Below are 71,938 nucleotides of genomic sequence, written 5' to 3' on the forward strand. Positions count from 1 at the left end.
AAAATACTCCCAATAAGCACTCTTAACATGAGTCTTATTGTCACCTTTATTAGGAGTTGATCCTTCTGGAGTTGGGACATTATCCATTGCTTGTGGAGTTTCTGAAGTTGGATTAGCATTACTTTGAACTTCAATTTCATTATCATTTGGAGCAACACTGTTGCTTTGTGCGTCTTCTCTAGCATTACTAGCTATGAAATAATTTGAAAACACCTATATCAATAAAATTAAAATACATAAGGGTATAAAATTAACATAAATCATATCATAAATGTATAATTACAAAATCAGAATAAACCAAATCAGATTGCACAATTACAAAATCAGAATAAAATCAAAATTAAAAATGCATAAAAATGATAATTCAAAGCATAAATGCACAAGAACACCATGAGCATATTTCCTTAATTAAAACAGAACACAAAGCAATAGTTTCATCATGAATGTGAAACTCATTTCAAGATGATACTGAATGAGTTAGATTAGAAATTATTAATTCCATTATAATATTTAGTAATAATAAGATAACAGCCAAAGCATAGTTTATTTACACCACTTGAATGAAAAGTAATAGCATTATTGTATTTATTATGGCTTCCAAGATATTCCACTTATAACCTCCCCAATTCCCATCTCCATTTCCAACATAGCACAAACGTCCATAGCAAAAGTAGTAATATAAAAAAGGGATACACAAAAGTCCAATTCATTTTTTTTTCATAGAAATGCTTTTTGCCTTTTTGAGCATCAAATTTTGGTATTAATAAAATAAACACACCCATATATATATATATATATATATATATATATATATATATATATATATATATATATATATATATATATATATATAATTTTTTTTTAAAACTTCAAACAACAAATATCTTTGCTTGTGTGTGAAGTTAAAACTTGAAAGTTGAGAGTTGAAAGCACTTTATTGCTACACAAAAAAGAGTGGACTCATATCTCATCTTTGACAATTAACACAGTCATAGGTTTAAAGTCTTCCCTACTTAAAAGGGTCTTTTGTTCACACATTCTTATTTCTTTCTTTGATCTTTGATCTTACTTTCCATCATCATCATCTTCGTGTTGTAGCCATCATCAATATCATTCATCAAATTGCAACAACAACATCAAATACATCATATTTCCTTAGTAAGCTGTTTCAAAATCAAAATAAAGCTGTTTCAACCCACCAAACTTAGTAACAAACTCAGGAAACTACCCAAACAATCTGTTATCACCCAAAAACAAAAGAACTTCTTCTTTGTCTATTCTCATGATACATCCAAAATTAGCCAGAGATAAAACATATCAAATCATTCAAAAAGAAAAGAAAGGCTGGGATAGGGGTAAGAACTATACCAATGCTATGCGGGGAGAATTTGGTAGAGGTGGCTCGTCTAGTGCGCGACTTGGAGGCCGGAGGGAGCTGATAAACCACTATTTTATGGTTTATATTGTGTTTAATTGAGTGGTTTTTATCAAATTCTTGCCCACTTATTCATATGATTTGCATGATTTTACAATTCCTTCCTAGTTTAGCTCTATGGTTGAAAACTTGCTTCCTAGAGATCTTTTATTTACGTATTTTAATTCTCCTTTATACCATTCGATGCCATGATCCGTGTGTTAAGTGTTTCAGGCTTCATAGGGCAAGAATGGCTTAGAGAATGGAGAGGAAACTTGCAAAAATGGAAGGAACACAAGAAACTAAGGAGATGACCAGCAAACACCGACGCGGACGCATGGCTCACGCGACCGCGTGAAATGGAGAAAATCGCAGTGATGCGTTCGCGTGCCTGACGTGAACGCGTGTATTGGAGTCTGCACAGATGACACGAATGCGTGGATGACGCGTACGCGTGACAAGGAAAACGCTGAATGACGCGTACGCATGACCGACGCGTACGCGTGACATGCGCGATCTGCAGAAAATTCAAAAAATGCTGGGGACGATTTTGGGCCTCGTTTTAACCCAATTTTCAGCCCAGAAACACAGAATAAAGCCAGAAAACATGCAGAGATTCAAGGGATACTTAGTAGAAGCTCATAATTCATAATTTTAGGTTTTTAGATGTAGTTTTTAGAGAGAGAGAGGTTCTCTCCTCTCTCTTAAGATTAGGATTTAGGATTTCTATTATGTTTAGGTTACTTCTTTTCAAATTACAAGTTCAATGTTCCTTTAATTTATTTTCTACTTTTATTTGTTCTATTACTTTAATTGTTATTTTCAATTTGGCTTATGAACCATTCATGTTAGGATTTTCTTAATTAATATAATTTGAGGTATTTCAGATATATGATTTTTAATTAGCTTTTTACACTCTTAGCTTTGGTTGAGTAATTAGAGACTCTTAAGTTATCAAACTCAGCTGATGATTAAAAATTGGAATTCTTTATTGATTGATTTAAATTACCCTAACTCTAGTCTTTTCTTAGGAATTGACTAGGATTTGAGGATTCATATTGATTTATCCACTTGACTTACCTTCATAGTTAGAAGTTGACTAAGTAGGAGCAACGAGCAATTCTCATCACAATTGATAAGGATAACTAGGATAGGACTTCTAATTTTCATACCTTGCCAAGAGTTTTCTTAATTATTAATTTATTTTTCTTGTCATTTAAATTACTTGTTCCTTATTTCAAAAACCAAAATAAAATATATCTTTTTCCACAACCAATAATAAACACACCTCCCTGCAATTCCTTGAGAAGACGACCCGAGGTTTAAATACTTCGGTTATAAATTTTATTGGGTTTTGTTACTTGTAACAACCAAAACTTTTGCATGAAAGGATTCTCTGTTGGTTTGGAAACTATACTTACAACGCGATTATATTTGTGAATTTCTTTACCGATAGAAAGTCTGATCGTCAAAATGGCGCCGTTGCTGGGGAATTGCAAACGTGTGCCTTATTATTGGGTATTTTAAATATTTGTTTTTGCTTATTTATTTGTTTGTGTTTTTAATTTTTACTTGCTACTATGAATTCTCACCCCTTCCGCTATGAGTTTAGTTCAAATTATGTTGCAAGAAGAGGAGATTACAATGAGAACATGCATCAAAGATGGGAGGAACCACAAGGATTTAATCAACCCTCATGGCAACAACCACCTCCAATGGACTATCAACAACCGTTCTGTGATGCATATCAAGGCAATGGCTATGGTGAGCGCTCTTTTGATTATCAACAACCACCACCATATGCCTATGAACCCCCTCCTCAACATGGCTTTGAACCACCATACTCACAAGCCCCTTTCCACCATTCACCTCCATTTGAACCTAATCCATATCCACCATACCAACCACCTTATGAGCCAAATGAACCATACAAAGAACCACCCCAATTCCAACCCAATTATTCCCAAGAACTACCACCTCAATATACACCATCTCCTTATCATTATCAAGATGAACCACCTTCCTACCATGAACCATTTCTCCCAACAAATGAACCCTCCTATCCACCCCAAACCTCCATGGAGAAAGCACTTACCGATCTAAACTCTGCTATACAAGCTATCGTCGCCCAAATTGGACCACCGAATACCTTCAACAATCAACCCTCAAGCTCTAGTGCACTTCCTTTTCAACCAGAGAATGATCTCTCCATCCCATCACCACCATCCATGGAAGAGCATCCACATCCATCAATCCAAGAGCAACATGATCCCAATGATGCTATTGACATGGAACAAGAGAGAAGGGATCATTTTCGTGAATCCATACTTCATAAGGAGCTAGAGGAGGCACTAAAGGTGAAGGTAGAAGAGACCTTTGCAGATGAAGGAGTAGTTGAAGGGAGTTATCATAGAAAAGAAATCATCAGGGAGGAGTACGATTTTATTCTTAAACAACTGGACAAAGCAGCAATTATTGAAAAAGAAAAAATGGTTGCAGACGTAGGAGATGCTGAACCTCCATGGGAAAGTTAAGTTATAAAGCCTCCTTCAAAGACGATTGAAATTGATGCTGAGGAGGGTGTACAACCTCCAAGGCATATCCTGGTTGAAGACTTGGAAGAGGTTAATCAAGCGATAGAGATTCAAAGAGAAGAAGCACAACCTCCCATGCCCTTGGTGAACAATGAAGAAGAGATTGAAGTGGAAGAAAGCTCCTAAGAGGAAAAGGTTGAAATTGAAGAAGCTTACAAGGAGGTGAATAAATTCACAGAAGAGCACAAGGGAGTGGAGCTTGCAAGATCATTAGAAACACCTCTCCCAAAGCCATTACCGTCCAACACAACGTTCAAGTGGGTAAAATTCTTATCCTTGCCCTTTACTTTCCCACTTGAATATGGGCTACTGGAGACAGATGATCAACTTAGAGCTCTTTGTGGCATTAAGAGTAAGAGAAAGATGGTTAGTGGCGGGCAACACAATCCTAGGTTCATTATGGTTGGTAGCTCAAATTCTACATGCAAAGGTTGGTACAAATCTCAATCGAATGGGTCTAGGAAGCTGTTTGGATGCCTTAGTGAGAATTCGGATTGCATACCACCCGGATGGAATCATCATGTTTCACTTGAAGACGGGTGCAGCAATAAGATTTGGGATCCTGGAATCTGTTCTGACATTCAATACCCTGGAAGCCTAAGAACCTGTTCGAAACTGCTCAAGGGCTTTACATGCCTTGTTTGGGACCCCGGAGGCTGTTGGAATTCCAAACACTGGTGGAGATTTTTGGATGAATACAAGCACAAGCCACCAAAACAGGAAGCTCATCAAATGTCCAACTTAAGGACTTTAACCAAAAGTGCTAGGTGGGAGACAACCCACCATGGTATAATCGTTCCATTTTCACTTTTATTTTATTTTGTTTGTTTTTTAGTTCTCTTTTATTTTATTTTATTTTATTGAACTTGGAATTATTCATAACATCTGCATCAGCATCTGCATACTGCATTATGCATTTTGCAAAAAAAAGGGGGTGAACGACGTGCAAGCGTCTACGACACGCACACGCCGTTTGTGTAGCGAAACTGAACAGAGAGTTATGCGAGAGACGCGCGGGAGTGGTGTGTGGCGCACAAGCCACACCATGCATACGTGTACCTCACGCGTACGTGCCCCCTGCAAAAAGTTCAACCCACACGTAAGCGTTACCGACGCGTACGCGTGGGTGTGTAAATCGGCATTATTGGGGTTTCGCACAGAGAGTTGTGCGGGAGTGTGGATGGCTTCATGCGTTTTGCACGATCCCTAATCGCGTGTGCGCGTGATGGACGCTCTCACGTCCCTCCCCTATATGCTCACCCACGCGTCCGCGTGCGTGACGCGTTCGCGCCGTTAGCATCGTGCACCTTGCACGCAGTGCGCCACCTAATCAGTTTTCTTTTCTTCTCTTTTCAAATCCTATTTCTTTCTTCTTCTCCTCCCTCTTCTCTTCTTCATTCTTCTTCTACATTTTGCAATTTTCTCTCCTCCCTTCTCATCCCTATTCTCTTTCACTTTCTTCTACTTAATTTATTTGCATACTTTCATTCATCTTATAATTACTGCATTTAATTATTTTTCTTTCTTCTTAATTTTCTTTTTAGCATAATTATTTATGGTCTCTTTTTCTTTCTTTTTCATGTATTTTTATGTTGGCGTTGGAACTTTATTTGGGTCTTATACTATTGCTTATGGATTATTATAGAGTTGTTTGACAATTCATATTAATTGTTTTTGGAATGCTTGCATGTTCCAATTTCATTCTCCCCCTATCATATTAAACATGCATACTAAGTGTTTGTGAAAAAGCCCGTATGACATTGTGCATTCTTCATTATTCTATTCTTCTACTCTAATGCCTGTTTTTCACAAAACCCTTTCCACATTTTATTAATTAATTATAATTGTCAATACAAATGTGATTGTTGGTTTTCTACGTGTAATAATACATTTTTAATTTTTGATGCTTGATCTATACTACTCATGCCTTTGCTGGCATGCTAATAAACATCTTGCATCCAATACTTACCATGCCTTGCTATATTTCCATTGATGAACTGATCACATGGAATCGTGACCATGTCTTTCGTTCACTATTTTCCTTACCCGGGCATCGATTATTACTTGCACTGTCCTCTTCCTTGCTCTAACCCTTAGACTTACATGCTACTTCTCTTTTCCTTTTTCGGATGGCCACCACAAAGGGTAAAGAGAAAGCCTCTAACAAGCCACCGGCAAAGAGCGGAACGAAAGGAGCACCGGATGAGGAACCACAACCTCCGCCCACCTGCACATATTTGCATGCACCGAAGACGGTGCAATCTTTAAGTGTGGGAAGGTTGATATCGATCTCCATGAGTTAGTTATTTTCTTCTCAACACCAGTGTTTTATTTTATTTAGTAGATTGTTGCATTTGTATGTTGCATTGCATGTTTTTATTTTATTTTATGTATTTAGCTACTGCTTGGTTAAAGTAATGAGTTTCTTTTTAAGACCCTATTTTTGAAAATTTTCACTAATTTAAATCAAAACTTTTGTGTTAAACTTGTTTGAAGCTTGTATTTGGAACATAGTTTATAGCAAAGAACACACAACCTGTAAGATTTTGAGCTTATTTATATGGTTACATTATTTAACCATAAATATTTTATTCTTGTGTGTTTTCTTCTCTATGATTGCAATCTTTACTTTGTTTCAGTCTATAAGTCCATTATTTAGTGTATTTACATGATTGCATATGATTGAGACCATATTTGATTATTAACTCACTTATCCCAAATAGCCTACCCTTTCAATTACCTTTGTTAGCCACTTTGAGTCTTTTAATCCCCATTTGTTCTATATTTTACCACATCACTAGCCTTAAGCAGAAAAATAAGTAATTACCTGGTTTGAATCTTTGGTTAAGCTTAAGATAGAGATTATGTGTCAACTAAGTGTGGGAAAACTGTGGGAACATGGGTTGATAGGGAATGTGTTGTGCTTCTATTTTATTTAAATATTAGAAATTTGGGTACCTACTCATGTGAGACCAGAAAAATTAAAAGTCCATGTGCATTGATAAGTTATGTTTCAAAAAAAAGTAAGTGAATAAGGGGATAAAATTACCCCAATATTAAGCTTTAATAAAGATCAATGCACATGTGATAAAAGTAAAGAAATATAAAAATTTTGGTACATAAGTATGGGAATTATACAAAAGTGGGAATTATGGGTAGCTAGGTGTGATTTTAGAATTATATAGAGTGTGTGTGGTAAAAGCTTAGGTTAGTCAAAGATTCATATTATAGCTCACTTGGCCATACATGTATCCTTACCTTTACCTCAACCCCATTACAACCCTGAAAAGACCTCATGATGTTTGCATTTGTATGCTAAATATTTGTTGATTGGTTAGATGAAGAACAAGGTTTAGAAAGCATGAATAGGGAAGAGTAGAGTAATTGACCCTAGACACTTAAGAGTTAGAGTGATATACACTACCAGTAAGGGTTCAATGCTTAAAATCTATGTTCCCTGCTTTCATAAGCTATCTTCCTACAAGTTTACTTGCTTTTTATTGTACGATTTGAATTAGTGGAATTTGGTTTGTATTTGTCTTGGAGAACTTGTTTGTTTTTAACCAAGTAGATGGAAACATCTTAGTATGTAGTTGCATTCACATTCATAGGTTTCATTGCATGAGTCTTGCTTTTCCCTACTCATTTGTTTTATCTCCTTAAGCTAAGTATGAGGACATGCTAATGTTTAAGTGTGGGGAGATTGATAAACCATTATTTTATGGCTTATATTGTGTTTAATTGAGTGGTTTTTATCAAATTCTTGCCTACTTATTCATATGATTTGCATGATTTTACAATTCCTTCCTAGTTTAGCTCTATGGTTGAAAACTTGCTTCCTAGAGATCTTTTAATTACGTATTTTAATTCTCCTTTATACCATTCGATGCCGTGATCCGTGTGTTAAGTGTTTCAGGCTTTATAGGGCAGGAATGGTTTAGAGAATGGAGAGGAAGGTTGCAAAAATGGAAGGAACACAAGAAACTAAGGAGATGACCAGCGAACACCGACGCGGACGCATGGCTCACACGACCGCGTGAAATGGAGAAAATCGGAGTGACGCGTTCGCGTGCCTGACGCGAACGCGTGTATTGGAGTCTGTACAGACGACGTAAATACGTGGACAACGCGTACGCGTGGCAAGAAAAACGCTGAATGACGCGTACACATGACTGACGCGTACGCGTGACATGCGCGATCTGCAAAAAATTTAGGAAATGCTGGGGACGATTTTGGGCCACATTTTAACCCAGTTTTTGGCCCAAAAACACAGAATAAAGCCAGGGAACATGTAGAGATTCAACGGATCATTAGTAGAAGCTCATAATTCATAATTTTAGGTTTCTAGATGTAGTTTTTAGAGAGAGAGGTTCCCTCCTCTCTCTTAGGAATAGGATTTAAGATTTCTATTATGTTTAGGTTACTTCTTTTCAAATTACAAGTTCAATGTTCCTTTAATTTATTTCTACTTTTATTTGATCTATTACTTTAATTGTTATTTATCTTTTTAATTTGGCTTATGAACCATTCATGTTAGGATTTTCTTAATTAATATAATTTGAGGTATTTCAGATATATGATTTTTAATTTAGCTTTTTACACTCTTAGCTTTGGTTGAGTAATTAGAGACTCTTGAATTATCAAACTCAGCTGATGATTGAAAATTAGAATTCTTTGCTGATTGATTTGAATTCCCCTAACTCTTGTCTTTTCTTAGGAATTGACTAGGACTTGAGGATTCATATTGATTTATCCACTTGACTTACCTTCAAAGTTAGAGGTTGACTAAGTGGGAGCAACGAGCAATTCTCATCACAATTGATAAGGATAACTAGGATAGGACTTCTAATTTTCATACATTGCCAAGAGTTTTCTTAATTATTAATTTACTTTTCTTGTCATTTAAATTACTTGTTCCTTATTTCAAAAAACCAAAATAAAATATATCTTTTTCCATAACCAATAATAAACACACCTCGCTGCAATTCCTTGAGAAGACGACCCGAGGTTTAAATACTTCGGTTATAAATTTTATTGGGTTTTTTTACCTGTGACAATCAAAACTTTTGCACGAAAGGATTCTCTATTGGTTTGGAAACTATACTTACAACGCGATTATATTTGTGAATTTCTTTACCGATAGAAAGTCCGATCGTCAGGAGCGCAGAGAATTTGGGACTGAGAGGCAGCGCGGAGGAGGAGTGAAGGCACACGCGGCTTGAAGGAGACGCGGAAGAGATCGTAGAAGCGCGCTGCGGAGGAGTGGCAATGAGACGATTCGACGAGTTGCGATGGCAGAGACGAGTTGCGCGGAGGAGCCGAGGAGGAGCGACGGGCACAGACGGCTTGAATATTTGTAGCCTTGAAGGAGACGCGGAACTGGTGCAGATTTGATGGCGGCACTGGGTTGAACTGAACCGAGGCTATGGTCTTGGAGAAGATCTTTCTGAAGTGACAAAGGGGGTTGTTAACCATAATTGAGGGAGTAACGGTGAGAACTGAGCTGAGGTTATGAGAACTAACCCTAATTGCTAAAAAGTTATATATATATATATATATATATGCACTCCGGGGCGGGTAGGGGCGGGTTTAGCCTAAACCCAACCTCGCCCCACCCCGCTCATCAACCCACCACGATTCAGACCCGCTCCGCTCCGGGTCGGGTTCAAACCCGCCCCGACCGGATAGGGGCGGGGCGGGTACGGGTACTGCTGCCATCCCTACCAACACCTATTTAAATGAGGAACACAACCACCTCTTCCCCTCATTCATCACATATCACGCTGAAATTGAGAAAGGGGAGAGAAGACATCTCAAACCCTTAGCTCCAACTTCCATTCCTTATAACTTTTGATCCGAAGTTCCGATTGACGAGCCATCAGCGGCTACGCATTCGTCTTAAAATCCTCTTCAAGACCCACAAAACAATTTGATAAGAAACTTGAGTTTTATGACCCAGATCTTCTCATCTTAGTTTCAAAAATTTGAGACTTTATTTTGAAAAATTATGTGATTTTGGTACCTTAGGATCAAATTACCGTATGGACTTGCCACGTTTTGTCCTAAACTTTCGTTGCTAAGGTGAGAAATGTTTAATCCTTGTCAAATTATCTAATAAGTGAATCTTATGGTAATTTTAGTGTTGTTTTGTGAAATTAGATTGAATTGTGTATGTTTATTGGTGGTATTAGAGACTTGAAGTTGGATTTGGAGGCTGAAAAATGTCTTGGAGCCTTGGAATATTGAGGAATGGTGATAATTATGACGTTTCGAGTTTTAAGAGGAATTGGCCAAGGTAAGGTTTCAGTTTCTCGTAACTAAAATATAACGTGTCATGAAGACTTAGGCTAGTCAACCGTAAGATAGGATGAGTATGTGAATTGTTATGATTAGTAAATAATGAGGATAATTGTTGAATTTGATGTATATGGATGTTGAATTGGTTGGTTAGATTGATTAGTTATTATGTGAGCATGAGATGTGGATTTTGATATTTGATATTGAAATTAATGATGAACCATGATGATGATAGCTTGATGAATATGAAGTATGTTATATAGATTATGGTGCACTTGAGGTGAGAATGATGATAGTTGGGTATATGATTGTGAATTGAATGTGAATTTTGAGGTTGAGTTTGGTTAATTGTGAGTTAAAGTTGGTAAGCTTATTGGGGTTGTGTATTAGGGTAATATGGAATGAATTGAGCATTGGGATGTGATATATATATATATATATATATATATATATATATATATATATATATATGATGAATCAGCTGGCCTTAGTGAATGATTTTGAATGATTATGAATGGATATGAATGAATGAGTTATAATGAATTTGAAAATGAATTTGTTTTGAGCTTGACCTAGCAAGGTTCGTGGTGGTTTACCTTTTACCCATTGTCAAGATGTATGTGGGGTTCGTGGTGGTGTACCGCCCTCCAGGTAGGGTTCATGGTGGTGTACCGCCCACCGATTTTTAAGAGGACGATATCTGGGTTAGCTATCAGATGTGTTGGATTCTGGCAAAGTAACCGACATGTGAGCTCACGGCCAGTAGAAAATGTATGCATCATATGCATTTACGTGACTTGTTTGGTTTTTCATTACTTGAGTTTGCTTACTTGAATATCTATGCCTGTTGCTATAATTGCTATATTTGAATATCTACTTGTATTTGCTTTGTCTGCTTTGTTTGTCTGTGCGTCGGTGTTTCGAAGGATTGGAGGAAAGGCGATGAACTTAGGGGTAAAGTTAGAGTTGAGATAAAATTTAGAATCTCCTAGATACTTCACCTTATTTATGGCTTTTAATGTTAGTTTTAAGTTTGAATCGAATGCCAGAAGTTCTAGGATTGCCTTTGCCTTTCCTGGGACCTTATATGTTAGTTATGTGGGCACCGTTACCATGATGGTTCTCATCCTATACATATTTTGTGGTTTTCAGATGTAGGTTAAGTGGCACCTCGCTGAGGCATTCTGGGAGCATTTGTCAGCGAAGGATTCTTGTATTTTGGGCTTTTGTTTTGGTTAAGTTGTATATATGGATACATTTATCTCTCCACTATGTATATATTATGCTTTGTCCCTCCTAGAGGTTAACTTCGAGAAACAGGTTTTGTAAACAATATTTTGGGTTATCCTTGTATATATGTATGCATATATATGCTCTAATTGGTTTTAACTTCGCTAACTGAATCAGAAGCTTTGTGCAAATGTTACGTCAATACCTGAAGGTGTTGTGAAGGAGAGGGAAATCGAGAGATATGAGTCTGGCTGAGTGAGGAGATTGGTTGTGAGACGGTGGGGGTGGCACCTGCAAAATCACTCTAACTCTCAAGTTAGCAATTAGGCTACAGTATGTGAAATATCAGGGTAAGATTATGTCACATGCTAAGAGGTCAATCCCTCCCCTATATATCTGTTGTCTTTTGTGGGCCTCCTTAGGTAGTAGGCATTCTAGGGAGGAAAGAAAATGATTATTTTCTATTGTTTGGTTGAAAAGAGAAACTAGAGAGGAAAGAAAAGGGATGAAAAAAATTGGTGGGACTCACCAATTTTTTTTTCTCCAACATTGGAAAAAAAATGGAGAGAAAACTAATTTTTCTCTCTCTACTTCCAATACTTCTCCTTCACTTTTTTCAATATATTTTATAATATAAGGGTAAAATTATCTTTTTTTTAACATTTCTTTCCTTCTTATTTTCCTTCCATCCAAACACATCTAAGAAAAATAAAAATCCACTCAATTTCTTTCCTTTTCTTTCTTTCCTCTCTATTTCTTTCCTTCCAACCAAATATAGCCTAAAAGTATCTAATATAAAAGTTGACAATCGATATATATATATATATATATATATATATATATATATATATATATATATATATATATATAAGTATAATTACTCGTGCCATGCAAGTTAAAATTAAAATTATAATTTTAAGTTATTTTGTTAAAATTAAATTTGAATTATAATAATTTGACTAATAAAAAAGTAATGAGTTATGCATTGTTTGTTTTTTCTTAATTTAGTGTTAATTGTATTAACTCTAAAATAGTTATTAACCGATTTTAGTAATCTACTTTTTTCAATAAATCAGATATATATACTGAATGTGACCATAAATAATCTAGTAATACCTAAATCCACCAACAAATTGTTATATGTGTAAGAACATATCAAAATCAGCTGAAAATGAACAATAAATTATTAGAGAATTCTAATATAGAAAGTTCTCCAATAAACAATAAATAATTTAAACCCACTAAATAACAATTCAATACTATTCTTTGATGCCTGCAAAATATATACCTGAAACAATATTATATCAATATTAGTATACAAAATTATATGGTTAACGTAATTATAAAATTATTTATCAGAAGAATAAAATAATACAAATTTTTATGATAATTCTAATATTCTCAAGTTATAAATGTACAATAAGAATGCATCACCTATTAGCACCTAGAATTTGTCAAATTTTTAAATTGATAGTAATAAATTTTAATAAATTAATAAATTTAATTAAGAGATTTCGTTATTACCTTTTCATTATAAGTTTTCAAAAACTTCTCTATATACCACATTCATCGTGCAGTTATCTTCCAAGTGCCCGTGATCTTGCAACAGCACTCGCAGACCATCTTTACTCATTACTTTTACCTTTATTTTCCAAACTTTTTCATTACATAATCTACCATAGGTAATATTGTTGATAGAATCGTAGGCCATTAAGTATGAAAAATAAAGAAAGTGAATATGCTTCCTAATTTTATTCAACAATGTTTCTCCAGGTTCTATTCCCTTCAATGGAGAACATGGGCTGCATGTTTCATACAAGCAGCTTGGCGTTGATACTAGAAAAAGAGGGCTAAGAAGAATTACTCTGCTATTGATGGATTTAAAGAAAGACAAGTTCAATAAGGAAGAAGTCCTGCAAGTGATGGACCAACAAAAAGTTTTGCTTCTAGGATCAACGTTCTTGATCCACAGGGGCCTCTATTTCGTAAATGGAACAAAATTTGTGTGGTTACATGCGTGATGGAAATCTTTGTGGACCCTCTTTTATTTTATGTCCCAGTGATCAATGAAGAGTTAAAATGCCTTAGTTTGAATAGAAACTTAAAGATTACTGCATGTGTTCTTCGCACATTCTTTGATCTTTTCTACATTCTTCACATGATATTTCAGTTTGGAATCAAGTTCATTCCCCATCTCTCAGCTCACTGACCTATATCTTCAAGAAAAATCCCTCTCCGGCCCACTCCCTTCTCTATTCGACCTTTCTAACCTCCAAACTACCTACTTCGACCGCAACAACTTCACCTCTGTCCCCTCCGCCGCATACTCTAGCCTCACCAGCCTCCAGAAACTCAGCCTCTTCAACAACCCTTCCCTATCCCCCTGGCCCTTCCCCACCGACTTAACTCAATCATCAACCCTCAGTGACCTCGATTTCAGTTCTGCCGGAATCACTGGAGACCTTCCAGACATCTTTGACTCCTTCCCCAATCTCCAGAACCTTCGCCTCTCCTACAACAACCTCACTGGAGCCTTGCCCAAGTCCCTCGCCTCCTCCTCAATTATCAACCTGTGGCTTAACAACCAGCAAAACGGTTTATCGGGGGCAATTGAGGTTCTATCCAACATGACGCAGTTGTCTCAGTTGTGGCTCCACAAGAACCAGTTCACCGGTGGGATCCCTGATTTGTCCAAATGCGATAGCCTCTTTGATTTGCAGCTTAGGGATAACAAGCTAACCGGGGTCGTTTCGAGCTTATTGATGGCGTTTCCAAGCTTGAAGAACGTATCTTTGAACAACAATGAGTTGCAGGGTCCTATGCCAGTGTTCTGTAAGGGTGTGCATGTTACTCTTGATGGGATAAATAGTTTTTGTTGAGATACTCCTGGACTTTGTGATGAGAAGGTAATGGTTTTGCTTAAGGTTGTTGAGGGTTTTGGATATCCGAGTCAATTTGCAGAATCGTGGAAAGGGAATGATCCTTGCACATAATCCTCTTGATTAGGGCTCAAGGATTTCATAGGTTGGGGGTGGGCAGAGAAACAACAACATTTTGGTTTTGGGGACTAATACGTCCTCTTTCCAAAAGTCCATCCCACATGGTAATCCGTAACGGCCAAGTCAGCGCCACGGGAGCCATGTCACTGTTTTCCGTTAGGCCAAACGGAGCGACTCTGACGAAGAGGTAAATATGTCCACTTTTTCAAGAGGTCAGGGACATGAAAGTATTTTCCAATCCTCAGGGACGAAAATGTCTGCAGAAAAAAAAGTCAGGGACGAATTTGTCCTTTACTCTTTTTTTTGTTTTAAGTACACTTTTATTAAGAATTGTATTACTAATCTAAAATACAAGAAGGGAGAAAAAGGTGATACATATATCCAAGAAAAAAATAAACTTAAATATCAGAAAAAAGAAATCTTATATTAAAACATTTAAAAATAACATATCCAATAAAAATAGTCATAATATATAAATTGAGACAACAATTTAAATTTAAATTAATGTAAAATGAATTTAATCAAATACCAATATTAGAACTAAATTACTTAAATAATATTTAATCTATTCTAGTCCTTAGACACGTATAGGTTAGAGTCATTCTCGTAACGACAACCAACTGAAACATCATAAGTTTCGACATTTAGAATTCGTGCAAATTCAGATCATTATCTTGTTAAATAAGTTTCATCATCCGATATCCATACAATGTGGTAATGTATAGAATTGACACACGAAGAAACTAAACTAACTCTTATTCCCCTCAATGGCATTGCCTTAATACAAAAGAAGGTCGGTAATTTTTGAAAAAATCACAATATGTTATAAAATTATTTTAATAACGAAAAACTTAAAATAAGAAAATTTAAAAATTATTTTAATAACGAAAAACTTAAAATAATAAAATTTAAATATATTACCAGTAGTTGAAATTACATATCTGAGTTTGACACAAAGTTAGCAAAACTAAACTTAAAGTGAAGGAATTCAATCTCATTATGTGCTCCACTTCGAAGATCTCCGGACAAACATAGAAAGCATGGAGGGGATGGAACTTGAATTGGTCTACAAAACTCCGTGGAAATAATTTCTCAATAAAAAATCGAGCTCCTCCTAAGAAAACTAATTTTACCCACATTCTATTAGGTTGGTCATAATATGTGAGTAGATCCAACCATCCTTCGGTAAAATAGAGTTTACTGCCTCTTCTTTGGACGCTTTCATCCATATAGTTAGAACCCTAATTAGTGAATACAACTTGATGAGATATTTCATAGATGTGATTCATTATAAATGATTGCGACAAAAGACAATCGCACTGGAACATTAGACGAAACAAATAAGTTGGAATAAGAACAATCATTAAATTATCAAAAGAATAATATAATAAAATGAGTATATAAAAAATACTATATAAAATCATAAATTGTACTTTAAAAGGATCAACTAACTACGATAAAAAACGAAGAATACATTCTATATAGTAAAAGAAGAATAATAAATTTAAAGAAAATGAGTTGACTCTCAGATCTAGACTCATGTACCACCAAAAAACTCTATATATAGATTTTATTAAAAAATATATGTAAATTAGTTATTATTAAGATAATTTTTTATTATTTACATTAGTTATACATCATATATTTGTTTTGTTAAAATTATATGATTTTATCATATTATATCATGATTAGAATCATTGTTTTTTATTATAAATAGAGTAATTGAGACCAAGTTCATATCATTATTATTATTATTATTATTATTATTATTATTATTATTATTATAAATGGATCACTATTAAAATAACAACTTGCCATTAATAAAATATTGGATAATGAATAAGAATTAAAATTGTATCAATATAATTAAAATCAATATAATTAAAATAATTAAAAATATTTTCAAGTGATCATTAGTTTGATAATGTATTAAGTATTGATTTTATATAATTATAATAAAAATATTTTTTTAAATTAGTATAATTATGCATTATTCATTAAATACTAATTGTAATATTCTAATATAATTATAATAAAGATATTTTTTTAAAATAAATTTATTTAGAAAAATATAAATTGGTTATTAATAACTGGTGTCATTATCATATTATTATTATTATTATTATTATTATTATTATTATTATTATTATTATTATTATTATTAAAATAATTAAAAATATTTTTGATTGATAATTGATAAGTAGTTTAATAATGCATTAAATATTGATTTTATATAACTATAATAAAGATATTTTTCTAAATTAGTATAATTATGCATTATTACTTAAATGCTAATTATAGTATAATTATAATAAAGATATTTTTATAAAATAAACTTAGAAGAGGAAATAGTGCATTTATTTTAGCGGAAAAATGGATTCATGAGGAATCGACACTTCACTTCCATTATTAGTTGGAAAAAAACTCAGTTTTAGTATATTAAAGTATATATATAAGTGATTGATAATAAGTGAGAAAATATAAAAGATTATATTTAGGTGTAGTCTATGGTGCCCACAAGTTTTGGTGGCTATGGTGGCTATGGACTTTACAAATAATCAAATGTTGAAATTTTTAACCATACAAAATGAAAAATTAAAGCATGTTTCGTTTCATTTACAGTTCTATTAATAAATAATGACATGTTTATGGGACTGTAAATAAAAGAAAAAAATTATACCATTTATCATATTTCTTAATAAAAAGATGGTCTCTCGTTGTTAGAAATGAAGTTTCTACTAATGTCCAAAATTAAAAAAATAGTAGTATCTAAAAATAGTAAAATACTTATATTGCATTAATTTTTTTTCTCTAATAATTATTTGTATCTTTTATTTTTAATTAAAATAATTATTTTATTTTGCAATAAAAAATTTAAAGTCTAAAGTTACTGTTATTAATTAAATTTTAATATTATATTAGTCAAGTGAAATTTAAAATTATTAATTACAAAAAAGAAAAGTATAAGTAGATAATGAAAATATTAAACAATGTGAACAATAGATATATCGGATGTTCAATTTACTAGGTGTGCAGATAATTATTCTAATATTAAGATTTAAGTGAGTAATTTGAAGTATAATATATTAGAATAATTATCTGCACACCTACTTATACATTCAATTCAAATAAAATATATTATACTTCCTTTCATTCGGCAATCGGCATGTCTCCCTTTAAGGCCTTGTTTGGGCGGGATCCTCCGCCTCTACTCCGATATGTCACCACCTCTATAGACGCTCCAGCTGTCCAGGAACAATTACAACAGCGAGACTCCCTGATAACAGCCTTGAAATTCCACTTGGGGAGAGCTCAGACCCGGATGAAGGCCATGGCTGATGGCAAGCGCCGTGACCTGGAATTTCAGATTGGCGACCTTGGTTATGTCAAGCTCCAACCATACCGTCAATGTTCTGTAGCCTTTCAAAAGACCCAAAAGCTATCTATGCGCTACTTCGGACCTTTTCCCGTGGTGCAGCGTGTAGGTAAAGTCGCATAGAAGATGGAGCTTCCTTCCACTGCCAAAATACACCCCATTTTCCATATTTCTCTCCTTAAGAAGTGTGTGGGCAGACCACTTTCGGTTATGATAAAATTATGAAAGAATAGAGAAAGCAAAGAAAAGAACTTTTATTGATTGTTCATTGATTTGAATTGAATTGAACATGTGTTGTAAACTATGAGGGTAAAACTAAATATATATAGAGCATTGTCCTATGAAAGATAAAAGTAAAGAGAAGATAAGAAGAGAAGATAACATAAAGATAAGACAAGATAAACTAATAAAGACTAAAATTAGAACTGAATTTATGTATTCTGTTGGGCTGAATTTGTGGGCCACAAGACTTCTTTATTGTTGTCATGGGCTAATATAGAAGAGTAGTTTAATACGCCCCCGCAAGCTGGTGGATGGAAGATGTCAATAATCCACAGCTTAGATAAGTTCCAATGAAATTATTGAGGAAGACGCGTCTGACGTAGCGACGCGGAGGAAGATGCGTGTGGCGAAACTTGAGCTGCCGGCGGCAAAAATATAAAAGGAGATGCTGTACTTGAGCAACGATCTTCAAAAAATGCGCACAGAGGAGCTTAAGCTGCCGGCGGCAAAAATATAAAAGGAGATGCTGTACTTGAGCAGCGATCTTCAAAAAATGCGCGCATATGACGCAATAACTTCAAATGGCGCATAGAGTGCGATAAAAAAAAGGGCGCGTGGAGCGCAATAAGAGTGTAGATGACACTGCTAAAACATATGCAGATTAAACTGCTGAAATAAAATGCAGATATGACTGCTGAAACAGACGAAATTGTCGGAAGAAAGGAGGTGCAGACGGAATTGCTGGTAAAGAACCGGGGTAACCAAAACTGGGGTAGGATTTTCATTTGGATGCCTTTAACAAAGATTGGTTGGATCTTGAACTGAATTGGAAGATTGATTATTCATTGTGAGAGGAGATTGAAAAAGAAGCATGGTGATTTCTCTCTGGAAAGATGATAGCTTATGTATCCTCTTCAAGGAAGATACCAAGACTCTGATACCATAATAAAATTGTGAAAGAATAGAGAAAGCAAAGAAAAGAAATTTTATTGATTGTTGATTGATTTGAATTGAATTGAACATGTGTTGTAAACTATGAGGGTAAAACTAAATATATATAGAGCATTGTCCTATGAAAGATAAAAGTAAAGATAAGATAAGAAGAGAAGATAACATAAAGATAAGATAAGATAAACTAATAAAGACTAAAATTAGAAGTGAATTTATGTATTCTGTTGGGTTGAATTTGTGGGCCACAAGACTTCTTTATTGTTGTCATGGGCTAATATAGAAGAGTAGTTCAATAGGTTACCCTACCGGAACCTCTAACCGTGGATGAGAACGGTTGCAAATTGCTGCCCCTCCGGGTGCTAGGCCATCGTATGATCAAAGTGAACGATACTTGGCAGGAACAGGTGTTAATTCAATGACAGCATCTGTCGCCAGAGGAAGCGACATGGGAAGGGTATACGGACATGCAACGGCTTCACCCCTCCTTTGACCTTGAGGACAAGGTCAATTTCCAGGGCGGCGGTGTTGATACAAAGAGGAAAGAAAGGGGGTAAATAAGAAGGGAGAAAAGGCCCTCATGGGGCATGTGTGTAATGTGAGTCTTCTCTTATGACTTAATAACTTTTTTCTGTACTGTCTCTGTACTCTTCATTCCTTCCATCTAATTCCTTCATACTCTGATTACTTGGACTCATTCCTAATACTGCTATACTATACTTGTTCTGTTATACTATACTTGTACCACTTTCAATTTTTCATCAGAATCCTTTATAGCTTGCAATTGCTATCAGATGTCTCTCCTCCATTTATACCAAAGACTTTGCCATACATATATATATGTTCATAGTATTAAAGTGATTGATAATAAGTGAGAAAATATAAAAAATATATTTATACCATAAAAAAATGTGTACAAAAATATGTACACAAAAAAAATAAGAAAAATATAATTTTTTATGAATTTAACCTTAGCTTTCTCAATGATGACCACTAACGTAAAAATGAAAGCGTTATAGACTATATATATACCACATGACGCACAAATTAGCTAGAAAACCCTTAAAATGCACACATTGTGTCTTTGAATTTCTTTGATGCACAATTCTTCCATTTGCCCTCAAATTTAAGTTTGACATCTAGTATAATTTTCAATAAGTCAATTAAAATTTCCAATTGTTTTTGTTTGAGCAGAAAGCAATTGAAAAACAGATACATCAATTGGATAACAAATTTAGTTTCCTTTTGCTTTGATGGTGGATCCGGAAGACACTGGTCGTAGGCCATGTTTGAGTGCAGCTTTCCAGACAACATCAATCTTATCAACATCTATGGCCCCAACTTCATGATGGGTCCACCCTTCAAGACTGTGTACTACTCCTCCTGCGTGGCAAGCATGAACCACTCCCCTCTCCATTGTGTACTGTGTCAAACAAACATATATGATATATCACAGAATGAAACAATATTATTATTGTAACTGCAATTGCATTGTGGACCACATAATGTACAATAACAATGGTAACAGAAAGACAGAATGAATTGCTAACTACCTCACAGCTGCCAAGGCCTTGCACATCTTCGGGTAACCGCATGGCTGCAAGATCACCATAAGTGCAGTCTCTTCGGAATGGCAAGATTGGCGGAACAACGAATTGATGGAAATGTGTTCCGCGTGGTGCCCAGTTTTGCTCTCTTGGTGTGATCCACTTACCAACAATCCAGGTCTGTATTAACATATATTAAAATAACGCATTCACGAAATCATGCCAGAATTCATGGCTGTATATTTGATAATTAAAAATAGTTAAATAATTTAATAAATTTGACTAAATTGTCATCTAATAATTTTTAACTATTAATTTTATGTGAAGCTAACTGTATCTGAATTTCTATTGGTATATTTTCTTTCGTACAATAACACCAAGCAAGCGTTTGTTGGTATTATGGTTTCTAAAATTATATTACAAAGAATATCATTTCTTTCTTTTTAAATTATACATATTTCTACATATAAATGTTAGAGTGCTCCAATAATTTCGATTGCCTGTTATATAAGTGTGTGATCAAGACAATAGTATATCTAATTATTTTAGTTATTAATATTTATTTAATATTTTTTAGTATGATTATGTTATGATGATTATAACGATTATATAAGTGTTGTTAAAATTAAATTATATTTTTTTTATATTTTGATAATACTTTTTTTTAAACAATACATTTTAAAAAATATTATTTAAAAAAATAATATTATTTTAATTTTAGTAATATTTTTAAAAAATAATTACTATAATTACCATAACATTGTCTTATTAGAATGACCCTATTTATTAATAGATATTTCAGTTTCTTTCTTGAATATTTATTTCCAAGTGATTTTCAACTCCTCTTATAAAAATATGTCCAGATGAATACTTAAAAATATTCTTTGTAATTTGTTTAAGAAACTTTATAGTAAATTATCCAAATAATTATTTTATTTTTTAGATAAATTATTAAACTTTGAAATAATAATAAAAAATTTTTACAGTAATGGAGTAAACTCCTATAAAATAATTTTCATCAATTTCTATATATATATATATATATATATATATATATATATATATATATATATTCAAAAATCAATTCCCAACAAAACAAAAAGGAAATTAATCATCAAGGTGGTCACAGATTTTTGAAAATACATATAAGAGAATATTTTTTTAACAAAACAAAAAGATGATTTTTTTTCTCAAATATTTTTATTATAACTAAAATCTCTTGTTAGTTATTTAAAAATTGGAAATATTTTTGATAACCAAAAATTTTAGTAAAAAAAATAAGAATTTACCTTATTTGTTATTTATTAATTATTATAATAATTAATAAATATTAAATAAAAAAATTTTGACTTTTTTTTTTTTGTTTCTCTAATACTATCGATATCGAGGAATAATTGAATACCAAACTAATGAAATCCGAATAATTATTGTACCTTGCAGTTTTGTGCTGCTTGATATTTTGTCACTTGGACAAGATAGCTTTGGTATTCTGTTGGGGCTTCCTTTTGAATTCTCTGAAATCTCTCTGCCGAAAGAGTTAACATCTGCAAATTACCCATTTATAAGCTACAGAAATTTCTAACTAATAATGGCATTATAAGATTATGAGAATCACGATGCCATTGCATCTTTTAGTGTTTCAGATACAAAAATAACACCGTCCAACCAAACAACCACTCCAAAATTAATTAAGAAGAGCCAAAAAAATTAAATAAATAAATCATATGGGAGGTATCAACTATCAACTACATTTGGTTGGCAGCTACATCATAAAAAAAGCACAAACCATAAATACAACTGACCCCATGTTCGATACGAATTATGATTATGAAAATCAATCAGCGTTGCTCTAAACATATATACTCAAATTGTTGCGAATGTATGTCTATATTCCACATAATATATATATCTGACGTACATAAACCACGTTGCGTTAGGCACCCATTATATTGTTACATCGATCTCACATCAAACCGGATACATCCAATGCAAATAAATGCCTAAAGTATTCTCAAAACATATATGCCGAACAATAAATGTTTCAAATTTAAAAGAGATATGACTTGTGGTATGTATTTATTTTTCAAATTTAGATTTTCACAATTTGGATGTGCAGCGTGTAGGTTTCACATTTTGATATTTTTTCCGATCCCTTCTAATTTTGCATGTGTACCTTTACGCATTTTGGATTGTATTTATTTTTTTGTTAATAACTTCATTTTATTTAATTACCTATTTTGATTACTAAGAGGTAAAACTAGAAATTGTAAGATGTGAGGCAGTAACAGATTGAGAATAAATGGAAAAGGTTATTACCAGAACTTTAACTTTCTTTCGGCAGAGATAAAGGGCAATAGCTCTGCCGAGCTTGGAAGTAGCACCTGTTAAGAAAACCTCTTTAACGTCTTCTGGAATCTCATCAAGAATAACAGCTGCAGTTAAGGTGTTGCCGTGCACAACCCTAACTCTAAGCTCTGGGTGTTTGTCCACGAACAGTTTTCCTCCCCCATTTAGTGATTCATTCTGTATGTACGTACGTATATACATATATTCATAGAAAAACAGAATAATTTAAAAAGACAAGAAAATAATTTAAATATTTTTAGAAAAAAGACAAATAATTTAAACATTGAAAATAAATATTACTAAATTATTGATCTAACAAAAATAACAGCAGCTGTCGTCGCTATAGTAATGAATGACTCTAAATACATGGCCGCTTAGATCGATCTAGCAAAATATAGGTAGAATTTCTCAATAATAATAATCCTGGAAATGTATGAAATACAAAGAATTTGTACCAGAGAAACCGAAGCTGAAGTTTTTAATTTCTTATTTATTGATTTATTTATTAATGATGGAAACCTTTCACATGTTGCCTCAGCTCCTTTATCATTTGAATTAATGTTTTTTATCTATGTGGATATCAACCGTTGGAATATAAACACAAGTTAATGTAACTATAGCTATTTAGCTAATATGTATTCTAACGACGCAAGTTGAAATTATTATAAATAAAAGTTAATTATTTTTCAATAAATATATTAAAAATTTAAGTTGTTTATATTTTTTATAAATCTTTTTTAATTTATAATTTTTATGAATAATTAAATAAGCTTAACTTAGACTAAAAATTCATTTAAAAGATAAGAGTTATTTTACACTTATAAAGACTATCATTTTTTTAATTTTAGACAATAAATAAAGACTTAAAATGTAAAATTTAAAGGCAACTTGAATTTATTGTAGTGTGAAATGACCCAATAATAATTTTTAATTTGGTCCTGATACCATACAAAAAATTAAGTGAATCTTAACTTAGACCAAAAACTAACTTAAAATATGAGAAATGTCCTACATTTATAAAATCATCAAACTTTTTATTTTTAGACAAAATAAAACTTAATAATTTTAATTCATATTTTTAGAACATATATTAATTAAATTCAAACTGTACTTAGCTAGATAGCTATATTATTAATGATTAATGAAAGATAAAAACAACAATTATTATGGAAAGAAAGAAAAACACGGCAATGAAGAAGCAGTAGGAGGTGTAGTTTGTAGGGCATTTAAACCCACAACAACCATAATCAGAAAAGAGCAGAATGAAGACATTTAATGTTCCAATTACCTTATTCAAAGCAGCCAAGCTGATGACTTTGACACCAATTTTGTCTGCTCTCAGGATAGCTTCCTCAATATGCTTGTTGATACCATCACCACCAAACGGCAAGAAGTACTGTCACCACCACCCACATAAACATGATTAATGTCCTAATCATTCATAAATGTTCCGGAATCTCAAAAGAAATCGTTTATCATACATTTTAATTCAATTAGCTCCAATTAAATGAAAATAACAAATGATAATGCCACTCTTTACTTAGCTTTCTTGTATTATATATATATATATATAATTATCTAAATAGGAGTAATTATCATTTTCCACATAACTACTGTTGTGATTTGTTTACAAAAAGTTGTCACTAGATTAGACCTTACTTGAGAAAAACATTACGTAATGACAGCGATCTAGAAAATATTGTGTTCTACTAATAAAATTTTTAAAATATCATATTTTTATAACTTAATTTAAAATATTTTAATTTTCTAAAATGATTTTCAACATCTAAGTACAGAACTTTAAATTAAAACCTACTTTTCAAACCTACCTTTAAATTTGATGTAACCTCGTCGTAACTTCGTGTTTTCTATTCCTAGAAGTTGTTGTATTTATTATGATCACAAACTTTTAAACCTTTTGATGTTGAAATAGCATTAATCCTACACCTTTTTTAAGAATAAATACTAAAATTGGTTCTTAATGCATTTTAGATTGAATATGTTAGCTATTAACAAATTTTTACTACTTTAAAGTTCTCGACCATTGATTTCATTGGATAAATTGAATACAATAGATTTGACTTTTTATATAGAAGACAAATAAATTTTTTATTAATTAAAAATATAAAAACGTTTTTTATTTTTTAAAATATGAGATATCTAAATCTCTTTGAGGAATTGATTTGTCTTTATATATTTTGAATAAAAAAATTTAAATGTTTTGTATTTTAAAAGGTCAGAGATATTTTTGTATTTTTAATTAGTCAATAATTTATGTGTTTTTCAATTAAAAAATTATAAACTTATTTATCTTTTTTTCAAAAAATTTTCTCTTAATTTTTTGTCGTTATTAATAAAATTTTTAATATGTATAATAAACAAATAAATTTTAAATTAATTATTATAAAATAGTTAAATCTAAAAAATACTATTACAAAATAAATTAATTTATCTAAAAACTAATAAAAAGATTAATTTATCTAATAAAAATAATTCTTAAATCTAAATAATAAAAAAATATTAGCGGCCGAAATATGGGATTTAAAATCCGATGCTTTTAAAAGGAATAATTAAAATGTTTGCTACTATGTAGAAAAGAAATGGGAGCATGTTGGGGGTACCATTATTATTTAGTATTGACACGGACCTGGAAACCACAGCGTGGAACAACCCATGTTTGATGCAGCCTACCCCTTAGGTAGTAAAATGACAGTAGAAAGGTCTTGGACCAAAGCCACATTGATAGCACAACCACCACTGCAAGTGGCCAAAATGGGATCAAGAAGAACCTTGTTCTGAATGCCAAAGAACTGAAGGATCTTAGGCAGAATGGAACATGCATAGCAGATGTGATGTCCACTATGTGTGCTAGGAAAACGAAATCCGGTACTCTACTACTTTTTCCTGCAAAACCCACATGCAAATTTTGTACTACACAATTTAGTCTTATAATATAATAATGTTGCCTTTGTTTGAAGCTGTCCTCAAACAGCAATTAATTCATCTTGACCTGAACTTGTTGTTTTGTGTAATTGCCAAGATTTGGTATTAAGCGTGTTTCCTAGTGCATCGAACAGAGGCATGAAGAGGCAGAAATTTGAGTCCTTATCACTGTGGTGTAGGCTGTGGTATCTGCACACAACACAAATTAAACTGGGTCAAAAACTAAGATACAGAACAAAATATATATATATATATATATATATATATATATATATATATATATATATATATATATATATATATATGAATTGATTTTGGTGCTCGCATAGGAACTACATAGAAAATGATTGTCCATTCAGTACTTCTCCTTCGGTAGTTGGACCTTGTGAAAAATGGAATTTGGATATGAACTAAAGTTTGGATGAAATGAATAATAAATAATCATACTTCAAGTCAATTTTGTATTCAAATAAAAATGAAACTATAAAAAGAAAGTAAAAAAGTAAACATAAATAAGTAAATAAGTAAAGAACGAAAAGAAGACTTGTGACAAAGAAATCTTCTTTAGCCATTGTTTTGTTTTTGGATGTAAATTAGGCCTTCACCTTGGTTTATTTTTTTCCTAGTTATATTTGGATCTTGGAAAGTAAAACATACTTTTTATCTCTAATATTTATTTTTAATATTTTTTATTTAGGTTAAAATTATTCTTGGATATTAATTCTATTTAAAATATTGAAGATAAAATTAAATAAATCTTAAATATTAAAAAAATAAATAAAATTAAACATTAAAATATATTTTTTTTAAATTACACAAGTTATCTTTCCATAAATTATTGTGAGACTGTGACCCACATGGCTTTCGTGTTCTGCACTTCTGCTTTTCTTTTTACAACACGTTGACTTAACACATACCAAACCTCATGCCCCTATTTACGATCACTCACAGTGTTTGAACGTTTAGGGGCACTGTGAAAGGGAATACAAATTGGAGAATTGATTAGTTTCACTAAATTAGTTTGGTGGTTTAAAATCTAGAAAACGAGTAAAGGGTGAGTGGAACCATCACAATTCATTTTACATAACCGCATTAAAAATATTTCATTTAATTTCCTTTATTTCCACGCCTATCCTCACCAAATATGCAAAGTTGCTAACCAATTCAGCAACCCCAATGCGGATTACTTATGTGAAGTCTAACAATTAATATGTTGAGACTTATAGGACATCAAATTAATTAATACAGTAACTTACGTTGGTGTGTATATGAGATATTTCATAAATGGTAGTGTCTGAAACAGCTGATGTGGAACAATTTCAACATTGGAATGGCCCAAACATCTGAGAAAATCAAAAACCAGAATGTAACCATATATCAAACATGCTGACCCAAATCCCATCATAGAAGCCCCAAGGATCGGTATTCCAATCACTATCGCCAACACAAGATGCTCAAGAACTGTTGCATGTCCAGCTGCAGCAAGTACCAACACAATAATAAACAATAAATCTTAAGATATTAACAAAATGTTTCAAGAAATGTTTATTTTGTGGTTCTTATTATTACCTGTCAAGCACTGTAGTACAGGAGATGAATGGTGAAGTGAATGGAAGCGATTGAAAAGATTGTCCCCATGAAACTTTCTATGCACCCAATAATAAAGTGGCTCTGAGATTCCCACATGAAGAATCAAAGCAGTAACAAGGCCTTTCACATTCAATACAGGAAGATTTTTAAAGAAGGGAAATATATAATAGCATAAGGAGCCAATTAGTGCTTGGAGAATCAAGAAGTTATCCCTGTCAAACACACATTTAAAGTAATCATCAATGGAAATAATAAAAATATAGCACATAATAATAAGAGCCCATTTTATAAATACCAGTCCCATTCTTTATCAATCTGCTTGAAATCAATGCCCTGTTGGATAATTCTGCGATTCCGTGTGAGAAACAGCATGTTGGAATAAGAATTCCATAAGACATGAAGAAGACCCCTAAGACCACACAGTATGAGCAAGTGAAGGCACCAGCTCATGTTGGGGATGGATTCCTTTTCCTCATAAAATCTTTCGTACACTACTTTTGCCACAAATGGCCCGTATAACACATACTGTCCATCAAACAAAAATCAGTTCCAAAGTTGCTATAAATTATCAAAAATACTAGATTTATCAGCTATCAAATTAGTCATCATATATTTTTATATGAATATTTTCAATATTTATTTTATATTTTAATATATGTTCTATAGGAATGACTAATTTGATGGGTTGATTTTTTTTGTGCATCAAACTTGGTTGATTGATTATAATGGTAGTTTATTTAAAAAATGCGATAAAAAAGAGCATAGCATACCTTGAGTACCCCCAAATTCTCCCACGGCCAAGCTGTTAATGGAGCACCCATGAAAGTTATGTATATATCACCTTAATTATCTGTTTCTCTTTTTGAATCTCCTTGTAAAATGTTGACACTGCAGTAGATCCTATTGTATTCAAGTGATCAAGTAGAGAGAGAGAGAAAGAGTGAGAGAGAGAGAGTCCCAAAAAAGCAGGAAAGCAATGGGTTAAAGAAAGTGGCCTATGAAAGAGTAATAGGTAGTATCGTTTTCTAATAATACAATCAACCTCTTGACTTAATTACCCGTGTTCTCTTCTTCCTCCTTCTTGCTACCATGTAGATTTATAATAAGGCTAAATGAATCAAAAAGCATTAAATGTTGAAGTTAGTTAATCTCGTCTGTCAGCTCCCCACCAATATGATACCTCCCAACACTTGACTACACACAATTACTGAACAGCATTTGGAGAGGAGAAATTTATAATGATATTATTGAATAGAATAGAATTGCGATACGCATTCCAAGGCTAAACTTGGCACATCTGTAGGGAGATGTACCTAAATCATAATGTTTTCGTTTATAGTAATAAATGCTTCATACGGTTGGGAGTTGGCAGTGGCACGACACTTGTTAGAAATAATAGGTTTCGATATGTCGGTTCAAACTGTACTTTTGCTTAATGCGGGCTCCATTCAAGCAAACCAAACCTTAGTTAATGGGTAATTTACACAAATGACTGACGTGGGTGAAAATTACTCATTACAATATTTAAAAATAATTATATTTTGATTATGTACTTATTTTATATGAACTGTTATAAGATATAAAAATTTTAAAGTTTATACATAAAATGCTATAGAATATAAAAAGTTTATATAAAAATTAATTAAGGTAGCAACGGTTTATGAAAAAATAACTTCAACACGTAAATTACATTATTACGATAAACAGTAATCATTTACAAAAATATTTAAATTTTATATTTAAATCTATTAAATGCATATATAAATTAAATAAATAATTTTAAATATCTAAATATTTAAAAAAATCTATTTAAATTTTAAAAATGTAATTTTTAAATTAAAGTGTAAATAATATATAATTTTTATTTAACTTTATCCAATTAATTGATATTGGCTTAAAAAATTATATATATGATTTATGTACAAAACTTTACAAAATATCAAGAAATAAATATTATTATAACGTGGTTTAAAAGAAAGGTTAAGTACGATTTTGATTCTTAACATAAAAGTCAAAAATTTATTTTGTCTTTGGCCTTTTTTACAATAAAATGGTCCCAAAAGTTTTAATTTATTTTAAAATTATCCTTCTTACTAAATTTTTTATTTTTATTACTAAATTATCTTTAATAAAAGAATTTAAAATAAATAAAAAAAGAAAGAGAACGCAAAAGGGGGAAAGAAAAACGCGAAGGGAGAAGGGTGTGGGAGGGGGGTTCGGGAAGAAGAGGGAGAAGGGAAGGGGAGGGGTCCTCGCTGCCGCCGTTGCTCCTCATCGTTCAGTCCTCGTCGTCTTCGCTGGATTTCACCGCTAGATCTCGCCACTGCTCTTCTTCATGGATCAACATCGACGACAGCAGATCCGTGAGAGTGGACGTCGCGCGCCATTCGCCGTTTCTGCTCCTCCTTGTAACAGTCCAGACCACCCATTAATACGATATTGTCCGCTTTGGCACACAAGGCCTCACGGTTTTGCCATTGACGATAGGGATGATAGCCGAAGCCCTCCACACTCACTCGTCAAAACGCGTCATGTTAGGGAGAGGTATCCACACCCTTATAAGGCATGTTTCGTTCCCCTCCCCAACCGATGTGGGACCTTACAAATCCGCCCCCTAAGAGAGCCCAGCGCCCTCGCTACCACATCGATCTGGGTTCCGGCTCTGATACCATCTGTAACAGCCCAAACCACCCGCTAGCACAATATTGTCCGCTTTGGCACACAAGGCCTCATGGTTTTGCCTTTGACGATAGGGATGATAGCCGAAACCCCCCACACTCACTCATCAAAACGCGTCATGCTAGGGAGAGGTATCCACACCCTTATAAGGCATGCTTCGTTTCCCTCCCCAATCGATGTGGGACCTTACACTCCTCGCCGATTTCTGATTTTTTCTGGTTTCTTCTGGTTCTGCTGCTTCTGCTTCTAATTATCAATTCTTCTGGTTTCTGTTCTTTTGTTGTTGTTCTTTTGATTTCATTATTCATTGTTTTTTCTGAGTTCTGAGTTCTAGGTTCTAAGGTTATGAGTTTTGATGATGATGATGATTCTCTGAGTTCTGGATTCTTGTTGTTCTTTTGTTGTTCTTCTTCTTCTTCTTGTAGCTGCTTTTATTGTTGTTGTTCTTTTGATTTCATTGTTGTTCTTTGCTTCTGTTTTGTTTCAGCTTCTAGTTCAACTTTTGCATTTGGTTGATTTTGGAGAAGAAGGGGGAGGGTATTTTCGTTCGAAAGACAATTTTAAAATAAACTGAAACCTTCGAAACCATTTTGTAGTGAAAAAAGATCAGGGACAAAATAAATTTTTGGCCTCTATGTTAGGAAATAAAATCGTACTTAACCCTAAAAATAATATGTGTGTGTGTGTGATTTTCAAAATGTTTAAATTAATATTAAAATTCATTTTTATCTAAATTATATTAATTTTTTCAAAATTAAGATTAAGATATATAGATAAATTTTACATTATATTTTGTGTAAATTGACATGTATGGTGAGGCATAGCATGATATGTTTGTACTGCCTATTAATGAAAATTAACTATAAAATTATTTTTTTCTTTTGGAGCATAAATTTGATAATAATGTAACTCCTTATAATTCTTATAAACTTAAGAACTATTTATTGATATATGTTAAGAGTATATAGGTTAGCAAGAATTTATATCATATTCCTAGTTTTATACAAAATAATTTAGATATTAAAATCTCAATATTAGAAAAATTAAAATATTTTTAAAATATAAAATTTTAGAGTAATATTATATGTACACCAAAATTAACCACCAAAATCAGTCACCAGTAAAAAATATATGTTGGAATACAAATACACATTGAAAATAAATTAAACTACACATGTATTTATATACAAATATATTGGTGATTGATTTTAATAGCTAATTTTAGTGTACAAATAATATTTTTAAAAAATTTATATTGAAATGTAATTAATTAAAGTTCAATTAATTTATAGTGAAATAAAAAATGTTACAACTTTTTTAAGTCAATAACAATCAATTGAATAACGTGGGATAAGAAAAAAATAGGTATTATCACCCATTACTTTAAAACATTATATTTTAAAATTTAAATAAATTTTTTTTAATATTTAAATTTTAATATTTAAAAATATTTATTTAATTTATGTATTCATTTAGTAGATCTAAATATAAAGTTTAAATATTTTCCTAAGCTGTTATAGCCTATTATGGTTTATATGTTAAAGTTGTTTTTTCATAGACCGTTACTACCTTTAGAGCAATTCCAATAGTATAAAAGTTGAGTCCCTTCTCTCTGACGTACAGGGACTTTGAAGCATTGAAGAGAAAAATAATTGAGTTCCGTCACGTGGAAACCAAGGAGAAGAGTCCCTTCTCAAAAAAACTTTTGTTCCAATAGAGTTTTGACACATGGCAAATAATTAAAAAAATAAATTAAAACATATAATATATATATTAAAATAATAATTAAATTATATTAAATAATTATATCTTTATTTAATTATAAATTTATATTAATAAATTAAATATAATTTAATTATTTAATATAATTATTTAAATAATAATTAATTAAATAATTAAATCATATTTAATTTATTATTCATTATAATAATTAATTATATTAAATAATTATATTTTTATTTAATTAATAATTTATATTAATTATTAAAATTATAATTAATATAAATAATTATGCTAAATTAATATTAAATATTATTTATATTATTATATTAAATTATAATTAATTAAATTTGTTTACATACAAAAAGACATGATAAAAGTTTATAAGGATAAAGTATCTTTTATTATATTAAAGTTTTCAAAAATTTTAATATCTTTAACGTTTAGTTTAATTTAATTTAATTTTCACATTTTAAACAAGTTTTAGTTTTACTTCTATCATCTAAATTCAATTTTCTTTTCTATTTTTACTCCCAATCTTTTAAAATACAGCATAGTAAAATATAAGATATATTTATTGAATATTATTACAATATTTTTTAGCATTTTACTTTTTTAAATATTAACTGTAACACTATTTCATATTTTTAACAACTTATAATATTCATTAGACTACATGCACAATAATTAAATAATAATGATTTTGTTTCATGTTTGTATACTTTCATATAATATTTAGTGGGCTCATCCTTAAATGCTCTTTACTAAGTATGGAGTGCTGTACACCTTGTGAATTCATTAAATCTGAACTCTTTATTTAATATATTTTATTTAAATGGTCTAGATTTAAGAAGGCAACCTGTTAATCAGGTTAATTATTTTTTTACAAGTTTTAGATTTTTTTTTAAATCTCATATATTGAGCTGAAGTTCAAAATAAAAAAAATAGTATAGAAATATTAAAAACAACATGTCTGTACAAAAAAAAAATATTGGACTTTAGAATTAAAATAAATAATACATAAAAAATAAGTTAAAAATTCATGTACTAAATTCAAAAAAAAAAGATATATTAGAATCTTAAAAAAATATTAAATATATATTATGTATATAATATTAAAATTTAAATAAATTTTATTTTATGTGAAATAAAATTATAATATTAAATATAAAGACAATGATAAAAATTTTTGTGTTATATATATATATATATATATATATATATATATATATATATATATAATTTTATTTTGTGTGAAACAAAATTAAAACATTAAATATGAATACAATGATAAAAAAATTTGTATTATATAAATTTAATTAAAAAAACATATATACAACATAAAAAGCAAACAAACATATAATAATTTTATTTTGTGCAAAACAAAAATTTATATAAAAAATATGTATATAATTTTTTATTAACAATTTTTTTATTGAAATATGTTATTTTATTATATTTATAATATATTATTTTGGATAATTATATTATTTTAGTTAATATATATTATTTAAAAAAATATTTAAAATTTATTATTTTGTATGAAGAATATTATTAAAAATATATTATTAGTTTTTCTTAAAATAATACTTTCTTTTATTTGGTTTAAACACTATGACAATAAAAAAATTTTATGTAACTGCGTCTACTCAATAAATATTATATTCATTTATTTCTATATTGCATGTAAAATAAATAATTAATGTTTAAAAAAAGTTAATAAAAAAAAGTATTCTTTTTTTTACCAACTCTTAGATAAAAATTATGTCATTTGAACTATAACTCGTTGATAAAGAAAGAAATATTCTTAATTATATATTAAATAGAATAATTTTTTATTAGGCTCATTCTTATACAAATAAAAATTATTCTTAATTTTATATCTGTAATATTTTATACTAATTAACTTTAAAATTTAATTATTTTTTGAATAAATTAATAAAAAATAATACAAATAATTGTTTAAATATAATTGTATTTTAATTTTTCATTTTATTACGTATAATTTGAGGATAATTTAAAATAAAAGATAATGAACTTGTTGTAACTGCCATCTATTTTGTGCTTTGACTATATCGTCATCTAAGAATTATGGGGCCTTCATGGAGACCGGAGTTCTTCTACAGAATCGATTTTGCATTTGGAGTTAGCCAACCAGCAGCAGCGACAAACATGCGTCTTCCTTCTCTATGGCAGCAATTTTTCGGACTTTGAAGGTCATTTATGGTAGAGGTGGAATGTGATGGGTTCAAGAGCGTTAAAATCTGTGACTAGTCAGAACGATAATGGAAGCACCTGCCAACAAATAAAACAGTGAAAATGTTTGAAGACATCACATCGACAATAACAGAGTAACGGAGGAATTCAATCAAATTTTCTTGAGTATTTTTGTGGTGTAAAGGTCGTCCGTGTGTTAAATGAGGGAATTAGTATTTTTGTTAGTGTCGGTTTGTTTGTTCAGCCCATGACAAAAAAAATAATAACAATAATAAATAAATTTAATTTACCTGATAACTTTTGATAGTAGATTAACTTTTAAAGAGTGTTACACTCCTTATTTTACCTGGAGTGCACTAGTTTTCGCCCATTTAGTGATGTCATATAAAAAAATAAATGAGAAAAAGTACAAAATGTAATTAAGCGGATAAGAGTTATACATTTAATTAAGAGCTATACTTTTATAACCTTAATTTGTAGGAGACCACTCAGATAAAGATACTTAAAATATCTTTTTTTAAAGATGTTTTTATGTTGTGTTTTAAATGGTTTTTGTATAATTTATTCGGTGTTCCTCATCACATATTATTAAATTTCTCAAAGAATTTTCTTTCCAAAAACAATAAAAAATATTTAATTTAGACTAAAACAAAAAAGGTAATAGATTAATTATTAGATTTTTTTAAAAGATTATTTACATAAAAAATATATCACATTCATCAATATATATAACAAGCTCTTAAAATTTTTATAAATAAAAAAATAATTAATTTTTATTCGTATAATATATAAAACAATTACTATATTATTATTATATTATAGATTAAAATTTACTAATTTAAATTTTGTTTTTATTTTTAATATAAGCATTAGAAATAAATAATTTTTTTATAATGAGATGTAATGTAACAAAATATATATAATATTAATTAGTTTTTAAAAAATTCTGAAAAGATGGTTTTTTCTAATAAAGTGTTTATTAAAAAAATTAACATTATAAAAACTAATTTCAACCAATATGATATAATAGGTTATTAAATATATCTAACACAAAACACATTGAATATAAATTTTTATTGAGTTTAAATTTTAAATAATTTGTAATTGAATTTCAAATATTTTTATTTTAAAGAGTTAGAATATATTAACATCATTTTCTTTGTATCTTTTTAATTGAGTCTTTGATTTTTTAAATTATAAACCTTATTTATAATTAAGAGTAATGTTTTAACACCACCAATTAGTCACCCATATAAAAACACAAGAATAATTATATTGTAATAATTATAATCTAACTTTATAAGCAATACAATATAATAAAACTATATATAAGTAATATAACTAAATTTTATCTACATCTATAGTCACATTTCATAAATAATATAACTAATTATATTTATGTTTATAATTAAAATATGAATAAAAATACAAAAAATTATTAGGATGGTTTTCGTTCATAATTTTTTTTATTATTTTTGTTGTGAAAAGTTTAATTATTTTAATAATTAATTATTTTTTAAAAAAGATAATTGAATAACATAAAAAAGTCTTATTAAGAGTAATTTATTTATATATAATTAAAAAATAATTAAATAATTATATATGGTAAAAATTAATATTATTAAAAAATAAAATTAAAAATCATGGTTTTTTTCTTTTTTTCAAAATTTATCTACAAGTAATTCTATAAATATTTTATGATGAATAAAAATATTAAACTCGTACTAAAATTTATTCTAATAAAATTTATTTTTATTCTACTAAACGTTAAATAAACTATTGAAAAGAATTTTGTTTCCTCCATTAGAGAAGAATGATAAACTTCCATACTTCTATTATGTTATGGCAATAATTTGGCCTGTTATTTTTTAATGTACATAATAATAATAATAATAATAATAATAATAATAATAATAATAATAATAATAATAATAATAATAATAATAATAAAAACAAGTATATCACAGTAAAAAAGGAAGCACGTCACTAAATAATTTATCATCCGAATTATATATGAATCAAATTGATAATATGAGGGCTAACATTACAAAAATTGTTATAAATATAATCATTATAATTTTTTAGTTATTATTGCTAGGGGTGTTTACAGATAGGATATGGCTGAAATTTCGATCCAATCCGCACTAAACTAATTAGATCAAATTCGATATTAGCACTTTTTATGTTTGGATCAGATATCAAATATATACATAAAATAAAAAATATTAAAAAATTTTATTCCGAATTGGTCTACTTGAAAAAATTTTTAAAATGTCTCCACAAGGTCCCGAACCAAGAACTTTGAAACCAAAGTAACCTCTACTTGCCACTTAGCCAATGCACTTCTAAGTTTTATATTTGACAAATATTAATTATATAGTATACATAAATATCTAATTTAATTTTTGTTTTTTCTATTTTTAAAATTAATTATATTTTAATTATATACCATTATTAATATAAATATATATAAATTTCACTAAAAATTTATTAATTTACTTGATCTATTTTATTGCTAGTATTGTAATTAAGGTTATTTATTTTGATGTTACTGTTAAAATCTACTGATATTATAGTTAGATGATAGACTTTGTGAATTAATTATTTTTTATTGTGTCCAAATAAGATACTATTGTAGTATTAAAATTTTATGATTTTTTTATATTAGTTATTTTTAAAAGTCAAGACTTGATTCTTCATAAAATGTTAGTGAAGATATGTATTTCAAATTTTAATTTTAAGTTTTTAACTATTTTATATTTTATATTTACGTGAGACCAGTTTTATCAGTTCAACTAGTGATTTATCGGTTGAACCAATAAACTAGTGAACCATTAGCTTGACCAGTTCGATCACTGGTTCGGTTCTAACAACTATGTTTCAATCTAATTTTAAAAATTTCGATTTACTCAATTTAGTCTCCCAACTTAATAGTTATGACTCACATTGGTTCCTAATCTTATTTTTGTCACTGTCTCACAAAATCGTTAACGACATGCTGAGATGGATTAACGACTGCTACATTATACATTCTAGCGACTATTTGATGTGACAATTGAAATTTTTTTACCTTTTTTTTTTCAACTAAACACTTAAAACCCTAATATGAGTCACGGATACCTAAGTTAAAAAATAAACTAAGTAAATTGAAACTTTAAAAATCATATTAAAGCTCGAATATAACTTTAAAACAGAACTTTAACTTATGTAATGATTAATTTAAATGAGAATCAAATAAATCAAAATTCAACATAATTTTTATCAATGTTTTCAAATTCGAAATTTCTATACCAAAATTAACTAGGATTTTTTTAAATTAAAAATTTAATGAAATAATGACTTTAATTATCTTAACCAATGTCCTAATTAATTATTTTTATGTCTTAAAAAATTGTATACGAGAAGAAAATAATTAATTTGTCTACTTTAATAAATAATTATTTTACTAAAATAAAAGAAACTACTTTTTTAGAATTTTTTAAGAATTAATTAATATTATATATATTTTGTTACACTACATTTAGTTATAAAAATTTTATTTATTTCTAATGCTTGTATTAAAAATAAAAAAAATTAAATTAGTAAATCTTAATCTATAATATAATAATAATATAGTAATTATTTTATATATTGTACGAATATAAATTAATTATTTTTTTATTTATACAAATTTTAAGAGGTTTGAGATTATATATATATATTGGTGAATGTAATTTATTTTTTTTATGTAAATAATCTTTTAAAAAAAATCTAATAGTTAATCTATTACCTTTTTTATTTTAGTCCAAATTAAATATTTTTTATTATTTTTGGAAAGAAAATCTTTTGAGGAATTTAATAATATGTGATGAGGATCACCGAATAAATTATACAGAAACCAATTAAAACACAACATGAAAACATCTTTAAAAAAGGACGTTTTAGGCGTCTTTATCTGAGTGGCCTCCTAATTTATAAGGCTGCGTTTATTTACAGAGACAGGACACCGAGACATGGACACAGAGACATAAAATTATGTTCGGAAGAGGAGACATAGACAGTATGTCCAGAGACACTAAATTAGTGTATTTTGTGTTCATCCTGACAGGAAGGACACAAGGACATTAACAAAGGAAACAACTTATTTTTCTTTTTTCTTTCATTATTTTTATTAATTTTTCATAATTATATTTTTTTATTATTATATTTTTCATCTCAAATTTTTTTAATGAAAAAAATAAGAATAAATTAAATTTTCATAATTTGTTCCAATTTATCACCAAACAGAATACAAGAACACAATTTTGTGTCTCTATCCATCCGTGTCTTGTCTGGTCCTATTCTCAATGTCTTATCCTGTCCTATTCTCATAAACAAACACAGCCTAAATACTAATTTAAAACCTCTCCATGACAGATTGAGATCATCCATCATGAAGCATATCATTCTTTTATTTATTATTTGTATCCCGTTACCATTCCCTTCATTATTTCCTTTTTAGTTTTTACGCAGTCCACTCATTTTGTCATATTTACTCTTAAATTCATTTTTTTCTTTTTTGTTCTCTTTCTGCACAGAAATTTCACAGCTGTGCGCTTGAAAAGGTGTATTCTCATCTCATCCTTAATTTCCAGAGATCAGATAAAAGCTAAGGTACACACAGTCCTGTACAAGCATTGCGTTCAAAAGTTAACTGCCGAGCGAATTACAAGTTGTTAATAAAGGTATGTACTACCATCTCATTAAAAATTTAGAAAAAATGAAATCACAAAAATAGTTATTTTCCTTCAGAGATGTTTTGACTAGGTACCTCAGGAACACTGCTTATAGCAATGCTGCTAGTAAGTGCAACACTGCCTGGGGCAATAATCGAATTTCCTGCCTGAACATTAATAATCGTTTCAGTTTTCTTTGGATCAACAACTAGATTTTGGGGCGCTACCGAAACTGTCATTTGCAAAACATGTGGTGGTGCCATAGAGATGTTTGCATTCTGCTGCCGTGGCACCGTTTCAGAAGAACTAGTAACCCTGATACCATGCGCATTTACTGGTTTTGTGGCAATCTTTTGCTGATCCGTAGCTCCGGCTTCATTTGCAGCATGAAGTTGCTGTAATCTGTAATCGGTTTCAGGTCTGCGACAGACCTTTCTGAGCGGGACAATTTCCTAGAAAGAACAGGCAGGAGAACAAAATGCATCAAATCAAACGCATGAACTAAGTTTCAAACAGTGCAGTTGTCATCATTAAAATTCGATACACATGATTCTGCATCATTTCAAAAGGCATCATCAGCATTAAGGCTGACAAGCATAGCTACACATATCACTGTTTTGCATCTATTCTGCATTTCTTGATTCTATCAAATAATAGTAACCAGTAACCATTTGAATCAAAGATTCAATGGAAAATAAGGTGTGGAAACTTAATTCAGAGAGAGAAAAATGGCACTATTTATATCTGATCAGGACGCCATTACAGCAATGAATATTTAGACACAAGTTAAAATAAAATAGATTGATATCTGCACATTTAAGAACCGGAGCAGAAGTGAGTTTTGTAAATGACAAAATAACAAGGCAACCAAAATATAAAAGAAAAGATCATGTAAGACAAAATCAGGTGATTATTATTACCTCTGACTGATCATGATCATATCGAACCAAAAATCTACATCGACAGCCTCTTACATCATGCCTCCGTCTTTGAGCATCAAGCACATGGGCATCAAAGTAAAGGGCTTGCTCTTTACCTTCCTGTAGTGTCCAAAATCATAGCTCATGAATAATAGGAAAAAAAAAAGATGTTCCATAAAAGCAAAATACAAATAGAGTTAACATGATCAACATAATCAGTCAAACTTTTTAACTGAAACCTTCCATAGATATTCCTACCTGAAAACAAAGAATGAGATCCCCCGGGAGGACTGCAACACATTCTGATGATTCACATGGCAAGGAACGTGGCCTGACATTTCTTTGGATATTAATCCACTCATCTTCCTCAGATCCAAAACCAGAAAACCGTACCAGCACTTCCTAAAACACGGAGAAAGTTGTAACCATTACATTATCGATAAGTATTAAAACCCCAAAACAATAAGTTGAAATGCACAACAAAACTCTCTTCCATATTACTCAAAAATATTTGACAATTAAAGATGAGTTTAATATTGATGCACTGATCGTGCAATCATATCCGTTCTTTTGGATGACCATTCACGCGATTAATGTAAAAAACAGTTATTTCTATTGATGTAGCATTATGTCATTAGGTACATGTGTAAAACTACTTTACATTGACAGTGCATCAAAATTAAATTCATAAAAGATTACAGTACAATTAATGGGTTACTTGAAATTGAGACCCAAACTATTTATTGGTAAGATCCTTCATTAACATTTCCAATATTGCTTTGAAACAAAGCTAGAAGGAAAAATGTACCACTAACACCACATTCTTTAGCTATCTTAAGATAAGCAGTTGGACTGACTTAATGACAGTGAAATGTTACATACAAATCATTCATTCTCCCTGGAAAACAGTTAAATCATTTTAATCATTCATTGCAAAAAAAACAAGCAGGTCATTATGGTTCAAACACTATGAACATCTTAAAACAAGCATCACATCGAATAGGCATGTTAGGTAAGCTATGTGATCACAGAACTACGAAGTAACATCACATTTAAAAAATAATAAATAAATACATAAAAATATTAAAAAGAAATGCATTAATTTCTTCACAAGATTTAGAATCAAAATCATCTCAGCCTAAAATTACCGGATCACTTGTCTCCAGATATCTGTGTGATAGAAAGCTAGCCACATCATACCTAAGGGGAGAGTGGAAAAGGATTATGTCAATTTCTCACACATATTATATATACACACACACACGTTAAGTGAGAAATGGAAAATTACACAACACGATTAAATGGCGTGTTTGGAACAAAATATTGATGGAATTGATTTGACATGAATTGAATTGGAAATGAATTGTGTTTGGAATTAATTATGTAAACTATAAATTGATTTGATTTAAAAATTAAGATAATAATTCGATTTTACATTTTTATCCTTTATTTACCATAAATTTTTCCACACCACCAATAACCACTGTCGTACACCTGCCAAACAACCTTCAATCGCTGCCACCAGATCACTGCCAGCTGCCATCAGACCTCTACAGCCTGTTACTTTTTTCCAAACCCTTTTCTTTTATATTAATACCTAAAGGATAAAAATTACATTTTACATTTTTATTATACCAAATCATTTCAATTCCAACAAAATTCTATAAAAAAAAATGAAGGAATTTGAACTGCAGTTATAATCAATTCAAGTCCTATTTTTTATTTATTCCAAACAAATAATTTAATTTTGAAATCAAATCAATTCCAATTCCATAGTGGTCCAAACACACCCAAAGAAAATGCTAACCATGCTCCATCCCTTCCAGATTTAGCTTCAAACTCCATAACTGAATTTTCTGGAGTTACCTTTCCTGGTGTTGGAACTGAAAACAAATGAAGCCAAAGTATAAGTAAACAAGATGACCAAAGAATAAAAATAAAAATAGCACTCTTTAGTCTATAATTAAGACACCCTATGCATTTATATTTATTTCAATTGATATCCCTACTTGTTAAAGCATTGGCATAGTGACCAAATAATATAATTAAGATGGCATTACAGGAAATAGCAAATACCACTGTTTTCAAGATTTATACATTTTCAAATATTCATAAATGTCAAATTACCAATATTTATATCTCTACACTCGTCCCAAAATTCAAGGAAAGTTCTTGAAATGTGTCATTTTCATCAATAATGGATCCTGCTAGGTTCATGTGAAAATATCACTTTATCTAAATTTTGTTGACACTATACCAGTTGTGTTTGAAGTATTTTTGAACAAATAAGGGAAAAAATGATCAGGTATGGATGTAGATAATGGTGTGTATCTTACAGATTACTAAGTTGGACACAAAATTAACTGAGTCCAGTTTGTCTCTATTCAGTTGTGCCTTCATATACTTCCATCTTAATGAGAAACATCATGCCAAGTACATTAAAAGATAACAGCAACATAATAAGCACCCAGAGACATAAAATTTGGAGATTTTATATTTTAAACACGGCTTGAACCTAAAGTGTATCTGTAATCAAGTTTTAACAAGCTTGAAATAAACAATGATTGTGATGAAAAGATAGTTACAATTTCCAAAATCAATAGTATATCTGTTAAAACTTAAAAACCAGGAAAATTACTATTATTAAATTTTAAAATGCTCAATTGAAACTGCAGTGTTAAATGAAAATGTCATTCTTCAACAACCTAGCAACCTTGAGAGGGAAAACAGGCAAAATCCTCCTAATATTACCCAAAGCTCAAAGTACATGAATAACAATGATATTATGATGCTGAAACTGATCATATGTTTGATTTTGTGTTGCACATTTCTAAACAATCAAGTTAAACTAATCAGCACTATGCACTGTCAATTACATAATAATGAATCATTTTCAAAATTGCACAACAATCATCATTTACATATTATGAAAGTTTTGAATCAATTAATGGTTAATATATTAAGGCACCACGCACATCATTAAACCACTTCGTCAAAAAGCAAAATCATATCTGGAGTTTGAAATGCAGAAGCTACGAACACCCAACAGGAGGGGTTGAGATCATGAGCTTGATGCAGGGAAGGAGGAAGACAGAAAACAAAGAATTGAATAATTAGGTAATATACCAGACAATGAGATGTAGTGTACTTGATGGGGGAAAAAGAAATGATCTCATGTAATAATAGAGGGCTCTTTATCCCAATTAAATATGGATAAAATCATGAGAAAAGAAAGTAAGTAAAACAAATCCTATTAAATCATATAGGATACTCTATAATATACTATAAGATATAATTAGGATCTCATGAGATATTTTCTTTATCTCGAAGACCTACTCCTAAATTAAAGCTTACCATAATATCGTTGATGTGCCTCTACTTGACAATGTTTTTTGGAGATAGACCATGACACAATATTAGAAACAGTATAAAAAAAGAGAGAGCTGAAGATAAATGCGTTGTATTATTGAATTGGGAATTCAAGACTATGCGCCAAGAAGCCTAAAAATGATACAAGTGTGTGCTCTCTTTGTGAGTCCTCATTATCACCAACAAATCACATTGAATGACTAGATGCCTTCCCCTTATCCTTTTGTTTATATTAATCGAATTGTAATAACTGTGATTATAAAAAGGTGTCTTAACAATTACAGATCCATATCCCCACTCCAAACAAAAACCCCTTATGTCTAGGCAGTCATGATTAACTTCAAGGTCAAAGATCTTCTCTATTGTTTGGACCTATTTCTTTATCTTGTATGTCCATTTAAACCAGCTGCATCCAATGCCCCTTCTTTAGATGATATCCCTCTTCTATTCCTAAATGGAATTCATGATTTAGGTCCACTCCTTGCTACATAAACTGCATTGGACCCAACATGTCTTCCTACTGGATGAATCGGGTTCCCACCAAGAAAGAGAAACAATCCTAGATCTTGGACTCGTGCAAACTTTTCCATCTCTTCCACCTAAGTTGGGCTTGGCCTGCCTATATCCCTTTAGGGAGAAAGATCCCCTTTGTTGAATGAAGAATCAATCAAAGCCTCCTTTCCTAAACTGTGGATTAGAAACTGCTGTGCTGTCAGTATAGGAGAGACCCCATTTTGGCTGCTGTATGTAGATCAACCATGATGGCCATCCACCCCTGTGCTAGTCACATTCATTTGGTGATGGTGATGACAGTGATCAAGCAATGCACCATTAGTTTTACCCAAATTTAAGATTGCCCATGATGTTCTCTTCGATTGGCTCGGCTTTCATCCTTATGACCCTTCTTGCTGTTGTGTCACCATCTCTCTCACTAAACCATTGATACCTTGCCTCCGTCACTAGCAACCCAATGAGGACTCACCATTAGGGTTTCCCCCCTATTGTTCTCTTGTAATTCCACCAAAGCTTCCCACCATAAATCTTGAATGGCCATTCTAGTGGTGGTCGCAAGTTATTGTCATCATTCTTTTCTCATGACTCCTATCAACCACCCTCCTTTTGGACACAACTGGAGATGATACCAAAACCATGTTTGATGCCATCTATGACAGTGTGGTTTATGGTTTTGGCACCTTCTTATCACCTTCAAAACCTATGCCTTCCCCCTTTGTTCACCTTCTTTTATATCTTTCCTTTTCAACTTATACTGGGCACAAACCCTAATCAAATTATCATTAACTATATGAAACTAACTATAGAATCTAAACATGTGGCATCAAAGCCTCTATGAGTAAGTGTTCTTGAGTGTAAACCTTATTTGTCCTTATTTTAGCATAAGGTAGGATGAACAGTAAGGCAATAACATTGTCCACACTTCAAGTCCAAATGGCTCTAGCACGACACAATTGTTATCACATGATACCATATATTTGCCTTTGTTCAACAGTTTATGCGGTTGGGAGAGAGTTCATAACATTGACCAAGATTTAACCTTCAGTTTATTTGGTTCATAGCATTGACTGTTAACAACAATAAAATATAAACTGGACTCCTTAAAACACTATGGACAAAGAACTCAGTGAATCTATAGAAGTTGGACTGAAAGGATTGCTAAACAAGATGGTCAATATTATCATCAGCCTGAAAAGCTGGTTGGAATGCTTCATGACAAAGGAAGAAGAGAGCTTGTTGGAATGATCATCAATGGAAAAATACTTGCAAGCAATGTTAGGCAATGAAGCAGCACCTTGAAGCATGGAAAAATAACCTGGGTTGCCAAAAACACAATGATATGATTTTACTATCTGTGTTAAGGTCTATGATCCCATTACAAGTATAAACTCAGTTTGGTTAAATTAACCTAAGATTGTCAAGCTTGATAGTTTTTGAAAACTTGAAATGATAGCATCAAGCAACTAGTTGAAGTTCTAACAAACACAATCCTCCTGTGCTGAGTCAGTCACCAGTTTCTGTGGTAAGAAAAACAAATCCCACCAAGCCAAAACGTCATACTCCCTCCATTCCACAATGTTGATTTTTTTTTTTTTAATTTTAACATAATTCAAATTGATTGTCATTTTAGAACTTCAATATGAAACATAATACCATTTTTACCTTACACTATTCTTGGGATACATGAAAGTCGTGGGTAATAAATTATAATGGTGGAATAAAAGGAAGGGTATTTTAGCTATTTACTTGGGTTTCTTTAAAACCTCTATAACATTCTATCATTTCCTTAATCTGTGCACAACCTTAAAAGACCAGCATCATGAAACTAAGGGAGTAATTTTTTGCAGTTTCCCCTCCCTCATGCACACTGCTTTTCTGCCCAGTATGGCTATGTAGTCATGCAAAATTTAAAATTTATGCACCATAAAGGAACAACATTCTACCTGAACCTGATGTAGCAGGAATTGGACCAGCTGTCAGTTGAGGTATATTCCTTACTGTGGTTGATTCATCCCGGGGCATAGGAGTGATATTTAACTTTCCAGGTGTCTTGCTTGATTTTGCCCTAATAGCATAGCGCTTATTTTGAAACCAATTCCAGACCTATAATAAAGGAAGAACGTAAGAAAATCAAGCATGAATGATAATCACAGCAAAAATATAGTTTTCATACCTGTTTCATCTGCACTGTAATCTTGCCTTTCCGTTCTAGTGATTCACTGCACAAAAAGCATTTCATAACTTCCGTCCTGCTTTTAAGGGGCATACTATTCATATTGCATAAAATAATTAAAAATAGAACGGCGAATATGCCATACCTGAACTTCTCTGCAAGAGCTGTAAGTACATCGCGTGCTGGCATTGCATAGTTGTGATTTTGCAGAATAGTTTCCATTTCTGTCACCTGTACAGATAAATAAACTATAGTTTATGCCAGTACCTTGATGGGAAAACTTCCATAAAAGAACTCTTCCCTTTTTGCATGATAGCCTTTCCCTATTCTGTCATAAGTTGAGTGTCAATTTTCTTGTCCATAATAAAGTAGATGGCAGATCATAAATCTATCTGATTACGACCTAATTACAGATAATTAATCCATATGTTCTAAAAGTAAGAGTCCCACTTAACCTCAAAAAAATCAGGAATAACAGTAAAATGGTCCAAAACATGGAGTGGGTAAGGTTTTCTACACCACCAGATTCAAAAGCATGTCTTCCAGATACTTGGGAAATGAGAAACTAAACATATCCATCCTGGATGTAACAACCTGCTGCATCATCGCATACTAGGACATATAACAGTTATTCCTGAACTATATTACCCCAAATAAAAGTATCAACTATGAAGCCCCATAATTCTGTCCATTTTAAAAAAGCAAAGAAGTATATGTCAGAAAAGCAGTTCAAAATAACTACCTGTGTGATTGGAGAGAAGGTTAGTTCAAAATGTTGTGAAAGCTTACAATATATTAGGCTTGAAAGCTAACCATTAAAACAATACACGACTCAGTATCCTGCATCAGTCTCATTAAGCAATGAGGTGGCAAACCAAGTTCAGGCACTAGCTGACTAGCTGCATTATTGATGTCTTATAGTTAAGATAATTTACACAAAAAGAGGAACGATGATCAATATCAGTTCCATCACATTTGTAATCCTTTTCTTTTCATTCTATCTCATTTATCCAAACAAACAAGTATTTTGCTGGAGTAATGAAGCTTCATGATTGTTTTTGCTTAACTTCAATCAGCTATCACACGACACTAGTAGATGACTCTTTGATTATCTATCTTCTTCAGTTCCAATATGGTTCAATTTATAGTTGGCAAGGTGAGGTTGACACAACAAGTTAAAAAGAAAAACTCCTTGATCAGCTTTTGTATCTAACTCATCTTCTCTAGTGTAAAGATTCCCCAAGTAAAAACAAAATATGGCACTTGACCAAAAATAACATGGAAAATGTGCAGCCTTAAACTATCTAAAGTAAAGAACTGTTAAATAAAACACAAGAAAGTAGATGGTATTCTTTTAATAATAATAATAAAAGCATTTTAGACACCAGTAATTAGGGCCAATGTATTTCATACACAAACAGGTGAGAGCACAACCAGAAATCTAAAGAGAAGTCATGAAATTTAACTTAGTTTACACTATAGAAAGATGCCTATTAAACAAGATTTGCCTCAATTAGGCTTTTGGCAGCGCAGAGGGTAGCTAGGGTCCTTCATCATCATTCTTACTCAATCACTCTGCAATCAATATACCTCAATAATTGGATATGTGATATCTATGAAAACATGTTTCCATACTAGTTTTACTAGTACTGAGTCTACATTCACAGCATCTACTCTACTTCTAACCATGTCTCTGAGCCGTCTTTCTTCTCTGTACCTGCACCTCAAAAACATCCACCATGATCCCCATCTCCTTCACCTCCCATTGCACTACCAACACCCTCCCTCCTCCCTCTCCAATAACTACAGATATAACCCCATCCACATATACACCTCCTCTTAAGACAGAATACATCTCTTACTCACCTATGCTATCTATCATTGTCCTAGAAATACAGCTTCCAAGAATTTCTATAACTCCCATACATACCACCAAAAGACACCATATGATAACTAGATCCATAACTGGTTGTCAAACACAAGGCACTCACCACCACTACACCCATTGATCTCACCTTGCAATTGCCAAAACAGTAGCTCAAGCTCTTGCCACCACACAATGGAAACAAGAAACTGACAATGAATATAGAGCTCTTACGAAACTGCAACCATCATTCATTGCAAATGGGTTTTTGCTCTCAAAAAGGATCCACAAGACAGAATCCTGAGGTACAAAACAAGATTGGCTGCTAAAGGGTTTCATCAGAGGGAGGGGTTGACTTTTAAGACAAATTTGACTTTGTCAATGCATTTCTCAATGGAGATTTTTATGAAGAAGTCTATATGCAACAACCGTTGGGGTTCATACACCATAATACTTCTCTAATTTGTAAATTATGGAAGGCAACTTATAACCTTCAAAAAATTTTTAATTCTGTAGTACTAAGTCTGATCCTTCTTTATTCATAAGAAATACAACTAACTCTATTACTTACCTACTTGCCTATCTCGATGATAACTTAGTCACAGGGAACAATGTAGCTAACATAGAACTTCTAATCAAGCAGCTGAACTCCATATTCTCCCTAAAAGACCTGCACAAATTCAATTCTTTTTCTTGTTTGGATTAGATGCTTTTTATAGAGCCACTAATCAATTGCACCTGACACAACAAAAATATGCTACTGATCTCCTCCATACAACAAAAATGCTTGATGTCAATCCCATGCAAACTCCAATTGCCTACACCAACCAAATTACTTGCTAATGACTCAAAGCCATTTGAGGATCCTAAGCAGTATCGATCATTGTTGGTGCTCTTCAATATCTAACATTGACTATACCTGATCTTACCTATTCGGTCAACAAAGTTTGTCAATTTATGCACTCACCAACTCTAAATCATTGCAAAGCCATTAAGAGGATACCGTACTATCTTTGAGGTACCTTAGACCATGGATTGCTATTTGCCAAAAGCAACGACTGGCTATTGTCTTTACTTGGGTAATAATCTAGTTGCATGAAAATGCAGTAAACAACAAACAGTCAGCAACTCTAGTACAGAGGTAGAATTTAGAGCATTGGCAGCAGCTCAGGCAGAGCTTAGTTGGACCAGAGACCTTCTCAGAGAACTTCACATTCCAATTTTTGTCCATCTATTTTGACAACCAAAGTGCTTGTCTCCTTGCTGCCAACCTAATTCTACATAGCAGATCCAAGCACTTTAGTTGAATCTCCATTTTGTTAAGGACAAAGTAACACGTCACCCACATACCAGCCCAGCACCAGATTGTAGACATCTTCACCAAATCCCTCTCCATAACTCTCTTATGACAGGTTTAAATCCAAATTAAGAGTGACACAAAACCCACTTTTAGTTTGAGGGGACATGTTAAGGTATATGACAGTAAAGGCACAAAAGCAATAGATGAACTTGGTCAAAACAGAAAGTACCAGATAAGAAAATTCAGTTCTGACGGTTAGAGTATTTGATTACCAATGCAGTTTGGCACTAGATTTGTGAAAGGCTAACAGAATCTGTTGTCAGCTTTCCATATTAATGACACTTATGTACACAAGAAAACGTTACAAAGAATAAAATTCAGTTTCTCTTATATCCTCTCCTCTCTAATCTCCTTCATCTCTTACTCAATCACTGCAATCAATATACCTCAGATAACTAGATTCTTTACAATATTAACCATCCTCCTCCTCTTGTTTTGTTTTAATTTCTTTACATTTATTTATTTCCATAAAGAGACTGACCTAAGATGTAACATAAAAAAAAAAAATTAAGGGCAATATTATTTGAATATTTGCACATACATTACTTTGACACCAACTCCAATAACAGGCACCTATTATTCGAGGACGCGAGAAAGAAGAAAATGAATGGGATTGAATAGATGCGTACCTCGGTGGGAGTGAAGCGGAAGGCGGGGACTCCATTACTGGGTGGGCGACCCATCTCCGAAGCGTAAAGGGGAATCCCGGGCAGGGAGAGAGTGTGAGAATGCGAGAAAGTTAGGTGTTTGGATTCCGAGAAAGTTGAGAACTTTCTACGTACTGCGATTTGCGAATAGTGGAAGGCCGGGGTCGTCGTTGATCGATAATCCCCGGCGTCATGAATTACAGAAACCAATTACACGATCATTAAAGTATAAATTCTTCTTTAAATATTTTCAACGGTTTTTTTAATTATTTAAAGTTTGAATTTAATTTTGATGAAGTGGTCACTTTAGAGTAACTTTATACGCACATCTAATTATATAATAACACGTTAATAAAAAAATAAATTTAATTGTATAAAGGATTATAAATTTTAATATATTAATAGTATAAAATATTTTATACATAATTATCAAATCTAATCGAACCAGTTGATTAAAAAACCAATAAATTAAATCTTCCACCAATTCAAATTAAATGTCTAATTATTTTTGTTATTAACCCATAAAAATCTAATCTAAATGGTATTAAACCGATGAAATTCAGATTGACCCGAATCTATTAATCTGACCGGGTCAATATAATTCACGTGCTTCCATGCTGTATCAGGGGTTGCGACAGGAGGAGTCGCCAATGAGTAATAACTCAAATGGCATAATTTTTTTATGGGTTAATGTTTAAATTTGTTCTTGAAAGATCACGCGATCTTCATTTTCGTCCCCGAATAATTTTTTTAATCAAATTAGTTCCTGAAAGATAAACTGTTAGTCAAATTAGTCATTCCATTAATTGAATGATGATGTATCACGTTAAGTGCCACGTGACATGATGACGTGACACGCCACGTGGTAGGTCAGTAACACGTGGCACGCCACGTGACAGGTCAGTGACACGTGGCATGCCACCTGTCACTTGACATATAAAAAAGTTTTTTATTAGTCAAAATAGTCTTTGAAAGTCCAGACGTAAGTCATTTTCATCCTTCAAATTTTAAAAATTAGTCAAACTAGTCCTTATATAATTTTTTTATTTTTTCTTCATAAAATTATCTCTCTCTTTTAATTCTTCTCAAAATCTCTCTTATTCTTTTCTATTCTAAAATCTTTTTTGTTACATTATTACATTTTGCTGGAATATATATATACTCAAAATTAAAATGTATGTATTTATTAGTCTAAACAAAGTTATATGCTCAAAATCAAAATTTATGTATGTTAACCTAAACAAAGTTATACCACTATTTTTTTCTACTACATCTTTTTTTTTTTCATTACGGTATTACTTATATATAGGAGGTAATGGTAGTGATACTTAGAGTCAAAATTCAAGAAAATTTACAAATTTTGCTTAAATTTCAAACTTTACAAAATATTAAAAATTTGTTGGTTAATTATTATTATTATAAATAAACTGCTTCTTAAGCGTAATACATGCAAACATCATAATAAATTTTTGTGTGTTTCATATATTTGAGATAGATTATATAATTTTTCTTTTAATTTCACAAATCAATGCGATAAAATAAAATAGGAAACATTATACCTATGCATAACACAGGCTACTCCACACTAGTACATTATATAAATAGATATGCTTCATATTAAAATAAAATTCTTTTTGTTTTAAATGAAATATTTAAAAAATTATATTAAAATATTAAGATTCAAAAAGTGATTCCATAAACTAGTGTTTCAATTATTGAGTTTTATTATATAAATTAAATAATAATAAAAATTATAATTTTAAAAAATTTTAAAAATTTAAAATTTAAAATAATTACTATATTATTTAGTAAAATTTAAAATATTAAATTTTTAAATATATAATCAACAATAATTTAATAAACTCATTTAAATAAAAAAAATTCACATAAAAAATTACAATTTGAAAATATAAAATTTTAAAATACAAATGACAAAATAACTTTATAAAATTTTAATTATTTTTATTATTTTATGTAAAGAGAATTTTGTTTATTAAGATTTAAAAAAATAATATTAAAATTAGTAGTATAAAAAAATATTATAAATTTAATATTATAAAAAAATTATATAAGGACTAGTTTGACTAATTTTTAAAATTTGAGAGATGAAAATGACTTACGTCTAGACTTTCAATGACTATTTTGACTAATAAAAAACTTTTTTATATGTCAAGTGACACGTGACATGCCACGTGTCACTGACCTGTTACGTGGCGTGCCACGTGTTACTGACCTGCCACGTGGCGTGTCACGTCATCATGCCACGTGGCACTTAACGTGACACGTCATCATCCAATTGACGGAAGGACTAATTTGACTAACAGTTTATCTTTTAGGGACTAATTTGATTAAAAAAATCATTCGGGGACGAAAATGAAGATCGCGTGATCTTTCAGGGACGAATTTAAACAATAACCCATCTCCCCATACTCAATTATGAGGTTACGGGTTCAAGTCTCCTATCTTTAGTAAACAAAAAAAATCACAATAGGAGTCTAGGAGATGGCCTTCTGTATTAATCCAAAAAACCTTCTCCATGTGGTTAGGGGTGAACGCAGATCGGATCGGATCGGATCGGATATAGCCAAAAATTTCATCTAATTCGCACTAAATTCATCGGATCTGATCAGATCTAATATCCACAATTTTTAAACTTGGATCCGATCCAATCCACACATTTGCGGATCGGATAACGGATATATCCGCAAAATATAAAAATATTTTTAAAACTTTATTTTTATTAAAAAATATCAATAAAATTTATTTTTTCTATTTTTTTAAATATGTTTACTCTTAAAATAATATTAAAAATATTTTTTTAATAATCAATTAAAATAATACAACATATATGATAATTATTAGTTGAAATAAAATATAAAAAGAATATTTACTTATTTATTTCTTTATTGTTGCGGCTACGCGGATATAAGGATCGGATATGCGGATACTTACACAAAATTCGTAATCCGATCCGATAGCCTTACAGATTGAATCCATATCCACAATTTTCAAATCGGATTCGGATAAATACCGCAAATATGTGGATCGGATCCAATTCATTAACACCCCTACTTATAGTTTGAACTTGTACCTTTCATAAAAGTATCTCCTTTACTAAATAATATGCTAATATATATATACCAAACATTTATTATTCTAAAAAAAGTAATAATTATATATATTATATTAAAGCAATTATACATTTTATATCAAATCAATGAAACTTAAATAATGTAAAACATTATTTTTATTCCTCAATAATAATATTATATTTATTTATTTTATAATTTAATTTTGATACATTAACATTATAAAATATTTTATATAATTATCTCATTACATCCATTCTTTTGAATAACTATTCATACGATTAATATATAAGATAATTATTTTTACTGACGTAGTATTATTAATATATTTGTGAAGATATGCATTTTAAATTTTAACTTTTGATTTTTATTTATTTTTATAATTTTACATTTTTATTTAATTATGACCGGTCAACCGGGTGAATCAGTAACCTACTGGTTGAACTGATGACCTAATAATCCGATCATATGATCGAATCAATTATCAATTGAACTAATGACCCAATAACCGATTTTATATAGTCGTACAATCACATTCGTTCTTTTGGATGACTATTTACACAGTCAATGTAAAAGATAGTTATTTTTACTAATGTAGCATTACATAATTAAATACGCGTGTAAAATTAATCTATACGGACAGTGCATCAAAATTAAATTCAATTATTTAGAATTTAATTTTGATAAGTGTTAATGTAAACAATTTTAAGTTACTATATTATAAACATTAATTTATATAATATTTGTAAAACTTACATATTAGTTATATTTTCAAAAATTGAATTCGATGAGGTATTATCTAAAATCAAATTAAATTTGAGCCAAGAGGTAAGGTGGTTGTTCTGATGTTTTTGTCTGGACAGTAATAAGAATACTTGCAAGAGATTTTGATACTTACGTCAGTAAGTATTTAAACATGTTTAATTGAGATTGGATTGGGAGAAATACTTGCATGTTAGAACATTTATAAAGTGATAAAATAGGATTTAGTTATTTCTTGTAGATGACTTCCGAAGATTATGGGTGGTTATTTTCTTACAGAGTGAGAAGTTACTCTCATGTTTGAGTTGGTTATCATCTCAATGGTGATAACTGAAGGAATGGAGAGTGTTTAGCTTACTCTCAAGTCGGGTCGGAGACGAATTTGTGGACCTATATCCAAGTCGGTCCGATCCATATGGAGAAGACCATATAGGCTGATTTTTCTACTATTGAGCTGACCTCGAGTGGCCCAATTTCGTATGTAGCTTCTCAAATTACATGGTACATGGTCTATGTGAGTCATAGAATAAGAATTCACCTTATATAAAGAATAGATCTTATTCAAAATTTTATCCCAAAGAGTTTAGACAGTAAATATGCATTGACAAAGCTGGATTTTCCAAGTATAGCATACCGATAACGGTCGAACTGTGACAAAAGAAAATGTATATTAGACAATAAATTTATTGTTCTGTATAATCCAAAATTGTTGCTCAAGTTCGGGTGCCACATAAATGTAAAATATGCATGCCAAACAAGTTCTATTAAATATCTATTCAAATAAGTATATAAGGGCAATGATCGTGTAATGGCTACTCTATACAGTACTAGTAATTCATCAGAAGTCACACAAGTTGTTGACGAAATTATAAATTATTACGATTGTAGGTAATTTTGGCATGTGAGGTAGTATGTCTCTATTTAGATACGAAATCTAAGAGAAGAACCATTTGTAATTATATCTCTATTCTATTTGGAGGATGAGTAAACCTTTATTTATAGTGAAATTTCTAATATGAATAATATCTTCAAAAAAGAATAATTGATGAGCGGATATTTTATACGTTTTTTGGCATCATTTTTATATAGTTTTAGTTAGGGGTGTACATGGCCTGGCCCGGCCCGAAGACCTAATCCGGTCCCAAACACTTTCGGGGCTAATTTGGTGTGATTTCATTGGGTCTAGGGTCGGATAAGGGTCTTAAAAATAGACTCGGTCATTATTTTGGGTCGGGTCTGTGCTATAACTCGGGTCACCCGAACTCAGCCCGGTGGCCCCATCATCATGCACAATTAATATTTTGTGTTATTAGTGATAGATGATGGCTATTTTTATGTGAAATTTAAGTATTGTAAACTTTAATATTTTGTGTTATTAGTCATTATAAGACTATAAGTTAATGTTTTATGTTTAAAATGCATAAGACTTTAGACTAATGGCATAATATTGTATTATTTGTATTGATTTAAAAATTTTGTGTTATTAGACAATATTAGTATTGATTATGGTTAATTTTAGAGAAGGGTTAGTTCTTCTTATATTTTTCTAAGTGAATTTCACCATGTCAAATAATGGTTGGAGTCTTGAAAATTTGGATATTTTCACATGCTAGCTTACAAGAAGATATCAAGGTAATATAATGTTAACGGTCCGGTTTTCACCTAGTTTTTACCCGATATAATTGGGGCCCGAAAGGGTATAGGTTTCATCGGGTCTAAGGTCGGGTTCGAGTCTAACAAATAGACCCGGTGTATATTTCAGGCCAGATCTGGGTTACATCAAATCCGGTTTTACCCGGCCCATGAACACCCCTAGTTTTAGTTATATTTTGTTTAAGTTTCATTATATTTTCATAGGTATTAGTGCAAAATTCACATTTTTTTATTCTACTTTGAGTTGTTGTGTTTTATGATGATTTTAGGTAATTTCTGGCTGAAATTGAGGAGCTTTGGCAAAGTCTGATTCATAGGCAAGGAAAGCATAGCAGATGTTGTCAAGATCTGACTTCTGTGCACTCAAACAAGTATTTCTGGAGTTACAGAAGTCCAAATGATGCGTTCTCAACGGCGTTAGAAAGCTAACTTCCAGAGATTTCCAGAAATATATAATGGTCTATACTTTTCTTTAAAGGAGCCGGCCCATACTGGGCGTTGAACGCCAAGGAGCTACCCCTTGGCTAGCGTTCAACGCCCCAAGGAGACAAGCCAGCGTTGAATGCCCAAGAACTACCTCACTCCTGGCGTTCAATGCCCACCAAGATACAAGGCAGTGCCAATCACCCCCTAATAGGCGTTCAACCCATTCCTCAAGTTGGACGCCAAGCTCAGCCCAAGTACTCAACCAAAGTGGGCCCAAGGATGAATTTTCGCACCTCTAGTCTAGCCTGTCATACTTTTGTACTTCTTAGTCATTAGATTAGTATTTAAAGGAGAAGATCACCCATGCTAAGAATATTCTGCCTCATCTTTACCTTTTCACATTTTACTTTCTGTAAAGCATGAGCAACTAAACCTCCTAAGTTAGGGTTAGGAGCTCTGCTGATTCTCATGGATTAATAATATTACTGTTCAATTTCAATACATGTTTGATTCCATTCTCTTGTGCATTTTCGTTCTTCATCTCATGAGTGAGGATGATCCGTGACAATCATCTTTGTTCTACATGGGTTCCATGCAAGTCCTACCCGGATAGCATTGAACCACAAGCTAGAGAATGCACTGCGAATTCCAAGAGCATGCCTGGACGACTTTGGATATGTGATAGATAATCCCGTTGACTGTGGGTTATTGAGGTTTCTGTGGCATTAAGGCTAGAGCATGAGAAGCAGCGTTCCCTGATCCGAAAGATCTGACCTTGTCTGTGGCATTTTGAGTAGGATCGCGAAGAGGAGTGGATTGCTTAGGTCTTTACCTTCAACTATAGTGGGAAGCCATGAGTTAACTTGATGAGGAAGCTACGTTAGTTGCTCGGATATGGTGGACTGCTATGGTTTAGAAGAGACTAACTTGATGAGGATGCTACATGAGTTAATCAATTATGGCTGCCATTGAATGAATCGTTCGTTGTTGAAATAGACAGTGAAAAAGGTTCATCTGGAAAGAATACGCATCTCCGAAGCCTTAACTAATTATCCATCATTACTTTTACACTAATCTGGTATTTCTTTCTTTACTTTTCATTTATGCTTCTTAACAAACAACCATCTTTTCTAATCACCTGACTAAGATTTACAAGATAGCCATTGCTTGCTCAATCCAACAATCTTTGTGGGATTCGACCCTCACTCACCTGAGATATTACTTGGACGATCCGATGCACTTGTCGGTTCAGTTGTGCGGAGTTCAATTTCGTGCACGAATAGTCTCACAAGTCCATGTTTTTGGAATGGATGGCGGCTAACAGGTCATATTCTTATGCTCAAATTTTGACTTATGTTGAGTTTTCAATCAACTTTGTTTAGAAGGACAATTCTTAGAAGTGATTTCTTCAAAAGCAAAGCTTTGCAATTGGAAGGTTGACCCATGTGTCTGTAGATAATGATGACTTTATATTCAATTTTATTCTTATTTATTTGAGGATTTAAATTTAAAATCTGAACAACATGTACTCCACGTCCATCTTATTCGATTTATCTATATTAAAAAATAAATGTAAATAAATGTTCGAATAATTTTCTATAGCTATAATCTAATGTTCTATAGACTATACAATTTTATCATTGTTTTTTGTTTTTTCAAAAAAAAAAAAAGTTCTACGCATATGTAGCTACATAATAATTGAAATCATGTAACTTAATTAATTTAGCAAATTAGAAGTGAGATTTTAACCAACTTTTCTATAACAAATACCGAACAATATTACCAATAACTTCTTTTGAATACTCAAAGAGAATGTATGAATTTTCGAAATATAAGAATAGAAGGAGGAACAATTCATGTTATTTATCGAGATGCATGTTTCGTTCTTGAACTCTTGCAAGATGACAGAGAATTCTTGGATATCATTAAAGAAGTAAGCTTGTGGGACACAAGATCATACGTCAGGAGGTTGTTCATCATTCTACTAATATTCAACAACATCTCAAGACTAGAATATGTCTGAGATAGATGTTGACATGAACTCTCAAATATAATTGTATGGACAAAGAACTATGTTGAATATGAGGGGTACGTTTTTATTAATTACAATTATAAAGTTCTTTTTATTATTGATAATTTTTAAATTGATTGAATTTTTACAGTATTGTATAACATGCAGAGAACCATTAATAATTTTTAAATTGATTGAATTTTTACAATATCATATAATATGAAGAGTTAACCATGTCAGATGACGAGATTAAGCTGTTGTGCTTAATGGGTATAGATGAGATCTTATATTTCTATGGTAAAACCCTAAAAAACTATTCTCCTATGTCTTTAACAACTGAAGTTAATAGTTTTTTGTTAACCAAAAAGATTATTAAGGAAGAACTAAACTTTAGAGATGAGTTAAAGAATAAGACCTCAAACATGTTGGCCACCACAACACCTGAGCAGAAATATACATTTGATAAAATTGCTATAGTTGTGTATTATAAGGAGGGGATTTTTTCTTTGTGTATGGTTATCGGGGTACTGAAAAATTATTTCTCTAGAACCTTACATATGCTGAAATTCGCTTAAGGGGAGATATTGTATTAAATGTTGTTTCAAGTAACATTACATCTTTATTCTTTCCTAATAGAAGAACGACACACTTAGTTCAATACAACTGAGGATTCTATATATATACAACGTCAAACCTGGTTCTCCTTAAGCAATGCTGCTGTTGAAAGCCAAACTTGTAATTTAGGATTCTCCAATAGTTAGTAAGTACTATTATGAAGCATTTGATAAATACTTGAATGATATCATAAGATTTTTTTCAACACATAACAAAGATTTGCCTTTTGGAAGAAAAGTGATTATACTAAGTGGAGACTTTAGATAAATTCTTCTTATCATTTCACGAGGGTGGAGACAATATATTGTTCATTCAATCGTGAATTCGTCTTATCTTTAAAAGTTTTGTCAAGTACTCAAACTAATAAAAAACATGAGACTTTTTGTAGGAATAACTACTTTAGATCAAGATGAGACAAAGAAATTTGGTGAGTGATTGTTAAAACTTGGTAACGATCTAATCGGTGACAATATAGATGTGAATCTAAGACATGTCTTTCAAAAGATATTGTTATTCTTTTTTCAAACCAGACATTTGATGAGTTGATTTATTTTTCTTATTCAAATATTTTGAAAAATATGTTTAGGATTTTTTTTAAAGCAAGAACCATATTAAATATGATGCTGGACATTGTTGAAGATGTTAATAACCATTTAATGATTATCATCTTTGGAGAAAAAAATTATATCTTAATTTGAATTTAATTTGTATAGATGATGGGAATATAGAGAATAAACTAGATTTGTATGGTCCTGAATTATTAAATAGCATAAATTATTCTGGTTTATCTTTACATAAATTAATACTCAAAATTGGTGTTTCAGTGATGAATATTACTTATGAATATTGGCCAATTCAATGGTCTTTGTAATGATATAAAATTACAAATTAGAGAGCGTAAAAATCATGTTAAAGAATGTGAAGTCATAACGGATAAGAATGGTTTAAAAGTTTTACTCATGAATCATGTAGAAATATTTGCAAATTCAACTATCAATGTTGTTTATAAAAAAGTCTTTTTAAAAAGATAAGATCTTAATATAAATATTTTAGTTTTATTTTAAATTGTGTATTGAAATTAATGAATAATTATTTTATTTCAAAAGAATGTAAAATAATAATTACTCACAATTCTCAAGTTAAAACTTTAATTTTTGTAGTGATGTTGTAAATTTTTTTAGGATAGTAATTGTTTTGTATTTTTTTAAATATTTAAAAATATAAATACTTTATGTATTTTTATGAATTTTTTCATATAGGACGCGAATACATATATTTATATAATTTAAATTAGTAGAGTTAATTTTTGAGTTAATTTTTTTATTTAATTTTAAGTTTATTATTTTATTCTAAGAAGATTTGACTTACTTTTATGCTGACTTATTAGAAGTTTATTTAAACACTTTTTGTGAGATCATTTAAACATTTTTTATAAATAAAAATTTTTAGTTATTTTATATACGTTTTTCTATTGTGTTTAAGTGAAGTAAGTGATCTATTTTGCTTATTAGATGAAGAAATTGAAAGATCTAACCTAAAATAATTTTTAATATTGATTCTTTGCATTTTATTCTTTTGGTTTAAGTTATCAAGAATAGATTTTTTAAAGGTAATAGAAAAAATTCTTTCAATTATCTAAATTACTAAAAATAAATTTCTTAAAAATTTAATAAATTTTTTTATCATTTTATTTTGTGTTTTTTGTTAGTTGCCTTTTTTTTCTTACCAGGTTTACTATGAGTAATTTAATAATTTATTAAAATTTTAGTAATTTATTGATAATTCAAGCTACACATTAATAGGCCAATAGTTTTACCAATTAATACTCAATTCTATTATTTCTTACATTCTTGTGGCTTTTTTTAGTTAGTTTTTTTTTCCTTAAAGAAAAAGTGATGAATATTCAACAAATTAGAAATAATGATATTGTTGATTAATGGAAACAATTGAAATAAATTATTACGATTAAAATACAATAGATATCAGTAAGTGTTTGTTTGCATGTCGTTAAATTAATAAAAAAAAATTAATAAGTAAATTTTTTTTAATGTATTTAACAAATTTTTAATAATAAAAATAAAAATATTAAAAAAATATTTTTTTTAAAAAAGTTACAATTTACGTATTTTTTAAAAAGATATTTTTATGTAATAAATCAACAAAAAATACTTTTATATTATTATACTCAAATATAATTAATAAATAAAAAATTTTTTGCATGAAATATCTAAATATAAAATTATTTTTACTTTTATAAAAGATCTTTTTTAAAAAATAATTTGAAAAGTTATTTTCTTAAAAGCTCACCAAAACAAATCTTACAACTTATGATGCACGGACACAAGACACAACACGACATGAGATATGGGATACAACACAACATGAAACACGCCGACACACGAATTTTAAAATCTTATAAGACATGTTGACACACATATATATATAATATAAAATATTTTTTAGATAACTTATAATGATATTTTGATATTTTATTAATATTAAAGAATAATGCTACACATCTAATTTTTTAATGAACCAAGTTCAACTAAGTTAAGCAATAAGACTTGGAATAATGCTAGCCATAACTGATTTTTGTTATGTTAGACTAACATAGTTGGATTTTGTTAATAAAAAAATTTGGATGTGTAGCATTATTTATTATTAAAATATAAATTAAATTTTTAATTATCTTTAATGTATTATTTTAATTATATAAAGAATTTAAAATTTTTTATTTTAATAAATAATAATATATATTATTTCTAAATTTATTTTAAAAATATATTTTAAAAATAAGATTGGACATATTGACACGTGATGATATTTAGGTGTGTCTAAGTGTATCTGGAGATGAATTTTTTATTGTTTGATTAAAACACAGTTGAACATAATAGATACAGATACGTGTCGAACGAGTGTTAATAAATGTCGTATCTGAAATATGTTTGACATGCAGACACGACAATTTAATAAAGTATTCGTACTTCATAATTTACAACTATTATTTTGAGAGGAGAATATATTGGATGATTAGTTAAAAAAATAGAAATATTTCAGTAAATATAAAATGAAAGAAAATGCTAATTTAAAAGGAATAACCACATCATTACATGAAATTAATAATGTAATTAAATTTTGAATTTTGGATCGTGATAATTATTTAATGGTTGAATTAGCGTTAATTGAATAATATTTTTCATTTATTTTAAGAATAACGAAAAGAAAAATTTATCAATAAAAAGCTGTAAAATAACTCATCAAAATCTCTTAATGAGTTAAATCTTAATAATCTTAACGGCAAGAGGATTCGACCAGATATGAATATAAAAATAAAAGCTAACTTTTCGAAATAAATAAATAAATGAATAAAAATATTTAAAAATTAAATTTTTTTTATCAATATTATATAACATTTTAAGTTAATATTTTATTTTTACATTATTAAAACTTATAATATAAAATTCAAAATTAAATAATTAAATCTTTATTAATTAAATATTAAATATGAAATAAAAATAATAAATGTTGTTGGTGAAAAGTCCAAACTCAGTCCCGAGTATAAGAATCCTCGCTGGTTCTTTTGGAACAGTGTTCCCTCTACTCTCTCTCTATTTTACTTGAAGAGCACCCGTTGATCCTTTCTCGCGGTTTTGTCGCTTGTTACCGTTGCCACACGCTCTGAGGTATGAACACGTTGCCATCGATATTTTTATGGTGTTCGTTCTTGTTCGCATTCTTTCTTTCTTCGTGTTCTTAATTTTTCGCGCTTGAGATACGAACACGTTGTCTTCGGTTTTTGGATGGTGTTGGTTCTTGTTCACATTCTTTCTTTCTTCGTGTCCTTGATTCTTAACGGTTCTTGGTTTTTGCACAATGTTTAGTATGTTTCTTGGCTTCTTTAATTTGATATCTTGTTCTTATTTGACGTTCTTCTTTTATATCTCGTTCTTCTTTGCACATTGCCTCAGGAGTCAGGAGGCTAATGCCTCAACATGAATAGGCTCTTGTTTTTGTTTCTTAATCTCGTTCTTCTTTGCACATTGTTCATTTTACTTTACTTAAAGGTAGATGAAAACATAAAGTTATCTTTTTTGATTGCATGGTTTATTCTTCTGTGCTGATTATATGTTTTCTTTAATTATTTATTATGTGACTAAAAGGTAGCAAGTTTTTAACTTTTAATTGCACTGGATGTATAAAAAGCTACAAAAGTTAATTTCATCTATAAAAGCTTACGCTTTTAACATCTTCGCAAGTAGTGCTCTTATGTCCATTCATTAGCAAAATCCTTGTTTCAATCACCTTGCTTGTGGAGACTGATGTTTTTTTATCCCTCCTTGTAATTTCAGAAACTAAAATATTTGGCAATGGATGGACGGAATTTTCGCGCGATTGATTCACATTATGTATTTGACAGTTCTGAGGTGCGTTTCAGGCATGCTGGCCCTGTACCACACACAGGTCGGCAAATGTATCGACGCAATAGAAGAGGACTTTCCAGAACAACTCTTGGACGGGGAAATTTTCCTGCCATTGAGTTAGTCCAAGTTGATGTAATATTTCTTGTGTCTATTAAATAAGTACTTTTTCTATAAAATTATGCTTCTTTCACATTTTTACTTACCTGTATTTTCATTATCTTGACTTAACCGATGCTTGTTTGTGTGGGGTGTCGCGGTACTTGTTAATCATTATATAGACACGGAATTGCGCATTGAAGATATGTCTTATGAGGTAATTAGACAAATTTTGATACCATATTTTCCTATCAATAACTATAAATAGAATTCTAGGATATTCAAACTTATGGTAAGTTAAAACGTTTTTTACTCTTTGAAATATAACTATAGGGATTGAATGCATTGGGCCAGCAGATTGGCCATGTAAGCACTGGTTTATCAGAGAAAATAATAACCAATCAAATGATGACAAAAACATATTTAATGGCTGCTAGTGCTGTTAATTTGGAGGAGGCAACTTCTCATGAGGTGGAAGCTGATGTTTGTATAATATGCCAGGTAATGAACTCTTCTTATGCGCAGCATGTTTCATTCATTCAGCATGAACTCTTCTCTTGGATAATTTTTTGCTATTATTAATTAATTCCAATTTGTTGTGGATAACTTGACAGGATGAATACAAGAACCAAGATATGATTGGAGTTCTTCAATGTGAGCATGAATATCATGCTGATTGTTTAAGGAAATGGTTGGTTGTGAGGAATGTCTGCCCCTTGTGCAAATCAGAAGCATTCATTCTAGGGGTGTAACTCAGAAGGAAATTAGGACTGTACTTCCCAAAATCTCAGCCTGACAAGTTATTGGAGAACACAGAAAAGTAATTTAAAGCAGCTAGTTGAGCTATGCTGACTTCGAAGTACTGCAGTGACTTGAGGTTTCCTATTTCTCTGGGAATGGTTCCAGTGAGCTCATTCATGGAAAGTGTTATGAATACAATGTTTGTAAGATTTGAAATTGCTGAGTGAATTGTACCAGAAAAGTGGTTATCCGAAACTTCTAAATCTATCATTTCTCTCGTGCTTCCAGTCTCTTTAGGAATATTCACTGTTGTATAAACTACCTCCTATATCACTCATCTTTTCAAACATTTATAAAATTAATGAAGGAGTTCAACATCTTTTTTCAAATTATAAGAAACAGGTTCTCATACACTAAGAGTGAAACAAGTTAAAAAAAAGGATTTGAAAATACAGCACAACTTGTTGAAATAGTAAATTAAGGCTTTGCATATTGCATAATTTACAGAACAAAAGATTAGGATTAGGCATAACCCTCTTTTAGTGTTAGAAAGGGTGATTTGATTATTGGTGGGATCATAGTATCAAATTTATGATTATTCAAAGTGATTCTACAACCCCCTTTAATTGAAATCAGTGATCCTACAACTACATAATATATATCAACATTATAATTATTATTAAAATAGTTTAATGTTGCAGAAACACGGCATAATGCAAAGAGCTACAATTCTCCATTCAATGAGACAGATAATTAGAACAACAATTCTCCATTCAATTCATACAAATTAATTAAGTTCTAACCAATAAAAAAGTGAACCACAGTGAAGAAGAAACTTACAGCAGGATCTATTGAAATGAAGAGTTCAATACTGAGAGATTTTAAAATCTGCACATTTTCAATCAATTGAAATAAAGAAGTTAGAAGTATACTAATGAAGGAACAAAACAGAACAAATCAACAAAATAGAAAAAACCTAGATAACAAACTCAGGATAAAACTCAGAACTCAGAACCAAGGGCAAGGAGGAGGCTTACCTCAATTGATGAACTCTATCACTTACCTCAATTGATGAACTCTATCACTGAGATTTGATTGGTGTACATTACATAAACTACAGAGTCTCTAGCAGCCAATGCAAGAATTTCAGCACATGACACCACCCCAGGGCATTCTTTCTCCACCATGGATTTGATGTCATCAATCACATTGAACCCTCTTGCTGAATTGTTGTTTGCAGCCACCGTCTGCTCTCCTATGAACTTGCTCGTATCGTCCAGCAGAATCGATGCATCACACCCTGATTGCATCACCATAATGTAGTTTCAGCAACAAGTAATTAAACATTCTTTAGACTAAACTTTAGGTTGGTTCATCGTGTCGAAGATATAACCATTTATATGACTTTTTCTATTGGCTTTAAATTTTGGAATAAATGGTTTTATGATACAGTATCAGAGCTACTGACATTTACGAAGCAGTCATGGAAATGAAGGCGGAGTATTGAAGCTCCCATGCGAGCTTCTTTCTGAAGGGCTTTGGTGATTCCGGTCTTGACTATGGCCAGAAGGTTCCGGCAGCTGCAGGAGTAGAAATCTGTACGTAGCTGAGCAGCATTTGCTTCAGAAACTGTAGCTGCAGCAAGAGCAAACAAGAGCAAAAAATAAGAAGTAGAAGCCATTTATGTTGAGTTTCTTCAATTTTCTATTGTTGCTTTCTCTTATAGTCACAAATGTTTTGGACCAAAATATAATGATTAATTATTTGGTGAATTATATTGAACCAATTGAATTATTGAAACTACATTATATCTCCATATATATTTGTTAGTATCCTATTCATTTTTAAAGTCAAAACAATATGATTAAAAATTGTAACTCATTAAAACTTCACATTTTATGAAATAATTTTTAAATTTTAAAATTTTTAAACTTATAAACTTATGTCATTACAAAAGTTATTAGATCAATTAATATTTCTTGGTAACATGGTGCATCGAAACACCATCATTCAATATTAGTTAGTATGAAGAGAAATCAATAACAACTTTTGTTATTCAATATATAATTTATTCTATTGAAAAATAAATTAATATTTTTTGAACTGTAAATACATTTCTTTCTAATTTCTTATACTATTTTATTTGATAATATTTGTCATTAAAAAATAGCAAATGACTACACTACCATACAATATATATGATGTATAAAGTAATTTCTTATTTTGAAATTAATTCTGGTTAGTGAGATAAAATTTAAAATATTTTTTTATTTTCTTACTTAAATCTAAATCTATTCTATTTCTATCTATCTATCTATCTATCTATCTATCTATCTATCTATCTATCTATCTATCTATCTATTGTATATTGTATATTATATAAAAATCAGATTTTTCTATTTAATGATAAAATTGACGTGGCATGCTTCTAAGAGTGTTTCCTGATTTATTTCTTTTAACTTATTAAATACAATTCATTACGATGAATTAATTATATCAACTAATTAATTTGATTAGATATTTAAGTATCATACGATTTAATATTATGTATATTGATTAAATGAATATAATAAATATAAATTAATTTAGTTAGAAGTTCATTGTTTTATAGTCTTCTATATATATATATATATATATATATATATATATATATATATATAAAAGACAGAATAAAAATTGTAAAAATAATTTTTTTATCATTTTGGATATTTTAACTCTTTTTTTATTTTCTTTCTCTTTAGGTGTAATTTTTTTGCATTAACTTTTATTTAATCATAAAATATACTCATATTAATTCTATTATATAATAGTCTATTTTTCTCATATTGTATTTTGATTTATATAGTTACTATTGATCTTGCAGTTTTTATTTTTTTGAATTGTTCTTTATTTTTTTATGACTTTGATAATTTTAAAAAATAAAATAATAATAGCCAAAGACGGAGGCTAAAAGTCTAAGACAACAACATCATTCTTCAACATTATTATTAATATGAATTTTATTATTTCTTTTCTAACGTTCTTTAATATGATCTTTATTCCTTATTCTTTATTATTATTAATGTTTTTATTATTTTATAAATCTCTTTTGTAATAATTTTTTGATAAAATAGTTTTTTGGTCTATTAATTTTTTTTCATTTTTTGTCAAAAATAATATATATTAGAAAAAAAGATATAAATTAAAATTTAAAATTTAAATTTAAATAAAATATGCAAAGACCATTATTGAATTGAGATCTAAAATTCATTTTGATTATTTTAAAATTAAATAAAAAAATTTTAAAACAAATCAAACAACTCTGATCTTGAAAGAAGTATTTTAGTGTATTTAAGATTAACTAACAAGGTATTTAGGGCCCGTTTGGAAAACTCTATAAGTAGCTTTTTTTAACTTTTGACTTATGAAAAGTGGTAGTATTAACGTCTGGTGCAATTTTCAAAACCAAATTGTAACTTTTTAAGAAATTATTTTGGAGCTTATAGAGAAATTAAAAAAAATGACTTCTCTCATAATACTTCTACTTTTCATTACATTTCTATAAAATAAGCACTTTTAGAGTTAAAAATCCAAACACAAAATAACTTATTTATAAGTTACTTTTAACAGAGTCATTTAATGTTTTAGTTATTTTATCAAAAGGAGCTTAATTAAGTTGGTTACCCAAACTGAGCCTTAGTCTTTTAATATAAAATTCAAATATCTACTCTCGAAAAACAACCTTAACCATAAAAAGGATATTTTAGTATTTAAAATTGATCCTAAATGGAGTATTTTAATCTTCTAAAATTTACTACAAGAATATTTTAGTATTAAAATCAAATTCAAAATTTTGCTTTTTTTATTCTTTTAAATACTCGTATTAAAAAAAAAGTGTATTTTAGTCTTATAAATAAAATGGTAGGAAGAGTATTTTAGTTTTTTTTAAGATTAATTAAACTTGTAAATTCGTTATTTTAAAATAAAATCTAAATTTTTACATAGTAAAAAAAATTCAATAAAAAAATTCTAACAGAAAAAAGAGTACGTATTCTGTACTCAAGAAAAATGAGAAAAAAAAAAGTGAGAGGATGTTCAAAAGCGATCCAAACCGAATTAAACTGACTAACCAAATTAAAAAAATAAAAAAAAACGTGTTTTACTATTTTTATTGTGTAAATCAGAAGCATTCATTCCTGGAGAAAAATCAGATACATATTAATTTATCAGGAGGTGGAAGCTGATGTTTGTGTAATATGTCAGGTAATGAACTCCTGGACGGGTAAATTTTTTTTCCATTGAGTTAGTCCAAGTTGATGTAATATTTCTTGTGTCTGTTAAATAACTACATTTTCTATAGGATCATACTTCTTTCACATTTTTACTTATCTGTATTTTCATTATCTTGTAGGGTACGGTATCACGGTACTTGTTAATCATTATATAGACACGGAATTGCGCGTTGAAGATATGTCTTATGAGGTAATTAGACAAAATTTGATATCATATTTTCTTATCAAAAACTATAGATAGAATTCTAGGATATTCAAGCGCACGGTAAGTTAAAACTTTTTTTTTACTCTTTGAAATGTAACTACAGGGATTGAATGCATTGGGCCAACAGATTGACCATGTAAGCATTGTTAATTTGGAGGAGGCTGATGTTTGTGTAATGCCAGGTAATGAACTCTTGTTATGCGCAACATGTTTCATTCATTCAGCATGAACTCTTCTCTTGGATAATCTTTTGCTATTATTAATTTCAATTTGTTGTGTATAACTTAACAGGATGAATATAAAAACCAAGATATGATTGGAGTTCTTCGATGTGGGCATGAATATCATGCTGATTGTTCAAGGAAATGAATGCTTGTGAGAAATGTATGCCCCTTGTGTAAATCAAAAGCATTCATTCTAGGGGTGTAAATCAGAAGAAAATGATTATTAGAAAGATAAATATAAGACTGTACTTCACAAAATTTTGCTTTTTCTATTCATTAAATACTAGTATTATTTTAAAAAAAGGTATATTTTAGTTTTTTAAAAAGAATCTTAAAAAGGGTATTTTAGTCTTCTTAAGATTAATTAAACTTTTAAATTCATTATTTTAAAATCAAATCCAAATTTCTATTCTCTAATACATTAAACAATAGTAGGAGTTTTCATCCATTTAAAATTAAATATAAAGGTATTTTAGTATTTTTTAAACTAAAATTCAATATTTAATTTCTAATACAAATAAAGCATTGAGCAACCTTAATTTTAAGGGGATATTTCAGTCTTTATATAAATAATTTTAAATGAGTATTTTAGAACATAATAAAATTTTAATATATGATTTCTAACATAATTAAAGAACATTAATTTTAAAAGAGATATTTTAATCTTCATAAAAATCATAAAGCATGTAAATTAGTAAACAATATTAATCATAAAAAGTTCCGTTAGTCTTTTAAAAAGCAGTTCTTATACTGTCCTACTGCTAGGATTTTTCAAGTTCTGCTAGAGTTTGCGAAAAATACTTATTTTGTTAGTCAAAATCTCTAGAGTATCAACGATAACACAATGGCAGCTCCTGCTGCCTCATAGGAAACGGGTAGAGGACAGACTAAATTAGAAAAGGAACATATCATAGCTTTTGTAGATGAGGACATCAAAGAAAGATTAGATTTATGTACCAAAATTTGATTGAAAGATTACTGGCGGATAGATCATTCAGTGCAGGTATATTAGAGGCCGCTCTAAACACAATATGGAGACAACCAGAAGGCTTTCAGGTTTTAGATCACGGAGGTAACAAATTCCAATTTTTATTCAAAGATGAAATCGAATTGTTCAAGGTGGAGAAAGGGGCTCCTTGGTTGTTCAAGAATTATATTTTAAATCTGAAAAGATGGAGGGAAGATTCAATTATCAATGATGCAGAATTCTCTCATGTTCCTATATGGGTACAACTGTGGGGTTTACTAGAGCAATGTAAAACTAAGGATTGGGAAAAAGGGTAGGAGAGACGTTGGAAAAGGTGATGGATGTTGCTATATTCTCTATGAAAGGAAAGGAGGAGAGGATTTTAAAAATTCAAATCCTCCCAAACATCACAAAATCATTGAGGAGGAAGATGAGAATCTCGGGAAGCAACAACAAAATTATTGGCCTTCAACTCAAGTACGAGAGGATTGGTAATTTTTGTTATTGTTGTGGGTGCATCGGACATGAGATCAGGGCATGTTCACAAAACCTAGCAAATATAGCACAGGGAGGAGAAGAAGAAGCGGAATGGGGAGCATGGCTAAAGGCACGTCAATTCGGTAGGCGAATGGAGGCTCAAAAAGAAAATAACAATCCAAATCAACCCAATGCTACACAGGGAGACATACATAAACAGAAAAAATCAATCCCAGTTAACCTGATAAGAGAATTTGCAAGTCTCTTTGTTCAGGACCAGAACTCACAAATCAAACAAGATGATCAAGAGGTGCAAAGTGGCCGAAAAATGCTAATAATTGAAAGGAATAAGGGGAGGGGGGGTTCAGAAACATGGAAAGAAGGAGATAAAGACAGCAACATAGTGGCCCAATCAATAGAGCCAACTCTGCCCAAATTATATGATGGATATGATGTTTCACCTTCAGTGCTGCAGGAGGTAATGGGAGGGGAGGAGAAATTAAGAAACGAAATCTGAAGCAAATAGCAAAGAAAAAACACAGCTTTCAAGATATTTTAGGTATTAAGAGGAGATCTGGAGGATCAGGGGAGAGTATAGGTGTTAAAAAGCTTTGTCAGGAGGAAGAGGAAGAGCTAAATAAGGGAGAGGGTGTCACCCAACAATTGACACCCAAGGAGGGATGAAAATGATGATGTGAAATTGTCGGGGTTTGGAAAAACCCCTGACAGTTCACAACATCAAAGGGATTTCTAGATCCCATTCCTCCGAGGTATTATTTCAATGTGAAACAAAAAAAATACTACCTTAATAGTGGAGAGAATGCTAAGGAGGGAAGGCTACAAATCTGTTTTTACAATTGATCCAATGGGCCTGTCCGGAGGATTAGCAGTGGCTTGGAAGGATGAAGTGCGGGTGCACATAGTGGAACATGACCAGTTCTTTGTATACTTTTTCATAGAAGACCAGCAAGCGAGTTTAAAATGGAAAATTGTAGGAGTTCACTTGCACACAGATGAGATAAATAGAGGGTTTCAATTTGCAAAACTATTGCAGATATTGGAAGGAGGGAGTGAAACGCTAGCAATAATAGGAGACTTCAGTGCAATTAAAAATCAAGAGAAAAAGGAAGGAGGAAGACAAAAATCCAGCACTTCAATACAACAGTTTAGCGATTTCATCAATGAGGGAAGGCTAGTCGACATTGGTTATAAGGGAGATAAATACACTTGGAGCAATTGTCAATTTGGAGAGAATCATATAAAGGAGAGATTGGACAGAGCACTTGTTACAAATGAGTGAAAATGTGAATTTTCAGCAATCACTCTTACACACTTATCCGATTCCAGTTCAGACCATAAGGTCATTCTTCTCAACACGGGTGGTAAAAAAAGGAGGGTAAAAAGGAGGTTCAGATTTCAGGAGCGATGGTGCGAAAATGAAAAGGTGATTAGTTTAATCAAACAGGCATGGAAAATAGATATTCAGGGGTCACAAAGGTTTAAGCTAGCTGGAAAGCTAAAGTATTGTAGACATTCAATTGTACAATGGCAGGAGCACTCTGAATCTAATTCAAGGAAGAAAATTTAGATTCTCAAAAATAAGATAGAATTTGAAATACAGAAAGGAGTTCAGGCAGATGGGAACGCTATCCGAATCTTAGAAACAGAACTAGAGGACACATTGGAGGAAGAACAGCGGTATTGGATTTGGAGGGAGAAGTCTAGGGTGCAATGGCTCAACTAGGGCGATAGAAATACTAAATTTTTTCATTCCAAGTTTCAACCGAGAAACCGGAAAAATCGAATAAAGGAGTTGGAGGACGAGGAGGGGAATATGGCAAAGGAATTGGCAGAAATAGCGAAAGTTGCACAGAAATACTTTGAAAATCTATTCATAACAAGCTGTCTTAGAGACCCGACTACAGAATTGGATAGAATCCGCCAAAAAATAAATGCAGCCACTAATAGAATGCTGTGTAGGCTAGTGACTGAAGAGAAAATTAAAGCAATAGTCTTCTCCATCAATCCTTTTTTCCTCTGGGAGATGATGGATTCACAGCAAAATTTAGTAACCGATACGTGAGCTCACGGCCAATAGGATAGGAAATTAAAGCATCAGTCTTCTCTATCAACCCTTTTTCGGCCAGTGACTGAAGAGGAAAGGCACTTTCCTTTGTTTATGATCCTCTTGGAGATGCACAACCTAGAGACTAATGTCTGGGCTAGCTACTAGATGTGTCGGGTTCTGACAAAGTAACCGACACGTGAGCTTACGGCCAGTAGGATAGACATTCATCATATGCATATGTGTGCTTTGCT

General features: G+C 30.8%; 3 protein-coding genes across 10 annotated transcripts; 1 reads left to right on the top strand and 2 right to left on the bottom strand.

Moving 5' to 3' along the window:
• Positions 1 to 20,127: 20,127 nt before the first annotated feature.
• LOC112790138 (very-long-chain aldehyde decarbonylase CER3) lies at positions 20,128 to 28,796 on the bottom strand. 3 transcript variants are annotated; one of them, XM_025832388.3, is made up of 12 exons: positions 28,565 to 28,796; positions 28,277 to 28,406; positions 27,802 to 28,031; positions 27,486 to 27,718; positions 27,173 to 27,392; positions 25,984 to 26,105; positions 25,621 to 25,877; positions 24,262 to 24,369; positions 22,944 to 23,150; positions 22,061 to 22,171; positions 20,634 to 20,807; positions 20,128 to 20,503 (listed from the first exon to the last, which is right to left on the bottom strand). In XM_025832388.3, exons 2-12 carry the CDS (start codon positions 28,325 to 28,327, stop codon positions 20,315 to 20,317), a joined length of 1,902 nt encoding a protein of 633 aa, XP_025688173.1. In that variant the 5' UTR covers positions 28,328 to 28,406; positions 28,565 to 28,796; the 3' UTR covers positions 20,128 to 20,314. The 3 variants fall into 3 exon arrangements, with proteins under 3 accessions (XP_025688173.1, XP_072088808.1, XP_025688172.1); XM_072232707.1 differs by having other exon boundaries at positions 28,549 to 28,794; XM_025832387.2 differs by having other exon boundaries at positions 28,277 to 28,584.
• Positions 28,797 to 38,720: 9,924 nt separating this feature from the next.
• Positions 38,721 to 49,896, bottom strand: LOC112790140 (protein SAWADEE HOMEODOMAIN HOMOLOG 2). Of its 3 annotated transcripts, XM_025832390.3 has the most exons (10): positions 49,644 to 49,877; positions 46,533 to 46,689; positions 45,936 to 46,021; positions 45,791 to 45,836; positions 45,561 to 45,720; positions 41,543 to 41,618; positions 40,884 to 40,935; positions 39,994 to 40,137; positions 39,736 to 39,855; positions 38,721 to 39,267 (listed from the first exon to the last, which is right to left on the bottom strand). In XM_025832390.3, exons 3-10 carry the CDS (start codon positions 46,010 to 46,012, stop codon positions 38,878 to 38,880), a joined length of 1,065 nt encoding a protein of 354 aa, XP_025688175.1. In that variant the 5' UTR covers positions 46,013 to 46,021; positions 46,533 to 46,689; positions 49,644 to 49,877; the 3' UTR covers positions 38,721 to 38,877. The 3 variants fall into 3 exon arrangements, with proteins under 3 accessions (XP_025688175.1, XP_025688174.1, XP_072088811.1); XM_025832389.3 differs by lacking the exon at positions 46,533 to 46,689 and having other exon boundaries at positions 49,644 to 49,896; XM_072232710.1 differs by lacking the exon at positions 46,533 to 46,689 and having other exon boundaries at positions 45,936 to 46,118; positions 49,644 to 49,881.
• An 11,909-nt stretch (positions 49,897 to 61,805) lies between these two features.
• On the top strand, positions 61,806 to 63,752 carry LOC112790141 (probable E3 ubiquitin-protein ligase ZFP1). 4 transcript variants are annotated; one of them, XM_025832392.2, is made up of 5 exons: positions 61,806 to 61,900; positions 62,567 to 62,770; positions 62,917 to 62,951; positions 63,068 to 63,235; positions 63,349 to 63,752. In XM_025832392.2, the coding sequence occupies exons 3-5, from the start codon at positions 62,940 to 62,942 to the stop codon at positions 63,484 to 63,486; spliced, it is 318 nt and encodes a 105-aa protein (XP_025688177.1). In that variant the 5' UTR covers positions 61,806 to 61,900; positions 62,567 to 62,770; positions 62,917 to 62,939; the 3' UTR covers positions 63,487 to 63,752. The 4 variants fall into 4 exon arrangements, with proteins under 4 accessions (XP_025688177.1, XP_072085797.1, XP_025688179.1 ...); XM_072229696.1 differs by lacking the exon at positions 61,806 to 61,900 and adding an exon at positions 61,931 to 62,097 and having other exon boundaries at positions 62,653 to 62,770; XM_025832394.3 differs by lacking the exon at positions 61,806 to 61,900 and adding an exon at positions 61,932 to 62,097.
• The last annotated feature ends 8,186 nt before the right edge of the window (positions 63,753 to 71,938 follow it).

Source organism: Arachis hypogaea, chromosome 3 (assembly GCF_003086295.3).
Source record: "Arachis hypogaea cultivar Tifrunner chromosome 3, arahy.Tifrunner.gnm2.J5K5, whole genome shotgun sequence".
Classification (NCBI taxonomy): Eukaryota; Viridiplantae; Streptophyta; class Magnoliopsida; order Fabales; family Fabaceae; genus Arachis; species Arachis hypogaea.

Excerpts from the sequence above, each read along its gene's own strand:
- LOC112790138 (XM_025832388.3), bottom strand. The coding sequence starts at position 28,327 with ATGGGTGCTCCATTAACAGCTTGGCCGTGGGAGAATTTGGGGGTACTC. Across the intron at positions 24,370-25,620 it reads TTCCACGCTGTGGTTTCCAG|TACTTCTTGCCGTTTGGTGG; the intron begins GTCCGTGTCAAT and ends TGGTGGTGACAG. Across the intron at positions 23,151-24,261 it reads GCTTGGCTGCTTTGAATAAG|AATGAATCACTAAATGGGGG; the intron begins GTAATTGGAACA and ends ACGTACATACAG.
- LOC112790140 (XM_025832389.3), bottom strand. The coding sequence starts at position 49,697 with ATGGGTCGCCCACCCAGTAATGGAGTCCCCGCCTTCCGCTTCACTCCC. Across the intron at positions 45,837-45,935 it reads GCTCTTGCAGAGAAGTTCAG|TGAATCACTAGAACGGAAAG; the intron begins GTATGGCATATT and ends CTTTTTGTGCAG. Across the intron at positions 40,936-41,542 it reads TCTGGAAGGGATGGAGCATG|GTATGATGTGGCTAGCTTTC; the intron begins GTTAGCATTTTC and ends CTCTCCCCTTAG.
- LOC112790141 (XM_025832392.2), top strand. Across the intron at positions 63,236-63,348 it reads ATGTTTGTATAATATGCCAG|GATGAATACAAGAACCAAGA; the intron begins GTAATGAACTCT and ends ATAACTTGACAG.